The sequence below is a fragment of the Lutjanus erythropterus genome, chromosome 1, assembly GCF_056507025.1.
Source record: "Lutjanus erythropterus isolate fLutEry1 chromosome 1, fLutEry1.hap2, whole genome shotgun sequence".
Taxonomy (NCBI): Eukaryota; Metazoa; Chordata; class Actinopteri; order Lutjaniformes; family Lutjanidae; genus Lutjanus; species Lutjanus erythropterus.
The window spans coordinates 26,705,652-26,777,740 of record NC_139317.1 but is presented as its reverse complement, the minus strand read 5'-3'; the positions used below and the strand labels follow the sequence as shown (position 1 = coordinate 26,777,740).

General features: G+C 38.7%; 2 protein-coding genes across 4 annotated transcripts in view; both read left to right on the top strand.

Annotated features, from left to right (window-relative positions):
- The window catches only part of syt9a (synaptotagmin IXa), a 31,198-nt gene extending 3,698 nt beyond the window's left edge, over nucleotides 1–27,500 (top strand). Inside the window, exons 2-7 of the mRNA XM_084718301.1 lie at nucleotides 7,674–8,166; nucleotides 8,668–9,223; nucleotides 20,910–21,030; nucleotides 21,127–21,298; nucleotides 21,579–21,708; nucleotides 26,840–27,500. Coding sequence (XP_084574427.1) covers nucleotides 7,674–8,166; nucleotides 8,668–9,223; nucleotides 20,910–21,030; nucleotides 21,127–21,298; nucleotides 21,579–21,708; nucleotides 26,840–26,908 — 1,541 coding nt within the window. The 3' untranslated portion in view covers nucleotides 26,909–27,500. The remainder of the gene's footprint in view (nucleotides 1–7,673; nucleotides 8,167–8,667; nucleotides 9,224–20,909; nucleotides 21,031–21,126; nucleotides 21,299–21,578; nucleotides 21,709–26,839) is intronic.
- Nucleotides 27,501–37,794: 10,294 nt separating this feature from the next.
- ppfibp2a (PPFIA binding protein 2a) lies at nucleotides 37,795–64,020 on the top strand. Of its 3 annotated transcripts, XM_084718285.1 has the most exons (24): nucleotides 37,795–37,930; nucleotides 39,406–39,653; nucleotides 43,599–43,685; nucleotides 44,712–44,825; nucleotides 47,021–47,152; nucleotides 49,379–49,666; nucleotides 51,515–51,607; nucleotides 53,310–53,421; nucleotides 53,627–53,659; nucleotides 55,090–55,151; nucleotides 55,836–55,914; nucleotides 56,062–56,186; nucleotides 57,024–57,100; nucleotides 57,180–57,240; nucleotides 58,221–58,359; nucleotides 59,219–59,360; nucleotides 59,860–59,988; nucleotides 60,283–60,433; nucleotides 60,625–60,736; nucleotides 61,029–61,117; nucleotides 61,597–61,719; nucleotides 62,567–62,692; nucleotides 62,818–63,006; nucleotides 63,087–64,020. In XM_084718285.1, the coding sequence occupies exons 1-24, from the start codon at nucleotides 37,867–37,869 to the stop codon at nucleotides 63,306–63,308; spliced, it is 2,997 nt and encodes a 998-aa protein (XP_084574411.1). In that variant the 5' UTR covers nucleotides 37,795–37,866; the 3' UTR covers nucleotides 63,309–64,020. The 3 variants fall into 3 exon arrangements, with proteins under 3 accessions (XP_084574411.1, XP_084574417.1, XP_084574423.1); XM_084718291.1 differs by lacking the exon at nucleotides 49,379–49,666 and having other exon boundaries at nucleotides 37,797–37,930; XM_084718297.1 differs by lacking the exons at nucleotides 37,795–37,930; nucleotides 39,406–39,653; nucleotides 49,379–49,666; nucleotides 53,627–53,659 and adding an exon at nucleotides 41,184–41,699.
- The last annotated feature ends 8,069 nt before the right edge of the window (nucleotides 64,021–72,089 follow it).

The following is a 72,089-nucleotide window of genomic DNA, read 5'->3' as shown; positions in this document are numbered from 1 at the left end:
TAAGCAATTTCCGGGAATTGCATGTATACAGTTTTTGCTCACAGAAAGGTATGATTAAGGCAAATAACAACATCTCAGAAGGTGGAAGTTCCAGATATTGCTTTTTCAGCACTTGCTTCTCCTCCTACTCTATTGCACCTTTGAAGGTCCTGTGCTCTAAAATTGGTGAAGCCTCTTTGTTGTGATGCAGTCTCTGCATCCTTCCAGATGTCTATACGTTCTTCTCTGACAGGCAGCTCTCGGGCCAACTGCCAGGCTGACTGTGGGCTCTATGTCCTCAGATGGCACGTCCCTCACTTTCGCCACATTATTCTCCCAAATCACACATACTCTGGTATTCACAGAATCTCAGAGCACTGCAAGGACAGTTTGTCTGAGTTCCTGTGTGAGGTCTTATGACAGCGCCCACACACACACACACACACACACACACACACACACACACACACACACACACACACACACACACACACACAGGCAGTCCACTATTAGGCTGTTGGATTTGGAGGATAGGTAATGCAAAATGCAAAACTATTATTAGGTCTAGGTATTAAGTCTTTTGAGATTTGTTGTGACTGAAACCAAAAAGCCTTTAAATGTGGTGTGGCATATTGGGCTTCATGTACTTTTAACTAATATGCATGTTAATGGCTGAATTAGATTTAAAGAGCAATCCTCATTAAAGTCAGGAAATAGCAACTGCTCCACAACATGACACTAAGACTATCTTCATATTATTAAACCATACTTCTGCCAGCTGTGACACCAGTCCAGTCTCTTGAATCAGTGTAATTTGCTATCTGTGTGCAATTTTCTTGCAGTGCACATGCAAAAGACAAATTTGCATGCAAGTGATACTCCAGTCCTAACCCTTAACTTCTGTGGATAGCAGATGGGTCCAGATCAGGGCTGTTTATTGGCAATAATCTGGTAATATGATACATATCGAGAAACAGGGGCCACCATTCAGTATTGCAATATACAATGCTACTGTGAGCAAGGTGACATATTGCTGTTTTTTAGATAGCAAAGTTTGGAATTTGGCCTATCCAATGTGTGCAATTTAAATGTGAGAAGTCAAGTTAATTGTGTGCAGATTACAGAGACTGGGTTGGTGTCACAGAAGGGGATTAGTAAAATTCTAAATAAAAATTATCCAGGGCACTGCCAACTAAAAATCATGCATTTGGTTTTACTGAAAAGCTGTGAGTTTAGTCATTAGGGTGTTTTCAGACACTACCTGTTACTGCATCCACCATATCACTGTCATTGCATATATCACTGCATATCACCATATCACTATGACTATACACCTATGTGTTAGTGTGACAGTAATAATTAGAGTCCAAACAAATTATTGATTGCTGCTATCTTTTCAAGCCACTGGTGGGTTCGCTGAATTGTCCAAGCTCATTATAAAGTCAGCTGAAAAAATACAAGCTTCTCAACTCATACAAAAAAGACATTATTTTTAATATATATGCACATTCTCTATTCTAGTGCTCATGGGTAGAACATCTAGTTGATGTGATTCTCATTAGGTTTATTATGATTATTACCTTTGCTGAAACTATTTAATATCAGCATGCAGTTCTCTTGAAATCTGGGAGTTTGTTGGCTAACAAAGTGACACACTGTGCTAAACAATGTGAGGGTATTTATTTAGGAAACACAATCATTAGTCCTTTACCAAAACAGGATAATTTTCTCATCTCTTAAGACTATGATTAAAGTAATTACACTGACTACACAGTAATTACATCTCTTTTGAGTTATTATTTTCCATACAAATTTTCGTCATGGACTGTACATACATGGATCTCTTTGCTTTATTACTGTGGGCAGCTAATAGCACGTTGCACAGTCAGCAGATAAACTGGGCACAAGTCTATATCTCTGCCCTCGCACAGAACGAGGCTTAGCCAATAATAGCCATGGTTAGAATGATACAGCAGACTGATGCTATTAAAAAAAAACACTGTGCAGAAGCCTGGACTTTTGCTGCCTGGACCAGATTTCAGATTTACCTCAAAGACTGAAGATATTTCAATACAGTAAATGGTAAGCTTATACACACACACACACACACACACACACACACACACACACACACACACACACACACACACACACAGATATATAGATATATATGTGTAATGAAAAATACAATGCCTGTCCTCCCAGCCTCAAATCGTCTTCTCCCACAGCAGTTGTTGCTGGGCAACAGTTCACTCTTGCACATGAATATTAACATTATAATAAAACAGTGTTCAATTAGCTAAGAATAGACTTATTTTTCATTTTGGTTTGTCATCATTATTTAGCATCACATGAAAATACAGAAAAACAATGAATATGTAACACAAGTAACAACATTTGCACTAAAGGTCAGCAATTTAATTAGAGAACATTTTACATGTAACACTACAGATATGACAACATTACAAACAGTAATGTATTACTTTGCAAGGTATCCCTAACACTGGTCAGACATGATCCAGTGAACAATTACACATGTGAACATCTACCACAAGTTACAAGATTATTGGTATCTGCTATGAATTTGCTATATGAGGTTATTAATTAGCATTATAGATAAATCTGACATAAAGACAGAATAGTATTTATAGTACAGAATGCACATCGAAAGAGTTACTGCTCACTGCAATCATTGCTTCTGTCTGTACAAGTCGTGATGTGATTGGAACTCTGCTGTACTCTGTACAAAACTGCATCACATAGTTCAGACAAAGCTAATGTGATGCGTCAGCAGTCTCAGTTAGCCAAATCAAGTGGCTACTGTCCAAAGTTTCTCTTTTTTTAGAACAAAATTCCTTCATTGTGTCTGTATCCATCAGCCATAGCTCAGCTTTAAACGCTGTCAAAGGAAGCATTAGGGAATTCTGTACCCAAAGGGCCATAATGTTGAGAGATACCGATTTAATTTGCCTATCTCGGGCTGCTGAAGCCCCATTTTAGCTTTGACTGAAGTTAACAATGCATTTTTGCACAGAGTGTGGACTGTAGATTCCCTACATTTTGCTATGTAGCACAGTAGAAGGAATTCCTTCATGGTCACTTCACTTTGGAGAGAAGGAATGATTACAGTTCTCCTTCAATTGATACACAGTATCAGTATTGTGTTAAGGTAGACGTGAAAAAAATCTGGACCTATACAAAAAGATGATTAGAGGGCAAAACTAGGTGAGAAACAATTAAAAAGGACACTTATGCATGGAAATTGCAGTGCATGGCACCCTTTGCTCTTGATAACCGAACAGACTAGGCTTGTATTAAAGCCCTTTAAGGTTCAGACTAATATTTGTAATGCTAGTTATTATTTTACCACACTATCATTATCTGTTAATTGCAAAGCACCTGTCTTTATTTTCCCCTCCAGTGGATGTATGTGAAAGGTGCTGCTTAAGATTAGATTTAATTAAGATGCACTGGATAACATATTGCTCATGTGCAGACATTGTTGGAGCTAGATAACAGTTAGTCATGTTGTGAACTGCACTCAGTTCTGCTGTTATCTTGTTGAGTGATTACAGTAATCATCACTAAATCTTTTTTTGCCTCATAAAAACTCAAGCATGCGTAGGAGCGCAGAGCGTGAGGAGGCAGAGCATATAGAATGTGCATGCCTTTGATAAGTAACACATAGTGAGAGGGTCTTTAAAAAAAATAATCTCAGAAATGTAGGCTACTCCATCCTTATGGTAATGTGACCTATATGCTGACCTAAACTGTACTGATGAAGTCTTTCAGCTGATATGAGTTGTTCATGAAAACAGTCTTCTGGGCTGCTTCCCAGTCTTTACCTTCAAGTGAGTGATAACAAACTCAGCACTCACTCAAATATTCACAACAACAAACACTTAACAATATTTTTATGCAATTATTTATAGTCATTTACAGTATTTATTTTGTAACACTAACCAGGGGGGCACCTGTTTTTTTTATTTCTTGTTATAAATCCTGTTCAGGTTGAGTGTTTTTCAGTTGTGCACTACAGATACCTCATGGCTCATGGCAGGGGTTCTCATAGTGGGCCAATAGTGGTCCTCAGAAACCTTTTGTGTGGCTCTCGAATGTGACATGAAATGCATTAAATATATTTACATTTATTATACATCTATGCTTTCACTTTCAATATGCCACTTGCTGGCTGCTGCATCTAACAGCTAACGGCTAAAGTCAATGATATGATTGACAACTTGGGAGGTTAAAGTTGAATTGCGATGGAAAAGCCACCATGGACAACCACTGTTTGGTTGAGGAGACAAGCAGGTTTCAGGAAAAATGTATCGGCTCTTACTTTATCAGACATCTAGGGGCAGATTGAGAGATCTACTTTATCTGCAAGCAGGTGAATTCTGTGCTGAAGAAATTTGATGGTATGCATGATTATGAGACCAATCTGAAATCCTACGACAGTTTAATGGGGTTTGCTGTGTGGCACTCGATCATACGCTGAATCATTTGGCTGAGCTGAGTCAAACCATGCCACACCGATTTGCACTTCTATTACCACTTTTAACACACCTAGCTGTGCCATGTCGTGCACAAAATGGACCTTCTCCAGAGTGTGGTCTGACCCACCTCCAAGTGAGATGCTCCAGTTTTGTTGGCTTTCAGATGATGAAAATGCAACATTTCTTGATTTTGCTACTTCATAATAAAAGCTTAAAGATAACAAAATAATATGGGGACTTTTATTGTGAAGAATTTATGGGAAATAAAGAGTATATCTGCCGTTTTACAGCCGCTTGACATAATCTAAGGTCGTCTTTAGTTAGAGACAACCTTCAAGCGGATAGCCCTGTTGTAACACAGATGCCAGTCCCTACCTTGCCAGACTGATGTGCCAAAGTCAAGTCAAACAGACTCAAGAAAAGCCAACACATGAATTGATGTTTAAACGTATACATCACAGTAGATTCATGGTCTCACACGAACACAAACAATGACGCTTTAAATGCAAGTTATCATTTTCAATATCCTGAACATTGGCTTTTACTGACGTCAGGAGAAAAGAAAAGTGTTTCATGTAAAAAATGCTTGGCTTGGTTACACATGGAGCAGTGAAGAATGTGGGACCCTGGATAATGAGGATGTAAAGCAAATTCAGAACACAATTATTAAATGTTAATAATTGCATTCTTCCCCTATTTACCGTGATGATATAAATTCCTTTAACAGGTAAAAAAGAATATTGCATAAACTCATAGATTGGACCACCTTCTTGTGTTGCAGCAGTTTCTATGATTTATCTTTCAAAAAGGAATTCTCTTAGGGAAAGTCACCCACTTCTTGTGAACAAATAGAGATGATTCAGAAAGCCCTTGATGACTCTGTCGGTTCACACCTCACCTCCCTTTCCATGGTGACTCTCACACACCCTGTGCTGGTGTCAACAAATGCACTGCAGGAATATTCAGTGTCATGCTTTGAAACCAGAAACTCTTGCTTGACAGACTAAAGCCTGGCATGATACTCCAGTAAAACTTTTATACTCCCACAGCCACTGCTTCTGCTCCTGCCCACAAGTACATTAACATAAAACATAAGTGTTGTGCATGATAGTTACCTTAGCAGTTTTTTTGCTGCAACATCTCTGCTACTTCTACAGACAACTCGGTGGGTCTGGTTAGGTTTAATAACATGGCTAAATAACACAAACCCTAATTTTACCAATCTGTTACACAGACATCTTCAATTTGCTGGTGTGTGCTTCATAAAATGAAACTCTTATGAGTTTGGAAAGGCAGGCAGGTTTTTTTTCTGTGCTTTTTCCCCCAATCAATTTCTTTTCTAAATCTGACAACTTTAAAGGTTACTTCAGCTCTGTTATATGTTGATTATATGTTGATGGCTATCCAGCTTTTCCTTTCTACTTGACAAATCAAATAAGGTGGCCTCTACTTTTCAATGTTGATGCCGACCAGCTGGCCATTTTCCCTTGGTTTAATTTATTTACACAGTAACACAGTTGAAACCACAGATTCAATATAAAGAGGTTGTAACCTCAATTTAATTTAACACTTTAAATCTCCCCCTTTCCAAAACTATTTTAAACATTTAAAATTTTCATAAATAAAATACCAGCTCAACTCCTGGGCAGTATGTCAATGAGAATGTATGAGCAAACATTCACTGCTGCTTTTGTTTCAACACACTAGTCCTCTGTTATCAGCAGAGGACTGGAAACAGCATAGGGCACAATACACTTGGGAGACAGATGTGAGGCTCCAGAGGATAATTAAATAAATGTAGTTAATCCTAATTAATCTTGTCAAGGATTCTTGGTAACAATAAAAAAGCAAAGGGAGATAATCCCACAGAAAGCTAACTCCACTGTTATAATAAATCAAGTTTTTTGCTAAGGTAGTACAAAGAAGCATAATTTATTATTCTGGCACCACTTTACAGACTGTGCTTATATATAATTTAGAAATGGTTTCAAATTAGGGTTGGGTATCATTTGGTTTTTAATTATTATGTTTCCAATTCTGCTTATCGGTTTCAGATCTTAACGATTCTCCATTAAGATTCTTTGAGTGGCCTCCTGTCATTTACCATACATAAATATTATCTATGGAAACACAGAGCAAAGCTAACATTAGCTAGGTAACCATAATGACAGTGGTCTCTTTGCTGGTTTCTTGAATATGTTGTAGTTTACGTAGACTACTTCAGTGTGACAACAGAAAGTATCCCGTCCTTGAAAAGCATTTATTGCATAGCATTTGCCAGAGTGAGGTGATGGTTATAAGACTGACACAGTTTGTGCAATTCACCTGCTAGTCAAGCAACTTAGCAATGGCTGAGTGACTGAGAATAATGCTCGACATATTCTTTAATGAGACAAATGCATTCAGAGATAGAAAGACATGCATGCATTCAACTTGCATCTATAGGCGCAGACCGATAGCAGGTCGATAAACAGAATCTTTTTTTTTGCAATCTCAGTTACTTCTTACTACTAATTAATCTTGTTACCATTTATAAATGGCAACAGGGAGTCTAATCGTTAAGTGTAAAATACATCACCATTTATTAATTACTTATGTCATATCAACACCTGTGATAGGTAAACAAAATTAGTGTATGAAGCGTATGAATCTAATAATTTGATATGCCCAATGAAACTTTTAGACTGTTAACATATGCTTACAGGAGTTAAATGCTAGTTACACATTAACAAATATACAATGAAGCTGTATAAATGCAGCTAATGGAGAAGACAAAGTAAGCTAAACAAGTAATGTGATCTGAGGCTTAACAGGTAATTGTAGGTTCACTATTTGGCAAGAAACAGGTCACAGTTTTCTTTTTTCCACCTACTGTGTTGTAACAGCTTATTAATGATTTATAAGGACTTTACAACATAATGGAAAAATTAAAAACAATTTCTTATTCAATTATACAGTCTTATTGGCCTTAAGTGGTACCGACATTCTTCTACTGTGACACCACAGGTGAGTGTAAAACCAGCTTACTCCCTGGGTGTGAAAAAAAATAATGATGATAATGATGCCAATAATAATTTCACACTACCTAATTTATAAAAGTTGTTAATGATGGTTAGGGCTATACATAACTATAACAAAACAAAACTGAATTCATTATCAGATCCTTACTTCCTGTCTCTCTATTCACCCTCTCAGATATATCGGTGAGTCTGTTGTCACTGGTAGTGACTGCCTGTGGCTTGGCCCTGTTTGGGGTCTCCCTCTTTGTCTCCTGGAAGCTCTGTTGGATACCATGGAGGGAGCGTGGGCTTTCCCCCACCACGAAGGAGGCCCATGGGCACCTCAACCCCACTATGAGCCCTCTGCCCTCGCAGCCTGCACCCAGGCAGCCAGTTTACACAGCCGTGGACCCCCCGGTGCACAACCGCCGTGAGTCGTCACAGTGCTCCATGGCCAGGGAGCCCACACCTGTGGCATCGGTGGTGTCAGTGGAAGCTCCAGTGACTCCTGTGTCACCACCACCTGTGGTCTTGGCCACTCCAGAGGCAGCTATGAAGATCAGTCATACATCTCCAGACATCCCACTGGATGCTCAGAGTAAAAGCCGGGAAAATGGGGTTCACACCAACCCTCGTATGCAGAGACAGACCACTGAACCTCCACCCTCTGGACACATGTCTGAAATTGGGTCAGTATAAGATATTTGTTCATTTCTTTGTCTTAGTCAGAACTACCAGATTTTTCCTTGAGAAACTTGTTAACACTTCTACTTCTGTCCAACTCTTACACTCAGTGATGTTGGAACTGATTAGTGTTCTTCTGCATGGCTCTCAACACCACTGCCAGACAAAAACATTAATATTTGATGATTATGCAATAGTTTGTTCATTGCCAACTTTTTTATGTCCAAAGCCAACATTTTCCAAATTGTTGCTTTCTACTATCTATGTCCATTTCCTATGGTATCTTTAAAGTTAGCGAAAAGACTGTGATTATGGCAATGAAATTATGGTTAAGACAATAACAATTTTGGTTGCTATAATCGTGATAGGAAGTTTTTGGTTTCATAAGGAGACACTGCTTCCTGTATTGGCATGCAGCTCTGGCACTAGGATATATGGATGCAAATGCCTACATGCCCAGCTGATGTAGTATTATGATGTTTGTTCTTAATTTCCTCTTCCCACAGACAAGGGTCAATTCGCAGACACATGAACCTGTCTAACCCAGACTTCAATGTGGCCCAGTTCCAAAGGCAGGACTCCCTCACTGGAATGGGCCTGGGCCTCGGTCGCCTCAAACCTGAGCTCTACAAACAGCGCTCCCTTGAGGGAGATGAAGGCAGTCGCAGGGGAGGGGGCTGTGGTCGCCTCCACCTTATCCTCAAATTTGACTGCGACCTGGAACAGTTAATAGTTAAGATCCACAAGGCAGAGGACCTCCCAGCCAAGGACTTCTCTGGTACCTCCGACCCTTATGTTAAGATCTACCTGCTCCCTGATCGTATGACCAAGCACCAGACAAAGGTGCACCGCAAGACGCTGAACCCTGTGTTTGATGAGGTCTTCCTGTTTCCGGTGGCATACTCTGAGCTTCCCACTCGTAAGCTGCACTTCAGTGTCTATGACTTCGACCGTTTTTCACGCCACGACATTATTGGCCAAGTGGTTGTGGACAACTTCCTGGATCTGGCAGATTTTCCAAGGGAGACAAAACTCTGCCGGGAAATCCAGTATGTCTCCTCGGTGAGTCAGCGCTTATGTTTAAATTGTCATATTCAGACATGCCATGTTATATTTAACTATGCATTACTACCACGAGAGGTGAAAGACTTTGTATTAAGTCTGACAGATTCGCTTCAACTTTATTGAGAGTGACACATTTGGTCCACCTTTGAGTCCTTCATTTCAGCTTTGTCTGTCTCTCAATGACATTATAAAGTATAATATGAAGTTAAATGCTCTTTTAAACACACTGAGCTGTCAGCTCTGAATAAACAAGAGAAGAATTAGTTGGCAGGTTGGGTGAATAGGTCTCGCTTTGAAAGGATTCTTGTCTCTTCCAACAATATCATGTATCTGCACTGATATAATAATCTTTATTGGCTTCATTGCCTTTTCATTTTTTGTACAGCCAACTTGTACATTTTTTTGAAATTTGCGTTGTAGCTACGAAGCTTGGGGGGGGGGGGGGGGGGGGTGGCAGCAATTTAAAACAATGAAACCCTGTAGATATTCCTTGTATTTAAATAACTGTTTAACAAGATTTCTTCCTTTTATAATGACCATTATTAATACATACATTACAGTCAGCTGGTACAGGTGAAAGACAGAGAGACATTTTCATTGGGAAACACATTTACTGCATCCCCCACTATCTGAATTCAGTGCCCTCTGCCAGGACCACCCACTTTTTTAAACATATGTAAATTAAATTCAGGGTGAGACTGCCTAAGGTCAACAGGATTTAAAACCCCTTTCCATGTTACCTCATAAAATGTGTGCATATGTGTGGGTGTGTTCTTGTACATCTATCGTTGGGAGGACCCATTTCAGTTTAGGCCTACGTAATGAGGACAGTTTTGCCAAGTGATGACATTTTGGGGTATGTTCATGTATTATGTCACTGATGGTCCTCACAAGTCTGGAACAAGTACAAACATGTGTGTGTCTTGCTTTACCAGTTGTCTTACTTGCTGTCTCTGCCCACATAAGTCAGAGCTCTTTATAATGTTTTTCACTGTTCCCTGTCAGTGACGCCTTGTGCAGCTGATATTTGACAAATCTACTATGTAACAGATAATACACGTACATATATATCAGTATGCTTGCTTCATTGTCAGGCATCTCAGTGTGAACCAGTTGTTAAGCGCAATTGATCCCGTTTGTCATGACATGCTTAAGCGGCATTAATAAGACTCCTTGCCATTGATTGCTGGAGAGAATTCATTTCATCCGAGGGAGTTCAAGGAAGTGAGATCAATGATGCACAGCTGTGAAAAGAAAACTGTTTTTTGTTTTTTTTTTGTTTTTGTGTTTGTGTGTGTGTGTGTGTGTGTGTGTGTGTGGGGGGGGGGGGGGGGGGGGGGTTACTAACATGTAGGGTTTGTTTACAACCTGTCTGATGCTCAGGTTGGCCCTGTTGGCTCTATTTCAAATCAAGTTTTGTTGACACATATATTTTTAGCAATGTTGACACGTTCAGAAATATCTCTTGTGAGGACAGTGTTATTAATAGAGCTAATGTCCAGAGCCCTGAAAAGAAAACAAAAGTTGTAATATACTGTAGTTTTTTGTTTGAGAGAAAACTGACTATTGCTGAAGTGAAATGATAATGCCTTGCACAATGCAGCAGAAAGGTAGGGTTCTGATGAATGAGTTCAGGGAATTAAGAACTCATGACCGTATGATTTAGGGCTGGGCGACTGGATGAATACATTGCCTATCGATGATGGACATCCATTGCTGGCTTTTTGTTTGTTTGTTTTGTTTTTGTTTTTTTCTTTTTCTTTTATGGGCTGATTTTTGGGGAGATATTTGTCATCTTTTTTTTTCCAATGTAATGATGTGCAGACTCATCCAACATGTTCTTATCCAGTGGCACAGTACACATCCACTCAGCCAGACCAAGAGCATGCTGAACTGGGTCAGGAGTGATGGGTAAACAGCCCGCAGAGCTTGAGTCTTTGCAGTCTTTTCAGCCAGTGAATTAAGGATTTGATTGATTACATTTGACCAAACTTGAGTTGTTTATTGTGGGAAGAGTGGACAGAATAGAATATATCGCCAATTGCCAATGAATGGGCTGATGGTAGCCAGTTGGAACATTTTAGCATATTGCCATCCCAGTATGATTTTCAGTATCATCATAAATACAGATGCTCCTCTTTCTATTAAACTGATATGCAGATGCTGTATTGAGATGATGCAGCACCATCAGAGGTCAGTTTTTCTACAGGTGGACAAAGCAGTGCAGCTGAGCTGAGAAACATGGTGTCTGGGGGATAAAGGTAAAGGATTAACTAGTAAAAAAGAAGAGAAATGCTTCTACCCCGTTTGAGAGCATTTAGGGTTATTTTTGGTTTAGTCTTGATGATAAAGCTATGCTAGCAAACACTGCAGACTACTGATTGGTCAGAGGAGCATAGCAGAATGCGTAGATTTATGAGCATGAGAGAGAGCAGGTAGCAGACTGATGCAGTGACGGTGAATGCACACTGAGCGGAGGAAAAAGTGAGCAGTGAAGCTGTTGGTCTAACTGGTCAAAGTTGCTTTCACATAGGCAAAACTCACAGTCCAGAAATTGTAAACAAAAGTCATGCAGTGGGAAAGTTTGATTATTGGTCAAATAGTCCCAGTTTCTACCTGGATATCATCATGAATCACCATGAGGCTCTTTTTTCTGTTGGTGTTGATCTGGAACTCATATCAGCAGACCTTAGTGTAGAGGACTGTGCATATGAATGTCTTGTAATTAAACAGGTATCAAAAACATTTGTAATGCAGGGATTTCCCACTTTATCATGTGTCCAGGTGTGTCCCCTGCCAGTGCACATTTTGGTACCAAAGCCACTAGTGCACCAGTCAACAAAAAATTAAGAGAACATGTTTTTTGACTGCTAAAATTACGCATACAATGGTACACTTTTGTGATTGGTTCAAATGAAAATCAACTGCTCCAGAGTTACCTTGACAGTGGACCGAGGGCACACCTTTGAGCCGGACCAGGGAATAGCTGTTTGGTCCAGACCAGAGTCTGAGTCCAGCATTCACACCAACCCCAATAAACTGCACCAAGGAAGTAAATGCTCCAGGGCTCCGTTTGACTGGACTAAACAAGACTGGAGTGAACCCACCCTCAGTTAGGTCTATAGCACATAAAGCAGCATGTGACAATGTCTCTTGTGTGTCTAATAAGCAAAGCACTCTACCTCTGCTGGTTTGTCACCTGCAGCTCTGTTCCACACCACATATGCAAATGACTCGTCTGCACTGCAGCCATTTCAGTTTAATGAGCTTGTCCCTCAGTAACCTGAATGTGTATGCCTGACTGATCCACCTGTCAGTCCAGGTTAAATATAGCCACCATAGTAATGAGATGTGTGTAATTTAGCCAGGAAAAGAAACTTGTTAAAACCTTGTTTTTTAACATGTTTTTCAGCCTTGAGAGAGAGAAAAGAGAGCTGCATCATTTAATTTTAATAGTCATTCATGGTTTCATTCAGAGTAACTGCTCCATTGTGTATCATTTCTGTGTATGAATTGTATTATGGCAGCCAGATGGTAGTCTTGCTGTACAACAGCAGAAATACATCAGAAAGGCATCTGCTGAACATGGTTTGATAGTGGTAATTTGTGTAACAGCCACACAATCATCTAGAGTTGTCAATCTGAGCATATGTTACATATCTTGCTCCTATATATATTATTTATACGTAAAATAAAATCAATGACATGCTGAAACTTTCCCCAAAGGAGCAGATTAGTTATATATTAGAGTTATAAACTGCAAAACATCAGCCTCAACCAGAATGTGAATGTTGTACTGAATATTTTAAATGGATATTATGGGGTTGGTTTGTGCACTACTTGACAATTCGATATATGTTTTCATTATTAATGTGATCATGTAATTTGAAACTGGAGTTTGAGTTTCACAATTATTGTTACATGTAGAAAAACTTGATTACCTCTAGCAGGCCTTGGTGCAATCTGAAATCAGATTTAGCACATGAAAACCAGAAGGGTCGTGGAAATAGCCCAAGGGAATTTAGTTCCCTTATTTAATTCTGTCAGGCCTGCAAACCACCGACATCCCCTCCTCAGAAATGAGCCAACAGCGAATTATTTGGGAAATGCATTGCACTGGTTAGTTTAAATGCTGTTAATACCTAGCTATATTCCCTTACTGATGGAATGTATGATGCTTGTCCTGTTATGGATCACACATTCATAGAGTTATAGTTGACTACACACCTAACAAATATTGACATTATGACAAATAAACCTGCTGGAGGCAATATTTGTCAAAACAAACACACAAACAAAACTGTAAACTGCATTCTTTTCTTTCAAATTCACACAGAGAAGTGCTATATAGTCTGTAATAAACTTTACAATATAATAAAGGTAGATACTCTGCCTTAGGGCAAACTCATATGTCTCTGCGCAGACGTAACGGAAACACTCCTAATGGACCAAAATAAAATGAACATCTAAGGAAACCATAAGCTGCAAGGCAGCCACAGACAATAACTGACAAAAAGCGAAGCAATACAGTAGATGTAGCAGCCAAGTCGGAATAGTAGACATTTTTGTTTTTGTTTCATTAACAGTTTATGAATTTCATTTAGAATTTCCATAATCATACACATGTATTGTTACCATTGTGGTTTCTCTGGTTGCAAAAGAAATCAAGGAGGAAAGTTTCAGTAGAGAGTGAATGACTCTTTTTGTTAAAAAAAAAAAAAGTATAGTGGGTTACATCAGTTGAAATAAAGGCAGTTTAGTCATGATAATTTATACACAGTGATCACTGATGTTGTGTAATGTTCCTTCTGCTGTAAGGTTGCATGCAGTAGTATTTCTCTGTATTTTACTTTTAAGGGTTGCTATATTTGTAGGATTATATTATTATTTTATATTTTGTTGTGTTTTATTGAAACTTTGACATTTATTTTTTTTTATTTGTATTTCAAATATGTGACTTCAGTAATGAGTTTAAATGTGAGGCACTTGTACTTGCTACTGATTGCAGCAAAAATCAGCTTGCCAGCCAATGCTGAAGACCATTAACAGCTTCCTACTTATGGCCTCTATTTATATTTTATTTATGCCTCAATCTCTGTCTGTCTAAATCAAATCAAATCAAATGACTTTATTGGCATGAACAAAAATATGTTGCCAAAGCAGTTTACACAAAATCCCATATTACATACATATATACATATTAATTACATATCTCTCTTACACGCAGACACACACACACACACACACACACACACACACACACACACACACACACACACACACACACACAGTGTATATTTAAGCAAAGGAATGTTACATGGACCCTTCAACAGCCTGTGTTTGCACTGGAATATACTGTACATGTAGTTGCTCAGTCCTGCCATATACAGTGTACAGCCATCATAGTTTGGCATCCACAAAGACAGCAGCTGTGTCCCACTTTCATGATCCATACAAATTCAAACTGGGTTTTGAGTATGAAAAAGTGACAAATATATCTAAATAAATAGCAGATGTCAATATATAGAGTATATTCACTTGAATTTTGAGTGGTAACTGTGGCCTCACAATATAGTGCATTAGGTTCTTGTAAGCTAACTGCAAAATAGTGAACTACATGTACACCACTGTACAGTGTTGTGTGTAGTACTGTATGTTACGAGGGCATCATCAACTTGAGGAGCAGCAGGGTGACACGTTTAGTGTGCACTCCCTATGCTTGTAATTCTAGGGTCACAAGATGTAAACACTCACAGGCCTCAGCCTCTAATGAACTCAATAAGTTAAAGCACACCAACCTGACAGTTTAGTAGACACATAAAGGGTCATGCAGACGTGGGTGACTGCTTGGACATTCCAGCACCCTCAGCACTATGGTTGAAAAGTTTTTTTTTTTTCTAATTTAACCTTTATTTAACCAGGAACTTTATTGAGAATGAAATCTCTTTTTTAAGTGAGACCTAGTCAATATATAGCACGCTATTACAAAGTTACAAACTATGATATAGAGCATGTAAAAACAAGGTACAATAAAAAAAAATAAAGGGATTCATGCTCAAATCCAATCTATTTGACAAGCAAATTCAAGCAATAAACTCCCACCACGTAGTCAGGAGGATACTCAAACTCTTTTATGGTCATGTAAGTCATGATGATCTTGCACTGTGTGCAGTCAGTACCATGGGGAATGGCTGGACTTGCAAAGATTAGCTGAGCAAGTGCCTACATATTTCAGTGTGCTTCTCTACAGTTATTGTGGCCATGCCAGTAGAGTTTGGTAGAGGGCAAAGCCTGTTTGAAATAGATCACAGGGATGCACACTGGCATTTTCACTTTTCTTGAAAGCTTATGGTAATAACAATTAATTAAGGTAGCATTGTGTTCAGAATTGATAACCATTTGCAAATGTACCATAAGCATCAAGCAGTATTGAAATTTGATAATAATACAGGATTTTTCAAAGTCTGAGACTGCGGACCTCCTCTCAGAAAGAGCTTAGAAAAAGGTGGCCGACTCCTCAGTTTACTTGCCTGCTTCACTTGCTTAGTTGAGCCAAGATAGCCTAATTTTTCTGTGTGACATTCCTTCAAAACTTCCAAATACAGAAAAAAAAAAAATTAGTGTATGACTCTGGGAAAGTGAGGAAAAGTTTAAAATTCCCCATATTGCATCTCATCCGCTTGATAGTAATTTTTCAGGCACAAAATACGCACATATGCACAAATAATGTATCGGGGAAATGTCAGAGTGAGGGGGCAACACACATGCATATACATACATGTAATCACGTGCCCTGAGGACTTAGGGGTTCGGTGCCTGGCTCAAGGGCACCTAGGCAGTGTCCAGGAGGTGAACTGGCACCTCTCTAACTACCAGTCCACACTTTGATCCATGCTGGACTGGAGAAACAACCAACAACCCAAGGCTTGGGTTGGCTTCCCAGACTGGGCTACTGCCACCCCTATTCTATGTGATCTCCTTTTATAACTAATGTAATATCAAATGTGATATTTTTTCACTCCCCCTGGGGGAGGCCTGCCACCCACTTTAAAAAACTCTGACCTAATATATGCCTGATTAGAAATTAAAAGTTTAGCTATCTAGTTCATAACCAGAATCAGCATCAGCTTTATGAGCCATGTATGTGTACTCATACAAGTGACTTGACTTTATGTATATACGCGGGAACAGCTAATAAACAAGGACGACAAAGCTGGACAGATAAAGATAAAGAGTAGACAGGAAGAAAGACAGGATAATTATGGACTATCAGTAGGTCATGAGGTAGCTGATTTGCGGTCAACATTTGCAGACATAGATAAGATAGATGGCCAGCTACTGAGCGATGAGGAGACTCTGAGAAAGTGACATGAAGATATTTGTTCTGTCAGTGTGTTAGATAGAGACTTGAGGGGAATATTGATATTGACAAAAGTATTGATATTTTTGTGTAAACTCTCAACTTCTTGTTGTTTTATGGGCAGGGCTGCCACTTCAGCCCTTTATTATTGACCGTCAATCAATGTCACCCAGCTGGAGCAGAATGGTATGTGACAGGTGGTGACATGGACCAGAGATTCACAGTATCTTGAGTGCTCCATTCTCACACTGTTCAGTTGTTTCAATTTCACACTACTCAGCTCATGCACATACAGTACACACAGATGCTTGCACAAATGCTTGTTCTCAAACATTTGCACACGTGCTCCACACACATACGCTCATAAACAAGCTAATCATCTTTGGACATCAGTACAGAGGTACTGTAGGCCATTTTGTATGCATGCAGTAGAGCCCATTTGTCATAATCACTGCACAGATTTATTGACTTAATTGATAGGAATGATAGGATTATCATTAAATCATGATTGCCTTTGGGATTGACCATATGGTTTGTTTCATTGCCAGATTTGGCTTGTTTAGCTCTGCAGCATAAACAGATTGAAGAATGTGTTTTTTATGATTATGGAAATGACAGTAACAATACAAAAAATATACAAATATTACCATAAAATGGCTTTTTTCGTTTTATTTATCATTTTTAATGATTTTAGCTTTTGACATGCTAAAATATAAATAAATATAGTGTGTGCACATTGCAAAATTTGGACACACTGGGCTTATCAGACACATGCAGTGTGACATTTGACCTGCAGGCATTAAATGCCATTTGTTGCCTAAGAGGGACTCAGCAGCACACGAAACACAGCACTAATCTCTCTCTTTCCACCTGTATCTTGATTGTGCACAAAGACTGTGGACCATGAAGCATATAAAGCCACTGTATCCATTTGGGGGGGGGGGGGGTTGTCAGTTAATCCATCATGCAAATTAAAATGCCTCATAGCATAGCCTTGTTGAATGCTTGATCCTGATTGTAACAAAAGAGCCACGTCAAGATACAAGGCGATTAAGGTCTCAGGAGGGGAAGTCTTGAACACTTTTTCTTTCTCTTACTCCCTTTCTCCCTCGCTCTCTCTTTCTCACACACAGATTACAGATAAAAACAAGTGCCATGTCACAGAAGAGGACATTCATGGTTAACAGAGCTGACAAATGGTAGAAAAGACTGATTTCCTTTTAAAAGACAGAAAGAAAAAAGTGTGTGAACAACAGAGATGGAAGAACACAGAGAATAATCATGTTTTAACCAGACCCATTCTCAAAATGAAATTACAATTTAATTAAACTTTTTCAGACTCTGACAAGCTAAAATACTGATATTATATAGAGAGACCTATAGTGCAGGCATTATATGACATAGCCTCACACCAATTAAAACAGAAACTCTCTCTCAACTGTTCTACTCTTTCAGTTGTTCTACTATAAATATGTAATTTAAACATATCAAAATAATTAAAAGAAGTTGGGAAAAATATTGTGCATGCCATCCATCTGCCATCCATACAAATGATTTAGTGCTGTCCACAATCAACCAGAAACTGTGTTTTAGCAGAGACATGGAGATGGACACAGTGAATGTGTGTTTGCTTTCTTGCAAAACTTTGTAATGACATGTTTATAATTTCCTATTTCAGGCATTTCTCAAAACCCTGAGGTGCCAATTTGGCAGTCCACAATATTTTGAATCTAAATTATTATTTTTATGAAGCCAAGGGTTATGGTTATGAAACAATTTTGAATCACCACTCAGACCACTAAGGACATTTTATATGTTATCTGGGAGACTTTTATGAGTAATAAATAAATTTATCAGATTTTCTGTCCCAATCTGGGTGACATTCACCTCCCTTTTTTTCTCACAAAATGCCTGTACTAAAAGAGGTGTTTTTTGTGGATCATATTTAGGTGATTTTGCCTTCATAGGATCCCTTAAGACTTTTTTTTCTCTTATTCAGAAAATATTGAGGACACAAAATCTGTTGAGTTTGTTTATATTACAGTTTGTGTTAAGTGTGAGGCCACTTGGGTAAAATGATGTAATGGTAATGATGCAACTATTTCCCCTTTTGTTAAAAAAATATTTCTGTTTAAGTGCCTTAGGTAAGTGTGTGAGACACTTGTTGTAAAAATGAAATTACATGTCACTGATCTCTGCTGCTAGCAGATAGGTAATAGACCTGTCTCTCTTAATAAGTGAAAAGCAATTACATTTCTGTCCCCTCCCCTTTTACCGGCTGCTGTAACTAAGTGATCAGCCATAGTTGGCACATAGGACACATTGTGCTTTGGTTACAAATACCTTGCAAATTGCAAAGTGTGTTATGAAGGCACCTTATACAAAATTGCTTGCTTGAAATGAGCTGTAAAGAAGGCTTCAAATTGTTTCTCATAGTTCAGAATTTTCATAACAATGTGAGCTTCATTGCAATCTACTTTAATCTCCCAATATATTTTAGAAATTAGATGTAATCATCTCATTATCTCAATCACAGTTAATGGAGCAGCTCTAAACAAATCAATGTGACACCAGAGACCAGGTTTTATGTTCACACACTGATTAAACTCGCTGAACTTCCCTTTACAAATGATTACACTGAAAGTTGATAGCAGATAACACCTGATTCAAAATACCAATGAAATCTTCCTGACACGCTGCTTTATAAGCGAGAGATTCTGCTGTAGGAGTTGTTGTCTTCACCAAACACGTTTGTGTGCTTTCCTGGTTCTCACTTCTTTGCTGGAGTTATTTTAAGAGCAAGTGATAAGTGAGCTTCTGCCTTTCTGCGGCTGAACAGAAGTCTCCATGTTGGACCAAATGTGGGAGGCTTTTATTAGAGCAATGTGACAGAGGAGAGTATTCCTTAACAGAAACATGTTTCAACTATCCCTCTATCTCCATGCATAGTGTACCTGTCCGGAAAGGGGCAAAAGGTGGAAATGAAACTGAACTACTGACCAATGTATGCCTTGAAAATTTCAATCCCACTTTATTTTACAGTATACTAAATAAGACATAATAAGCAATAATTCTTATCAAATAGATAATTGTTGTGATTGAAAGAATGACTGTCAAGTTGCTTTGGTTGATGTACAGTTGAGGACAAAATTATTCACCCCCCCCCCCCATGAAATTTTACGTTTTTTTTCAAAATTTTCCCAAGTGCTTTTTTAACAGAGCGAGGAATTTTCAACACAGCTTTTCTAAACATACTAGTTTTCTTAAGAAAGCATAAATAATTTTTGTTCGCACACAATAACAGATGAATTTCAGAAAAAAAAAAATACCAGGGTCAATATTATTAGCCCTCTTAAGAACTGACCTTTTTATTGAGCCATACCACAAATTACTGTTGTGCAATGATGTGCTTTAACTTTGTAATGCTCAAAGCTTATTAAATCAAGTTAAAACTGATTTAAAAACTTATCTTCAAATTTACACACAGTATAAAAACTTCAGTAAGGGTTTGAGCTGTCACTTGAGAAAGCATTATGCAAAAAACACAAGAAATCAGTTTAGACTTGAGAAAAAGAATGGTTGATGCTCACAAAGCAGGAGAAGAATATAAAAAGTTATCACAGCGTTTCCAAGTGTCAAGAACTGGAGTGAGAAGTATCATCAAGAAATTCAAACAGAGTCACACAGGACAAAACAAACCTGGCAGAGGTAGGAAGTGAAAGATTTTAAGCACTCTAGTGAGAGATGTGTTCAGAAAACCCAGAACAACTGCTAAGACACTAGTGAATGACTTAGCCAAGTCGGGAATTATATTCTCAAAGAAGACGATTACTAGAGCCCTGCACAGGAATGGACTGTGAGGTCATAGACCAAGAAAAACTCAATTTCTGCAGAAGAGACTCCTTTAAGTCAGACTGAACTATGCTAAGGACAACCTGGAGAAAGATTATGCATACTGGAAGTGTGTCCTTTGGTCAGATGAGATGAAACTAGAGCTCTTTGGCCATAGAGACATTGCTTATGTTTGGAGAAAGAAGGGAGAGGCGTATAACCCAAAGAACACCGTCCACACAGTGAAACACGGTGGTGGGAGTATTATACTGTGGGGATGCTTCAGTGCATCTGGAACTGGTAGTTTTTGGTTTTTGTGAAATAATTTTGTGTCTGTAAAATAATGTAAGCATCCAAAATAAAACTAGGATGTTTGGAAAAGCTGTGTTAAAAATTCCCTGCTCTGTGATATTATGTAGATCCCAAAAATAGTAAATATATCATCAGGACAAAGCTGATTGTCGAGTAAATGTATTTTGTATTGTCTTTCAGGATAACGTGGACCTCGGTGATCTGATGTTTTCGCTCTGTTACTTGCCGACTGCAGGCAGATTGACCATTACCATGATAAAGGCCCGCAATCTCAAGGCCATGGATATCACGGGTGCATCTGGTAATTAAATACTGATACTGTCTGTAACTACACAGTCTTACTGGTGTCCTGAAAGAAAATCAATGTCTTTCTCTTCTGTTTCTCTCACATTCATAGATCCATACGTGAAGGTTTCACTAATGTGTGAAGGTCGCAGACTGAAGAAGAGGAAGACATCAACAAAGAGGAACACTTTGAATCCTGTCTATAATGAGGCTATCGTCTTTGATGTCCCTCCAGAAAATATAGAGCAGATCAGCCTTTTGATTGCAGTGATGGACTATGACCGGTGATGAGTTTTTACAAAGCTTTATATAAGTCCTACAGTATTTTAAACCTTTTTATTGCATGAGTCATTGTTAATTTATACTTGCTGTGGGAAAAAAGCATGAAATATTCTCACAGTGCATTGTAATGATTCTATAAACTTTCACTTAAACCCTCCTAAACTTCTGTCACATAAATCATTTAAAAGTTTCAGTTTTTCTTTCAGCATTCACATGTTATTTTTGGAACACAGGTCTAGGTCGTGATCACATCATTTCTCTCTATCCCTTCTGCACCTACAGTGTAGGCCATAATGAGGTCATTGGCGTGTGTCGAGTTGGCAACGATGCAGACAGCCTCGGTCGAGACCACTGGAGTGAAATGCTCACATATCCTCGAAAACCTGTCGCCCACTGGCATCCTCTTGTTGAGGTGAGGTGACTTTACTTTGACGGGTGTAATTCAGGTTTCCATGCATGCATGACCAGATTTGAAGCATGGACACATTTTGTTCCTGCGAAACACAATAACACTGTCAAAACTGTTCTATAGCTCCTACACATACAGGTTTTGGTCCTCATGCAGGAATATTACAGCAAATTCTAACCAGCCCTGTCTCCTAGAAATGATGTTTGTATACAATTAATTTACAACAGCAAATACATATTGAGGGAAATATATTGGCAAGTAAAAGAGGTTCTCTACTAACACAATCTTTTACTGAATGTAAAATGTTCACTGGCATTTTTTTCTGCCAAACTAGACAGTCTTGCAAATCATTATCCACTCATAATGACTGCAGCATCATTCAAAAATCAGGAGTGACTTCAGACACATTTTTTTCAAAATAACATTTAAGCTAAATGTTTTGTTACCTAAACTTACCCAAAATCACAAAAGTGCTTTTGTTGCCTAAATCTATCCCAAATCAAGATATTTCCTGATCTTAACCAAAGTGCTTTCCTTACTTAAATCTACCCAAAATCATGATATTTATGGACCTGAATCAAAATGCTTTTGTTGCCTAAAACTATGCAAATATCACAACACTTCCTTACCTTAATTAGAGTGCTTTTGTTGCAGGATTCTGGATGCAAACCGTTGACTCTGGAGTCACAGTGTATTTGTGTACTGTACTTTACATGTCCACCATCCACCCAGATCACCTCCATACCATGTTGTCTGTGAACATTATCCAGGCAGGAATTATGTTGTCACCACAGCTTCATTTTAATTTAGTAATGTACAATTATAATTTGTAGGAGATGGTGTTGTCGTATTAAAGAATGAATGAAATGAAATTTGGTAATGGTTATGATCTGCTGTTAACAGACCCTCAGACACAGATCCAATTCACTTTGTTATTGCAGTCACGAGAGAGTTCACGTAAAACTTTAGACTTTATGGTCAGAAGCAGATTTTGTTACAAAAAGCCAAGTGTGTGCAAAATGATTTCCAGAAAAGATTATTAGACACGATAAAGCTCTGTTCAGCTCTCTGATGAAACTAAGTAATTGTCACAGCAATAGTAAGGGGGTTCAGTCATGAAGACAAAAGAGAGTATGTGACAACAATTTTAGAACATTGCATGGTAGAAATTTTCAGCAAAGGAAAAAGAAGATCACAAAAGGCAAATAGGGATTACAGAAATTTATGTACAAACTATTGCAAAAAATGAGCAGCAAGAAAGATTTTATTGCAAAAAAAAAAAAATGACACTGTTTTGCCAAGGCTGAAGAGGATTGCAGGATGAAAAAGAAGTGTAAATGAATTAGTGATTAAGCTTATCACTGCCCAGTCATTAAGGCACAGTGGGCTCATTAGTATTCAGTGATACATTAGTGTGTTGTTACAATGAGGCTGTGAAAAGATTTTTGGTCAGCTGTAACTGGAATATGGCTGTAAGCTACTAATCATCGAAATAAAATCTGCCTTTTGATAGACGCAAGTAGTCTGGCCATCCCAGAAACATTACAATATCTGATTTAATAAACTTTGGTGAAAAGAAAGTGGTTCATTATAAAAAGTCCACAGAAGGCAATGCTGTTTTTCTGATGTTTGAAGTGTAAGATCCTCTCAAACAGATCACATCCTCTGCCAAAGTCACCATGTCAATGTGAGCATGAAACTGTGCTTTTTGAGGCAAAAACGTTTTAAAGGGATAGTTATCCCAAAAACAGAAAAAATAATCTTCTCTCTGTAGTGCTATTTATTCATCTAGAGGGTTAGGGTTAGAGTTTTGGAGATACTGGCTGTAGTGATGTCTGCCTTCTCTCAAATATAATAGAACTAGATGGCACTTGGCTTGTGGGGCTCAAAGTCCTAATAAAAAGAAAAAATCATTTGAAGAAGGGGACTGCTATATGTTGTGATAGCTATGCATTTCTAGACTATAGCAACAACATAGACAAATGCTGTGGAAGTGATGATACAAGAGTACTCTTTATAACTTTATATGAAAGCTGACTGGTGAGGTAGTGTCATGTCTAATATGGAAACACCCTCTAGACAATCCACAGATCTTGCTGTGAGCAGTTTCATGTATGAACTAGACTCTTTCTAATGTAGAATCTACCTGAAGTACTTCCTTTCTGCTAGAAAGAGATCAGTTTTTACATGAAACTGTTCACAACAAGGTCCGTGGATTATCTTGAGTAACCAAGTCATGATTTCTGGACAGAGACACTAGTGTTGAATATTTAAGATTTATTTTTTGGCACCACAAGCTGAGTGCCATTTAGTCCCACTGGTCCTTTCTCTCCCACTAGAGAAGTAGCCGACATCTCTACAGCCAATATCTCCAAAAACTCAGCAACTCATACTAAAACAATGCAGAGGTATAAATAGTACTGCACACCAGAGGAAATAAAGAGGAATCTGTTATTTTGATTTTGGGGTGATATGTCCCTTTAAGTCCATAGTTATCTTGGTAATTTAACAGTCTGGCAGGTCCTTATACAGGACAGACCCATTGTCTTTGAGAGCTTGCCAGTCCACTCATTCTTAGTCTTTATCTTCTTTCTTTTTTAGATTAGAGCACAGTGGGAAAGTAGCGAGGGAGACAGAGAAGTAGACAAAGCTCTAATGTGACTCAGCCTCAGGCTTGTGGGGGGTACGTGTGGCTCTAGACGAAAGCCACCCAGCTCTCTGTGGGCAGTTCGTGTTTTTAATAAGTGTTAAATAAAATGAATGCATCTACCATCGGAGAGACTCATGATTTACTGGAAGATTTTCTACTGAATTGCAGCAGAGTGGATGAGGTGGAGAGACTATAGAACCGGCAGTCTGACAGCAGAAAAGAGGACGTCACACTGAGAATTTGAAGGATGCATCTCTGACCTGTGCACTCAGCCAGAAAAAATGGCTTTATTGTGTGTATTTGTGTGAACATCAAAGATCCACATCTGTGAAATACAAAGAGACAGTGAGAGTGAGATAAAACTGGAAATTGAGCTTGTTATGTTTCTTCTTGGGCTATTAGAGTTTGTAGTACTTTGAAATCTTCATTGGAGCCTCAAGAAACCACATTTATTATTTACGTCCACCCAAATCATTTCAGTCAAAGTTGCTATATCTTCACAAACCCTTCATCCTCACACTGCTCCAAAAACTGCAGAGCAATGTAGTCCTAACATGCCGATAGGTTTCAAACGCAGGTCTATTTACGTGTTTGTTTGCCAAGTCAGCCACTTTGTCTATGAAAGCTTTTATGGTTTTGCTTGCAGTTGGCAAATAACAGTCACAGTAGCACAGTCCATTCCAGTACAAATGAATGAATACATAAATAAACCAAGCTCCCAAAAATGAAAAATGAAATGGGAAACATTCATTGTTTTACTGCCCAATTCATCACTCTGTAGGTGGTTAGTTTGGAGGTTCCAAGATAAAAAGCTGGGATTTTGATAAATTTGGCTAAGGTTTCATTTAATATGACTGTACATCTGTTTCAACCCATTCTCTGTAATCTACATACTAATAACACTACTTTAGACTTAAGAATTGCAACTGAAAGCCCAATTTTGTATGCAGGTGATCCTTCCCAAAAATGTCAGGTGATGTAGTGAAAGAGCAAGAAATCTGCATTTGAAGTAGTTGGCGTGGTTGGATGGGTCAAACGAACAAAGGACTGTCACCTAGGAGGCCATATCTGTGTACCGTGTCAAACCAAAAGTCCACGTTATTTATAGTTTTAGGTTACTTACATCATGTGAGTTACTTAATCTACATCATGAGACACACATATTTTAACCCAATCCCTGATCTTTTCCTAAATGTAACCAAGTAGATTTGTCACCTTAACCAACCTGAACTGCTGTTTCACAACCTTGAAGTTCATATGAAATGGCTAACGGAGTACTTATTATATATATGTTTCCTGTAAAACAGGTAAATTACTTTAGCAACAAGGAAAGTTATCTTTCCCCCAGAAAACTCTGTATATGACCTCGGTTCTGTATTCCCTGTTGGTTATGGAGGTTTTGTTGAGGCTGTGTTCTCAGAGACCGACTGTATTCAGTGGGAGGCTGCTGAGCCCAGATCTGTTGCCCCCAATGGCAGCTGTCATGATTTGTCCATCAGGAAACTCTGTAATTAAATCACTGAGGGTTGAAGAAAATATTATCCAGTTTCACCCAAATCAACAAATAGTCCATGTTCAGGCAGCATCATAAGTGAGAAAGAATTTAATTGGATGCCAAATTAGAGTATGGTCCTGAGTGCAGGATGACTCATTAACAGTTTTTTAATCATTTAATCCACAGAAAGACAATCTGTGAAATGGGTGTAAATATAGACTGTGCTGGCAGTGCAGTTGCCCTGGTGCCCAGGGGGGTGGGGGGGCCCATCAGCAATATGTTGGGTGGTGGACCCTTGCAACTGATTTAGATACACTACTGTTCAATTAATAGTTCAAAATTAAAATTTCAATTGAAAAATCAAAATTAATAGCATAACCTCTCATTTTCTTTAGTATTCTTGTCATATACAGAATATATACAGTGATGATATCTGGGTAATGTGCATGTTGATGCAATGTCAGGTCACAAGCTTGAACTAGGGCCTGTCAAAATAGCCTGCACTGGGGCTTGTCTTAACAACCTTATGCCACTGCTCTGAAATACGCTAAAGAATACCTGAGAATAGCTTTTTTGTTATCATCGGGCCAGATACTAGTGAGTATGTGACATATTGACAGATTTTAATGATCAATATAGGTCATCAATTTTGACCACACAACTCATGTGTGAAGTTTTTGTTCCCGTGACGACGTCACCTGCTTATGGATCTGCACTCTACATAAGTTTAAAGTGTTAAATTTTGTTGTTTGTATGCAGATTGAGGAGACTGGGTTTACATGACTGTGTGAGAGAATATTTTCTTGCACATGCATCACAAAATTCTAACTGTTGTTACGTTGGGTCTCTATAAATAATGTAACAAACACAGTCTAGACCTGCTCTTCAATGAAGAGTGCCCTGAGATACATCTGTTACAATTTGGCGCCGTATAAATAAAATTGACATGACTTGACTTGACATTGTTTCTGCTTGACTCTCCTTTGCAGTACCAGGGGACCACAGGTAGTAGCCAGGGAGGATCCTGTAATTCTCTGAAGACGCCTCCTTCTCCGTAGCCTTGAGCAACAATTCACATAAGGGCACCAATCAACCTGAAGCCTCGGCCAAACCTTTGGACAGTCATGCTGCTGAGTGCTGCACACATATGGTCCTACAGGAAGAACGCAGACGTCGATAACCTACTATAGAAAAGAAAGACACAAACTGTCTTGAGCTCTGCTCAGCTGGATCAGTTGCATGTTGAATGACCGCAAAGATGGATGTTTTCTTTTCTATAATGTCCCATAAGAAAAACAGCAGGCATATGCAGACATTTTAAGTCTGTGCTATTCCTGGGTTTATACAGTAGTTACTGTTTTTTACATAGTCTTGTTACTTGTTTTAATGAGGTGAGTCTGTATTTGCACAATGTACTTAAACAACCAGTTGAACTGCCATACTGTTTTTTTAATTTGGTGGTGAATTGGTGCATGAGGTCATGGTTTGGTGGGATATCTTCTCCTTGTTTGTTTGTTTCCGTTTCTATTTTTGGGAATACGATGTGTTGTTCTGTCAGTTGATGTGCAGTGACGGTTAATTTCTAAACAAAATATCTGTAAGCAAAATATGTTAAATGTTATCAATAAATATTATTCCATTAAAAAACAACCATTGCTGATGTTCGCCAGGTGAATTTTTGTGTATATTAAAATTTGAAGGACCAGTATGTTGGATTTAGTGGCATCAAAAGGTGAGCTTGCAGACTATACAAACAGTTCATATCACTCTCTTTAGGTAGTTGGACAACCTATGGTGGTCGTGAAACATGAGGGTCTCCATGGAAGAGGACTCATGCCCTCTGAAGATACAAAAAAAGTCTCATTCTAAGGTAACAAAAACACAATGATAATACAGCAATGAAAACATACACATAAATATTATTTTCCGTTTCTGCCATATTCTGCCAACAAGCCCCTATAAATCTTACACACTGGACCTTTACTTGTGTTTTTGTTTTTTTGATAGTCTATGTATTTGTTTTATGTCATTTCAGGAAATATAAGAAAAAACTCTGCCTGACTTTCTTAGTACTACAAGTTGACAACTAGAAAATCTGGGAAACAATAAATGAAATGAAAATTAAAATCTAAAGAGTTTGTAAAACAATTATATAATGAGAAATGTGTAATTTATTTTTTTAGCATGTCAATTCTATTACTGTTTAGATTAAGATTAGCGTATTAGAAGTAGAATCCATAAAAAGGCAGCCAAGTTTCCTGAAAAAGGCAAGAAAGACTGCTTGTATAAGCTGATTATGAATGCCTGTAGGCACAGCTCTGAAATGAAATTTTGCCAAATTTGCTGCTACTTTAAAGCAGTTTAGGAAAAAAAAAAACTTGGAAATACATTATCAGAGCACACATTTGCAACGGTTCCCTTTGCATTGAGCAATCAATTTAATTTTAGACTATGCACTGGATTGGAAGCACTCACATGTCTTGCTCATAAGTTGGCAAGTTGCTGGTGAGCAGGAAACTGTGGGATTCAAAATGACCCTTCAGACGCTGATGGACAGGCACAGCCTGCGCTATGGTGGTGTTTGCACGTAAACAGGAAGTGATTGTAAGTTTGATATAAGCTTTTTGTGTCCACCAGTTTGTCTGACTCACTAGGTGAGCAGGAAATTAGTAACAGCCACCAGAAACTTAATGATCCTGTTTTAAAACACTCCGTCCCTTTTTATTCCAATAAAGAACAGTCATTTCCCCTCATATTCATTTCTCACCTTGTTTGCATAAACGGCTTACACCCAGCACTTCTCTCAACTGTGCCTGTATTTGTGTCATACTTAGGCTTACTGCTGTTCTATTTGCCTTGTGTGTTGGTGAGAGGCAGGCCTGGAGGTGATTGGAAGTTTCTATCAAATGTTGTAACTGCAGTAAAATGTCTTTCATTTATTACTGTATGCACGGACTACATCCTTCAGGCCACATACAGTACTGTAGAGTGTATGCTGTTTTAATGGAGCATTCAAGGGTGCAGTAAACACAGTCCTCAAGCCAACTGTATTTTCAAAACAACCAGAAGGAAGCAACTTTCAAATACTGAAAGCCATTTTCCATTTACATTGCCTTTCCATCAAAAATATTCCAAATAAACAAATATCTTCTATGTTATGGCCTTCTTGTTGTTGCTTTAACACAGAAAAGTAAAGACCCAGTAAAATGAGCTGTCAACTGTCTGCTGAGACGAACCAAGTGAAGGCATGTCACAAAGAGAAAAACAAATACGTATATATAAAAAAAGACATATAACAACAACATATGGGCAGCGATCCCATATATGATATCTTGCTAAGTTAAAGTGACAGAAACAGGAGGATGAAAAGGACCAATATCTTTCTTTCTGTTAACTGTGGAAAGTTCTGCAACACCCACCACTTCATGTGCAGTAATATTGATATACATTCATACATACATACAAACATACAAATATACATACATATATACATACATATATATTTCCCTTGGCAGGATAAAAAGAGCTGAAGCTGATAAACAGCTGAATCTGATAACGTGTTGTACTTCATGGATATTAAATTCATATTCTAGCCAATTTCATCACATGCGTCATCATTTTAATCTACTGTATCAACGCATGAACAGAATATCATGCAGCTTCCACGGAGGACTGCTCCATGGAGGAGGACTGCTCTGAGTCACTTGAAAGAAACTGTAATCAGTGAACACAGTTTTGCCTATTAAGACGAAGTACAAGAAGTTTTGTTGTATAATACTGTATCAAATGTTCCTATCTTTCTATCTATTCATATCTAAATATTCCTATATGACTGTACTGGGATGAAACACATCAGTTCTGGTGTTACTGACATTACGTTGATTGAAAATGGCTCAACATACCACCTACTGTTTGCAACTATCTGAACCTGGCAAGGCTGACATATATAGTCAAATGTATGGGACTTATTTACACCATGAAATTTGTATAAAAAAGGATTGTTAAGGAGAAGTGCTAATCAAATTCTGCTCAGGGCCCCATTAAGGCCTGGGCTGGCCCTGCTGCCCCCTGCTTGGCAAAATTATGGAGGGGGTTAGGCTCAGACCTGGGGGTGATGTTACATTAATACATTAAAACAAAAATGACTTATATATCCTGTAATAATATAGTAATAATATTCCTACAGTATTTACATTATACTTTTCCTTCATCCTTCCTTCCATCACTTTAGATTCCTGGGAAATTAAGCATTTAACCGCTAAACATTTACAAAAGAAACTGCATTCAGTGCTGCTAACCTCCCAACCTCACAATTTGTAAACACAGTGTGCTACGTGGCAAACACCCTCGACATCCACTGAAAAACTGTTTTTACTGAGACCTCATGGTTCTTCAAGAACCGTGGCATATAACAGAAGCAAGATAAACAAAGTGCCATTTCCTCGTGAGTTCAAATATCTGCCTGATCACTGTACTGCTCCATCTGTCACTCATAGATACGTTTATCTCACATGAGGGCTGCTATCTATAGAAGGTTTGATGTTGTGGGGCTCCAAATGAATAATGCAGGTCTCCTTAGTACAAGTGTCAAGGGTCTGCCATAGTGCCTTCATGACAGCTTGCCTTCAGCTTCTGCCATCTGGTTAATAACCATGACCTTGTCCACTTAGTGTCCCAGATTACATCTCGCCCTGCATGTGTATCATGATGGTATATCATCTAAAAGAGAGAGAAAGAGAGGGTGGGAATGGGCTGTCATTGCAGAGACAGAGGTGTGTGGGCTGCTTGTTAAGGTCTTGTTAGTGGGTGCTGTGTATGACACATTTCTGGGAGGCTGTACAACTGTGATCCAGCCAGGCTGATGGTAACAAGGAAGGGTAGAATCACTCTTTTCGCAAATCATCTCACCTGGTGATATAATTATCTGCCTGACAATTACTCTACATAGGCAATGATGGTCAAGAAATCGGTATGGCTCCTTACTTAAGTGCAAAAACTATTACCACTTGTCTATTCTGAATTAAAATTCACAGAAGGGATTCACACACATGATATTGTCTAATAACTCTAGTTCTATGTTAGCCACATTTCTGTGTGGTTGAGCATTAAATATCCACAAGTATATGATCAGCAAATTAGGATAAGCCTATTCAACCCTATGTGAAGCAACAGTGACACTCCTCATCCACTAAATGTCAGGCAGGAATGATACCTTCCACAGCACATGAACAGTCACTTGAGTACTCTTTTACTGATAACAATATACACACACACTGTCTAACTATGTAGCTGTTTTGAAGCTACAGATCAGTTGTGCACTGGAGTATGGTTGTGTCACAAATTCCATAATAACATGGTATTTTAGATTGACCCGATGGGTCAGGCTGGGTTCGGATAACAAATCAGACATCATGCTTGGTTTCGACTTGGGTTCGGCCTACTTGACATGCTGCTGTGTTGTGTTATGGCCTATTCAGTGCTGGAGTTTCTTATTTACGTGACACCGCCTAAATGCAACACAGGTCAATAGTTACATTTCAGGCAGGCAGTGGTAAATATTCAGCCTAAACTGTATTCAACACAGAACCATGTCATGCACAGCAACATGCATCTTGTGTGCTGGTGGTGAGAACATCATCTCACTTATCTGAAGCTGGCTGTACTTGCCAGGGGCATTTTTACCATTCCTGCCAGCAGCAGGAATTTGAGATAGCAGCAGCTATTTGAAATAGAACAAAAGCAAGAAATTGATTGATTGATTGATTGATTGATTGATTGATTGATTGATTGATTGATTGATTGATTGATTGATTGCAAAAAACAGGATGGCACAGGTTTGGGAGCAGTGAGTACTTGCAAGATGAGCACTGTATGGATGATTACCATGCTCACTGATGGCAATGAGCTACAGTGGGATAGAACATTAATACCTGTATGATTTTAAAGAACTTTTTTTTTTACTTAATCTCCACATGGTAAATGGTTATTATGATTGTTGATTATCTACTGGGACACGAGAAACAAATCTCTCCTCAGTGGAACTAGGAAAGCAAAAAGTTTTTCTTGAGGCCAATAAAGATTTTTCTTGAAATATACAGAAGATCGAGCATGTAATTTGCCAAATCTTTAAAGAATTAAAAAATAAAATAAAATACAGCAAGCAGATAAATGCTGTATTGATAAATGAGCACTAATATTCACAGACAGTTGTTAATTTCCTTATGCATATAATTAGTTGCATTACAACTGAAAATTAGTCTTTTGTTTTGACACATGTACATGTTTTATATAGAACAGCATCTACAGCAAGAATATATAATAAATAACAAGGAGGTTACTGTAAAACATGGCTGGTGTTATAGTGTTACAGTATTAATATATTTTGTTTTAAGGTCAGGTTCAGGACCCAGAGTAGACTAGCTGGCAGACTAGTACTGGTGAGGATGCCCCTATCTGCTGGTTAGTCAGAGCTACTGTAGGGGGAGAGCAGAAGACCAGGGAAAACTGCCTAAACAGGGAACCACTTCTAAAATAAAACATCGTTCTTTTCTAAATAAAGGTAGACTTCTAAATTGTGGAGAACATGCTACAATGGGAATTTGACTTTGTGATGCAGATTTTCATCTAAACTATGTCACTCCTCTGAAATCTGCTCCGGGGCTCGATGCATCATAAACATTTCTCAGTTACAACTGCCCCGTGTCTCCAGTAATGCTGTTACTGCTATTGTAGAGATCGGACCCACATTTTTAATGCGACTGTAACTACTTCTGTTAATCCTTTATACTGTAGACTTCAAGCAACAAAAAGAGGACACATGAATAAAACAGAGACATAAGAAGAAAAACAAAGATATTACAGAATGTAATTGCCCTCCTAATTAAATTATGCAAAATTCCAGGGAGAAAAGCTAATGTTTCAACTTTCAGCCTTTTTAAAAACATGTGCGATAGATACATTGTTTTGCATATCAGAAATTAAAATGAGATTGTGCGAGCAAAGGTTCAATTGCATCTTTCTTCTTTTATGTGATTAGCTATTAACTGCAAATTACATCTGTAATAGAGGTGATAATATATTGCAATTTGGGATGCATGCTCATGTGACCTCTTCTACTTACTCACTTAAATTTTGATGAGGTTTTGAGTGTCTTGTTCGCCACACTTACGGTGTTTAACATTTCAAGGCTGTGTCGTGGTATGCAGGTCTAATTATGCTGGTGTCTAATTGCTTTTGTGAAATGGAGACTGTGGACACATACGGTATAATATTTAAAATGACTGACTTTGCATACATCATACAAACCATATCTTATATAACATTATTTCTTTATGCAGCTGGCTTAGGACTTACTGAGAAGAAATGAATGAAAAATGAATAAATCACAGAAGCATATCTTCTCCTGGATGTAAATGTTCTGCAGAAGACGGGTGGCTGTCTCTAGATGTGTGGCCCCCGAGGCTATGTATTCCACTGTCGATACATGCACATATAATAAAATGAGGTGGTAGAACATCTTAGGCTCCTTTGATTTTTTTTTTTTACTGTAATTTTAACATTATGTAAGTGCCACTTCACTTCCCAGTGGAGAATTTCATTGCAGCACTGACAGGACAGAGCAACATAAGGCACTATACAGGACTGCTGACTCTGTACAGTGGTTTGCTTTCCCTTCCACACATGTGGTCTTGTGAGGCCATTTATAAGTACTCAAACTTCCGTTGGATCACAGACTCAGTTCACAACTATTCAAATCTTAAATTCTTCTCGACATCCCGGAAACTATAGATAATCAACAAGTCAAAGAGGAATAATCAATTATTGGATCCACTTACAAGTCCAGTGTGTAAAATTTATGAAGATTTATTGCTAAAATATGTCAGAAATGGAATATATTATTCATAAGTGTGTTTTCATTAGTGTATCACATGAAAACAAGAATTACTGGACAGAGATATAATGACATTATCGACTGGTTTGTCAACTACTCTGAAGCCTCAAGATTGGGATTATGGGGGTTGCCATCTTGTCAACTTTTTTGCAACCAAAGCACGCACCCTACTGACAAGAGCGTGAAGTCGAAAACATATTAAGTGAGAAATATTTGATCAATACTGTCTACTCTATCTCTAAACTCTGATCTGAGTTTCATGAGCCCTGTGTATTGTGCTAGACAAACTCACTGAGAATGACCTGTCATTCACATGATAGCCAAGCCATAAAGCACACCCTGCATTATCATCTATTTTAGGGACCAGAATTTACAAAATGAACATCATGCTGTATTGAATAGTACTTGAAAGTTGCCATTGAGACCATAATGTCATTAGGAAACTGTTTACTGAGCGAACAAATTAAGTAAGAAGAAGTAGGTTAATTTTTCCCTAAGACTCCATACAGTCAGACTTCTTTTTGCAGCCAGCAGAGCTGCCCCCTACTGGTCATTAGAAAGAATGCAGGTTTTAGGCTGTTCTGCTCTGGCTTAACTTTTCAGACCTGGAAGATCCATCTCCCTATTCTAATGTATATGGTTTCTTCAGTAGCACAGAATAGACAAACCAAACGCTAGCTTTAGATATAGTCTTTCACATTTTGTGCAAGTTTTGCAGCCACTGTAGGATCCTCTACACCCTTAGAAGTGGAGAGTGAGACACTTTGTTTGCAATATGCAAGACCAAGATGCCACTAAATCCTACATTCTGGTCCTTTAATGTAAACATGACTTGACAGTGTTGACCAGGTTATGCACCATCTGAAAATAGTAAAGATCTATGCCATAACTGGTCATCATCAAAAGATTAGGAAAAAAGCGAGCACACACTTTTTAGGTCTTGTTATAAACCATTGCCATTGACCAGCCTCACTGAATGATAGGAGATTATCAGAATAACTTTGGGGGTCTTTTATGGGTCCTCAATATCTATATTTTGTTTGTCTATGTGCATATAATGCTAAGAAAATATTCAGCAGACTGAACCTCACATTAAAATTTCAGATATATTTAAATATATTATGTACCCAGGTCATCAATATGACCTACAACTAGAAAAGCAGTACTGTTTTATCACAGTTTCTGACCCTAATCCCTTTATTTAATCACAACTGCATTGCTGCTAAGTAATTAACTTGGAGAAATAAAGAAGAAATGAGAGAACAGAAATAGGATCGAGAACAAAAAGATAGAGGAGGGAGATTGGGGAGACTTAAAGAGAAAGTCTTGATCTCATCTTCAGGAAGAGCGGTCTTCTCTATTTTCTAGTGTCTTGCAGTGATGTTGCTGTTGTCCACGACAGTGTGACAGATAGGCCTATACTGTAAACAAGGCAGTGGTGTAAGCGCTCATGCTGTGCATTTCCCCTCACCCTTGGTGCAATAATTGCTCCCATCAGCTGGGACAGGATCTGCTCAGAGCAATCCAACTGACCATGGCTTGGTAGCTCATCCTCCAGACAATCAATTCTCCGCTCTGCGGAAACTACATTAGCCTGAAGGAACTGTGAAGATCAATGTCGGTGTTTCTATGTGGCAACTCCACAATACACACACAGAACTACAGGTATGCTGTAATTCTCTCTTATTACACCTTGCTTATAATTAGAATTGATATCATATTGTTTTAAATGACATTTTGTCCACATAAATCTTGGTGCTAGTGTCAGAACAAATTACAGTTTAGCTAATGGTCTTTTTAGGTTGGGATGAAATAAGTCACAGTGACTTACCCCATGGTAATTCATGCGAAAAGCCTAAAATCAAGTCACAGTTCTGTGGAGAACTAGAACAATCCCCTATTATTCACATTTCCAAAAACTGGAAAAAGAAACACACCTGATCACATTGCCTCAGGTACCTATCTCTCTCACCGTCTCTCTCTCTCTGGTGCATACAAGCACACAAATGCAAATTTAGTTTGTTTTTTGTTTTATTGGCTTGATATAAATACCTGAGTTACCAAAACACATACAAGAATGAAATGAAAACATTTCTATTAGAAACTGCATCAATTGTATATCATGTGATATCAACACAGGCAATTTACCAAATATAAATATATGCTCAAGTAGCTTTTACAGATGTAGAATGTTGGAAATAAAAAAGTAAAAAATAACATATTTTGTCTTGGATTCTGGCTGGATTACTTCAAAGCTCACAAGGAGATACTTTTATCCTCAATCAAAGTAAAAAGCAACAATTTTCATCATTTGGTAAGGTCCTAAAGCTTTTTTCAGAACTTTGAAACAATTTATTTTAAATCTGTGTCTGAACAGGTTCTTCTAGTCCCAGTGGCAGGGTACAAATATGCTTCCTGATGTATGTGATTTCAAATAATGACCGCTCTCTGTCTTCTCTCTGGATTTGGATGGTAGTGCTCACTTTTGACCATCAGATTCACCATAGTTTGTTCTGATTCACAAATTACACACCAGGACTCTGACCTCCTGGCCTGTACATCTGTCTGTGCTCTGGTAATTGTGGACTAAGTAGTGCTGCAGGGTGAATAATAACAAAACAACAGCTTAGTTTAAGTATACTTTCACATGGTGCTTAGCCAAAACATGACTGGATGGGTTGATATTATAGGTGGGAAAAATTAATAGATGTATGATTGAAAAAACATACTACTGCTGCTTTAGATACATGTGCATTCCTAATAAAGATCTGACACTGAGATGAACTTACGTTCTATATAAAATGACAAGTTGACTTTCTAGCAGTTGCAAGTAATTTTGTTCTTCATTTTCCCCCATTTAAAATATGTCTCCCAACAGCATCAACAGATGTCAACTATCTATAATTTAGATTCATGCTGGAAACTTAAACTATATTTATTTAACATTTCTCCATAAATTTAGTCTATATATTATTAATAATTTCAGCTGCATAGTTATGTTTATGTCTGTATAAAGATATGTTATTTTTTTCTTGACTAATGATGCACCCTGTTGGCCATACAGTACATAACATGGCACAGTTCATGAACTAAAAAACAAAATATGAATGATAAGGTAATAAATAGAAGGTGCTTAACCAGTTAAACCAGTCAAAATAAGAAACTACAGTAGATCAGGTATAATCTTTGTGGCAGTTGCCTCCAAATGAGAGTGGATAAACACATGCTAAGTAATAACTGACCAATTCATGTTTTAAGTGTGTATGTATGCATATGTAATGTGTGTGTGTGTGTGTTGTGGTCATTTGAACCAACATGGACAAATACTAAATAGAATGCATATGAAATGTCTTCACATGAACTAATAATTATAATAAAGATAAATTACATTTTTTGGCTTTTATCCCCACAGATTAATGTTCTCTTCAAGGAAAGTGTTTCCTTTATCATTAAGACGTATGATTAACAGAACACTGACTCTAATATCATATCAAAGAATGAAATATTACCAGACCATAAGCTCTTATGGGTGCGACTGTTCAGTCAGCTGTTGTTTTTCCCAGCTTCACTGTGCATTGGTTATCATTATGAAGCATGTTCTCTGTCATCACCATCAATCAAAATGTGGTTACAATGGTTCAAAGTGATAATGTGACTAAAAACAGTGAGTTTTGAGCTAAATATACAGCTACAACAGATTATTTCTTTCTTTTTTTTTGCGCTGTTCAAAATTCATTCATGAATGTATACTGTTCAGTATATGTAGTGAAGATATATACAAACAAACAATGCAAAAGAAACAGAGAAACAAACTATTCTAAATATGCGCTTTGGCCTCATGTGGATAACAGCGCTGACAATGGGTAAGGCCCCGGCCACAAAATGAGAGGCGAGTTTAAACCCAAAAGCCACATTCAGGAGGTTATTTACTCTGAAGTCACTCAGATGTCAGGACAGCTGTTGTAGCTTCGCTGTAAAGGGATCTAAGTGTGACAAGAAAGGGGAGTAGTCTTTCTGTTGAAGATCTCTTACCCTCTTTCATTGCACCAGCTAACACCCTTCTTCTTCATACCAGTGCATGAGGATCTACTAGTGCTACTTTATAAGACAAAAAGGTTTGTTGCCATGGCGTCAAATGCCAGCCACATGTTGGAGGCTGCCTTGGAGCAAATGGATGACATTATTGCTGGTAAGAGTTTTTGTTTTCACTATCAGACCTTCAATTGTATGCTCAGTTTGTAATTGCAGGCCTCCATAAAACCGGCACTATCCACATGACTTTTACGAACATATAGGCTGCACAGAAAGAAAAAAAAAACATTGTGAGAATTTTAAAATTGTGATGGAAAAAAAAAAAAGTAAAGCATTTGTTGCAGATGAGAAACCACTTTGTTTTAGTTGCTGGACTGAAATAGAGGCAGATTTTTGATTAGATGAGCACTTTGAACTTTTTTCTGTAATCTCCTCTCCCTTTATTCTCCTCCACTCAATCAGGCTCTCACTCTATTATACGCTTTTGTACTTTTATTGCTTCACCAAGAGCTTATATCTCTCACGGTACACTAATTGTATAAACTTCAAGTGACTTTCCAGTGTCTTTACTTCTGTATTTTCTAGCAGAGGTGATACATTTTAGTCAGTGCTGTTTGTCACAGCCTCAGCAGTCACAGGGTCAGAAGACAGCTTCTATTAATAGAGGTGACAGCCCAACCATTAGCACACTTAAGTGACAAACCACGCTACAGATAACAACTAATAATCGCACGCTGTTGCTGAAAATACACATGATTTACAATACAAAACAAAGAATTTATCCATGTTGTGTCCTGACTCTGTATCTTTGATTCAACTTCAGATAGCATGTATGAAAAGTACTTTCTGGAACTTAGACATGATGATACAGTAACCTACAAGTTGAACCTTTAATTTGTGGATTTCATAACCCACAGTGAACAGTCCTCAGCCATTTGATGCTATTTACATCCAGTAAGCCACATGGGAGAACAGTGCCCTCCAGAGGTCATTTTTGGAACCATTCTTATGGTACTGCAGCCTACCAGTCACCTCTGTAAAAAAAAAATCATACTGGAATTTTGTAAAATCAACTCATCTTAGCTTGTTAACTTAATGGAAACTAGTTTTATTTGTTCATCATAATTACACTTAAAAATTTTAGTATTTATTTTCAGAACACTTCAGAAGCTACAAACACGAGTTCTTCTAACTTGAAGTTTTTTTTTTTTACTTGAACTGATGAGGTGAATGAATGCACTGTACAAAGTTCAATCAACTCATTAAATTAAGTTTCTAAAGAAACATGATCCGCATATTGATCTTAAGCTTACTTAACATGTTCTTTTCTAGTACAACTGAATTAATATCAAGTTCATTTGTCTAGAAAAGTTACAGTCATTATAAAATTACATCAACTTGTCTTTGCAAATCCAGTTAACTCCAGTCAAATTTTAAGGACAGTCTGGACATTAACTTTTGTAAGTTAAAACAAAAAGTTAATTTATTTATTTTATTTTATGTTATTTAATTATTTAATTATTTATTTATTTATTTATTTATTTATTTATTATAAATTATCAAGTAAGAATGTGAAATTCTCAGTTTGTCAGTTAGTCCTCTGTTGATTTCCTGTTGTTCTTTTCTCTATAGGCAAAATGGGTGAAGGGTTGTTCAGTGCTCTCATGCTCTTAGGTGGCCAGGATTACCAGTCGTCAGAGTGTACCTCTCAGATGACCATTACCCCACCTGTGGACCCTTCCCTCAAGGCCCTTCAGCTGACTGAAGCCCTGAGGGCAGTGCTAGAGGGCCAAGGGAGTGAGGAAAAACGGGACTCTCTCAGGAAACAAGTCTCCACTGATACAGCACATGTTATACTGAAATGGCTTGAGAAAGATGAGGTGAGAGCTACACTGTTCACATCTGAAGGCCCTAAACACTCTGGGGACATGGATGGATTACAAACTAAAACAGCATTATGTCACATCCAATATGCAAATCCAACACCCAATCTGAAATATCCAATAGATGTTACAATAATAAAAACTAAAACTAATATTCTAATTAATGAAAATGTTTTTAGCTAAAATTAAACATTTTTAAAACAATAGAGACTAACTGAAATGAAACTAACATGAAAACAAAATTAAAAGCAAAATAAAAACAAATGTATAAAAACTAGCTGTGTCTGTATTTGGATAGAAGAACAGAAGTGGGTGAGGTTTATACAAGAAATCACATTAAATCTGGCAAATGTTTTGTTTTATAACTTAATATTCATCGCCAGTGCAACTATTGTGCCTACAAAGCATCAATGTGATTTAACATGGTATATAACTGCATATTTCCACATCATACTATATCTCTTTTTATTTTTACCAAAACTAAGTTTTATGAACTGTCGGGAGCTCACCACCACTTCCCCTTTATTTGAGGGATATTGAAAAATCAGACACTATTCATCAAAATAATCTGTTTTGCATTGAAAATAAAAACTCTACAGTAAAACAGCCCTGCGATGAACTGGCGACTTGTCCAGGGTGTTCCCTGCCTCTCGCCCAGTGTCAGCTGGGATAGGCTCCAGCCCCCCAGCGACCCTTCAAGGATAAGCGGTTACGGACAATTAATGAATGAATGAGTGAAAACAGTAAAGATATACAAGTATAAACATATCCTTCAGTTGAAGGGAATAATCTTGGTGCATTAAGTCAATAATTGATTAAGGTAGATACAGCCTTTTCTAAATCTGATGAGGTAATTCAGGTTTCCAACTAATAATAAGCAACTTTGGATAAAAGAAATATCTGTATCCATATACAACATATTTGGATTCGGTGCATCTCTCTACATGTCAAAGGGTTCTGTTAGAGAAATATGCCAAGGCACAAAACACTACTACAGAGTCCATGGGTTTTATTAGTTGCGTGATATGGGGGCCTTTGATCTTGGTCATCAACATCTGGAGGGCTTTTTCCTTTCTGCTAAGAAGCAGTGAGCTGGAAGCTGGAACTATTGCAAACTACACCGGTAATGAGATCCAGAGCTCCTGTTCAAGTACAAGCAGTGGTACCTCCGGTTTCACTGTTTGGTCCTCCCTTATTTCCTTCATTCTTATACTCCTGCTTTACTCCTGTCCTCCATTCTCTGAAATAATTGTTTGTTTGTCTGGTCCAGGTTAGCCACCACCAGCATTCTCCCTCTTCCACTCTACTTATGTTTACCATTGTCAACTTTACAGTCCCCTACAGCCTCCTCCTCCTCCTCCTCCTCCTCCTCCCCTTCTGCGTGGTCTTAACTGACTTCTTGCACTGCACCACATCTGACAAGCATGTGCTGCAGAAAGTTTCCTCTCCCCAGTGCCCCTTTAGGAAGCCCCGCAAAAATTAGCTCGACCGAGAGGTGCTTCAGACAGACGGAGCGAGAGACACACAGAAAGAGGTAGCACAGGAGACGGATAGGGAGGACAGAAAAAGATGAGAGACCATGAGGTGCAGCAAAACACAGAGAGGTGGTAAATACTGAAGCAGTTTGAGAGAGAAAGCAGAAGAAAGAGAAAAGGGGGAGTGAAAAAAGAGGTAGAAAAAAGTGAAGAGAAGAAAGAAAGGGAGTACAGCCAGCTGGCATAGTTTGAGTTATTCGGCTCAACTCTAAAAGTCTCAGGCTGCCCAGACTCCAAACCACACGGACTGAAGTCCTCTCTGCTCTCTACAACTGTAATATGGAGCGTCTGTAAAAGGAGGGGAGCTGGATTCAGGGAGATTCAGAGTGCAACCCAGTTCAGAACAATTGTTTTGTCTTGCTGTGGATCCGTTCATCTTCCTTGATGCTATGTAGTGCTGGCTAAATTCTGTTAGTGTCTAACATTAAGAGCCAGACCTACAGTACAATGGGCCTGCACAATGGAGTATGATATTGATTTCTACAAACATTTTGCCTGGCTTAGGAAGGTAAGACATTCTCTACTTGCATGTCTTCTCTTCATTCTTACTGCACCAAAATTGTATCTCAGTTGTTTGTTTTGCTCTTGCAGTGTTGTTGCTTTTACAGCATAATTATGGTTGTCATGGTAGATAATTTGTGAGGAAGACGTGCTTTGTTTGTGAGTTGTGCTGTGACGTGTTCAGCAGATTATGCAACACATGCACTCTGCTATGCATGCACCTTCTGACTGGAAAAGCTAAAGTTAGGGGTTTTTTTTACTGAAGCTGAAGTACAGTATTTTGACTAAATAGCTAAAATATGTTTAAATGGATCAGAGCTGTGGTGACACGTGGGTGAAGTGTTGAATGCACAAACTGGTCATAAGGTGAAAGTGTTTGAGGGGAAAGATAAATGGATACGCATGTCAGCTGAGATCATTTCCTGCCACTTGAACCTATAGGGAGTCTTTGGACAACACATACCATCTTGCTGCCATTAAGAAGTCATTAGTCCTCACTGCCTCCATTATGTTATAATTCTCACTGAATGTTAAATCCATAGAGGAAGCCTCATGGATATACTTGTCAATCATTATGATGAACAATTTTGAGCCTCAGCTTTATAATATATCCAGGATATGTTAGCTATTATTTGATAATCTACACAAGCAAAATAAGTCACTTTTTCCCTGTCTGATCTTTATGACATTGTTTGAAGGTGCAGTATATCTTTGGTAAGTGTATAGCAAGTAGAAATGTATTTATAAAACACTTTTAAACTCAAAAGGTGCTTTACAAGAATCACAGACATAAACATGAAAAAAACATACTGAATGATAAGAGAAATAGTACCACTTGCACTATTAAATGCAATGCAGAAGACCCTGTTGCTTCTTCTTCATTTCAATTCAACCACACTGAAAACTACGGCCTCAAAAAATTCAAATCAGCACCTCACTAACAATTACTACTGTGAAGTCTCTGGAATATTATTTTGTATTGAATTACAGTGTATATATATATATATATATATCATTATGGTCATTCAGTTTACCTCTTAAAGATCAGTTTCACTGTTGCTCATTAGATGTAAACCTCACTGGAGATTATTCACACTAATATAGTCCACGTTGTGAAGCACTTGTGCATTTGTTGTTGTTGTTGTTTTTCTTTTAACTGGCTGAATATAATTAAGCACACAGCAAGAACTCATGTAGATGTTAACAATTTAAAGTAAGTCAGTGTCTAATATTGTCAAGGAAAGTATGAAGGAGACTACAGGGGGAACTGTGTGGAAGACAAATGCTATAAATCTCAAAAAGTTAAGTAAAATAATAGCTGTAATATCACTTTAAGTAAGAATGCTGCACGTTCAAATATTATACAGCTAAAACATGTGATCTCAGAGTGTATTAAAAGCTTAATGGTATTTTAAAATTACTGCAAACCGCTTGAGCTGGCTGGCTCAGGATGATGGATGCTGGGCTACATAATGTTTCCATGATTGTGGTTGAAAGGCTGGATTTTTGAGAAATTTGAGTTTATTTGGTTGCACTTTACTTCCTTGGCTCTGAAATATCTCTGACTACACAAGCAGCCCTGAGCTCAGCCGTCACCCAACATGTTTTTTTCCATTAATCAGCTGGTATAAAATGTTGTACACAACTTTTAATGCTGGATTAGGGCTTGTAAACCTCTTATAGACGCCTCCACACATGTCCCACTGACACAATAGAAAGTCTGACAGTTTGTGTTTGTGTGTGTGTGTGTGTGTGTGTGTGTGTGTGTGTGTGTGTGTGTGTGTGTGTGTATCTGCATCTGTCTGAGGCTGCAGCCTCATTAAAGAAAATAAATTTGACCCAGTGGGCAACTGTTCTGTATTAACAGTGTACTTATCGAACATAATAGCTGACCTTTATTCTGAAGGTAAACCTCCATTCATCTGGCAACAGTGAGTCCTACCAGGAGCGCTTATCACGTCTGGAGGGAGACAAAGAGTCACTAATTCTACAGGTGAGATTAGCCACTCCTATACAAAACAATGGTATATCTGACTGTCTCTTTTTGTATAGAATTTATACAACCTTGGAAAAAGGTTGTTGCAGTGGCAACACATTTAACCTAAAGCATAAAAGTGAATACATTCTATTGCATATGAACCTGCTCAAATAAAAGAGGCCATTTGACACCACACTGTTAGTAGGAACTGATTCTGCAGTGCCCATATCACATAACAGTGTTAGTGGAGAGGGACGAGGAAAGGAAGGAGAAAGGGCAAAGGTAGATCAGTGTATTGTGTTATAAATGTTGCGTAATTGCTGTGTTTCTTTTTCACTGATTGGCAAAGCAACAGTTACGAAGCTGGGTTTGGTGCTCTTACAACACTAGAATGTCCTGTTTTGTATGATGCGTTTGTCTGCATCTACATGTGTGTAGATGTGTGTATTCATCCAAATTACATCAGATGTGCTTATCTCAGACAGGTTGAGGCTAGCAGCACCATGTGCTGTAGTGTGTAGGTGTGTGTGAGTGTGTGTGAGAGAGCAGGTGCCCTGTTTGTTTCTTCGGGCCTCACATAAAACATTGCTTTGTTTAAATCTGCTCCAGTTGGCTGGTTGGACCTGCCTTTTAGTATGTGATTAGTTATTATGTGGCCTTAATAGTATTATATTGCAGATCTACATTTAACTTGCATTTTGCTGACATTGCTGGAGCCACTGAAGTGTTGCAAGCACCTACTGAGGCACAAAGGATCATTCATTTCTTCTCAAAGGAAATATTTGCACTGTTTAATCTGGCGCAGATGTCGAAATTTAAACAGAAAGGACCATAGCAATTGAATGAAAATAGCTGAAATTAAGGAGTACTGCAAAAAAAAAAAAAAATCTGAGACCTGAATCATTTTTCCTAGGTGTAGGCTGCAATTATGTGACAATATGTTTAACTAAATGAGGGCAAAACAGTTTTATTGTCATGTTTTGGTGTAGAAAAGATTTTCATCTCTGTTATGTTCCTGTCCATGCACATAAACACACACAGGTGAGTGTGCTGACAGACCAGGTGGAGGCTCAGGGGGCCAAGATCAGTGATCTGCAGAGTTCTCTGGTGGAGCATCAGCACAAACTCAACTCCACAGAGGAGATGCTACAGCAGGTACACAGCTTTCAAGACCTCAAATCATGCTTCATAGACCTCATCATGCTTTACAGACCTCAAATCATGCTTTATAGACCTCAAATCACCTCTTACAGACCTCAAATCATGCTTTACAGACCTCCAATTATGATTTACAGAACTATAGTCAAGCTGTAGACCGCAAATCACACTTTACAGACCTGATATAATGCTTTACAGACCTCAAATTATACTTTACAGACCTGAAATCACAATTTACTGACCTCAAATCCTGCTCTAAAGACCTCAAATATCTCTTTGCAGACCTCAAATCATGCTTCACAAACCTCAGATAACGCTTGACAAACCTTAAATCACAGTCTCCAGTCTCACTTTATAGACCTCAAGTCATACTTTACAGATTCCAAATCACGCTTTCCAGACCTTACATTGGACTTTCTCAATACCAAATGCTTGATGTATTACTGGAACAAAATCCGGAAACTCTGACATTCACCAGGAGACATCCAGGGCTTTTATATCAATATTATTCTTCCATTTAATGAGATGTGACAGAGCCCCCGACTGTCCGTCTATCGTTTAAATATGACTCTTCTGTGGATCCAGTGTTTTCTCATAAGGTTTAGAATGTAACTTGGGATGAGTTCTGCTTCCTGGGAAGAAATTCCACTGTTTCTGTCTGCGGATTACCTTGACAACCAAAATATTTAGGACGCTCAAACTCATTCCAGTACAGCGTCTGAAAATGTATTTCTGGTCTATGCAGGGGCCAGACTGGTATGTCTGGGCAGGTGATTACAACATAATTAGCCACGCCTCCCAACCTGTAAACACCCGGACTGAGTCACTGCCCAACTGCACACACACACACACACACACACACACACTTACACTCACAAGCACACACACACACAGGGAGGGGGTGCGAGAGGGACAAATGAGTAAGGGAGGAACGGCTGAAAAGGTGGAGAGATGGGAGGGAGACAGAATAGGGGTGGTGCTCCTTTAAGAGTCCGAAGTGTGCGTCTGCAACTTTTGTTTTGTTTGCCTTTGAGCTCAAATCGACAACAGAAACTCCGCTAATGCCACGAAGAACACTGGACTGGATGTATGAAACTTTAATCTACTGAAACTACAAGATGCTTGAAACCACTGCACCCGCGAGGGAAATACACCCACTCCTCCTTTGCTGCAGGCAGACACTGGAGTAAGATGAACCAGGTATTACGCAGAATATCTCGTTCTTATAATGCTGCTGTTGTGAAATTTCCATTCAGAGTGGACTGCTTCAACTTATTCGATCTGATTTCATGACTGCCAGGAGCGTGTCTTTCAGCTATATGATGAGTCGTCTACTTGTGCGCGCAGTGCTGTGTGTGTGCGCGCAGCGTATCAAAGGGCAGCCAGGGCTGCTTTCTTGGAGACATGGTCATTATGAGGCTTTGGACCTGAGCCGTAAATCTCTTCCTGGTGACAAAGCTCTAATATTTTCCATGCGCACTCGAGAAGAAGCCCAGATATTTTCCGAAGCCAGAGTTTTAAATGGATGTATCCATATGTACTGTTTGTCAGCCTCTGATGCTCATTTCTGGACTTTAAGTGATTTAGCACCTGCTTGACATCAACCAAATTAGTTATGCATCTGCCCGCAGAGCCTGGCTTCACTCACACTGCTGTCACACAGCCATTGAGGACGCAGAGACAGTGGCAGAACTGTATAGCAGATCTATAGTCTCGTTCAGCAGCACGTGGCTGACAGGAAAAATGCACCTGTCAAAGTTATTTTAATGTTCTTTCTATGAATGTTTTGAACTTCTGGTACCACCCTCTCTCTCTCTCTCTCACATACACACACACACACACACACACACACACACACACACACACACACACACACACACACACACTTCCTCTCTCTCCCCCTCTGCTGTGTACTTTGAGTGAGCTGTGAAATAGGCATTATAAATAGTGGTCATGGGTCGTGTATATTTAGCCACTCAAACAGCGCCTGAAACCAGTGGGTTTTTCTGAGGGGACTGTCATTACAGACCGAGAAGCTCACTGTGCCTCATTCTTGATGTTGCCTTTGTTGAGGAAGTATTGAGCACCGTGTGTCTTTAAAGGTAGTATGTATTAATGTATGTTTGTTTTCATGTGTGTTTGTTTGTTTTTTTGTCTCTTCATGTTCTCTCCCTGTCTGTTGTTGATGACAGGAGCTCCTGCATAGGACGTCACTGGAGAACCAGAAGCTGGGTCTTATGGGGGAGGTGTCCTACCTGAAAATAAAGCTTGCAGACATGGAGGGAAAGCAGGGCCATGGGGCTGAAAGGCAGCACAAAGCAGAGGTAGGACTTCTCGCACAGCAGGATATTGCTTGTGGTTAGAAAGGTTTTGCTTTTAATATCAGTACAGTGTGTGGTTGTGTTTTTCAGAACTTGTTTAAAGGACAAATATGTCAAATACGACCATGGAATCATCCAGAACGCTTGTTATTGTTTGTCCATTTCACATTTATTAGTGCTCAAAGTGCACCAAATGAATAAATGTCTGGTTATGACTCATAAGAATCATTAATACTCTTAACAGGTGTTGATGTTTGTAATGGATAAATTGATTTCTGACTTTAGCAGCAGAAAGGCAGGCAGTCACTGAACTCCAACTCCAGAATTTGTATTTTCTGAGCTGTCTGCTTTTGTTTTCAGGATATTGAGCTTAGCTTTACATTGACGGACAGCTGACAGTTATAAACAACTGATCAACTTGGTGTATGACTCAAGCTCACTTGTCATTTTATAATTTTAAGCTTGTTGTTCAATCTATTTAATATGCCATCTATTGCTCCAACCCACAATTTGGACTGCAGTACTAATTATTCTGTTAAAGCTCATATGTATCCATCCAAACAAGGATGTCTTCTTGAGTAGTACCAGTTGGACTTTACAGTGTCCGCTTAAGTTTTAGCAATCAAACATTTCACTGTGACTATAATTTTGCAATCAAAGTTCATACTCTTGAGGTTTTGTCAAATTTGCGACCAAACAGTTTGTTTCACTGAGGACTGTTTGCAATAAGGAATTGGTTCAACTTAAAATCCTCAGGAACCTCTGTTTTACTTCAGTCCTTGGAAATTTGAACCGAACTCTGCCAGGAATGACGAGGGTACACACAAAAATCTGCCTTGTGTTCTGATGGATCTATCCTTGAAGTCAGCTGCTGATTTTATGGAAGACCATAAACACTTTCTGGACGGATGGAGGGGAACATTCTCCCGAACCCTGGCTCTGTTGTTCCTGGGCAAAGTCGACAGGAAAAAAGCCTCCATGGGGTTTAAATTTTTTGTCAGCTTAAAATGAATCATGTATTTGCTTAAGACCGATGTGTTGGGTTACCAGCAGACGTTCAGGGCATCCAGTGACCAAATGAGTTGGAGAAAGGGGAAGCAGGGAAAGCAGCACTTCTACCAGACAGGATACTGTAATGTATGTAGTTACTGTCAAAACACTGCTGGTCAAAGAGCCTTTGTGTCCTCAGGTTAAAAGAGTTCAGGCATAGCGGAGCGGGCATGATGGATGGTGAGCCAAATATGAGTGTGTGTAGGCTTCAGCCCAGAGAATTTAGTTCTTGGTGGTGGGTAAAGGTTGACTCGGCCATCCTGGAAAAAGGACCCTTTTCCTAACTGGAAGCGTGTTCCATAAAACATTTGACATCTATAAAGCGAATGAAAGATTCATTGGAATATGCTTCACTGTTTATAAGTGTTTGATGTGTATTTCTAGAATGAAATGGCATACTATAGGTGTGTTTCAGCACTTCTTAATCCTGCTTTCATCATGTGAACAAGGCCAACTTTTCCTACAACAGCTGCTTGGACTTAAGTAGAATAGGAAAAAAATCTGCTTTGAACACTTTACTGGCCTCCCATGTGCTGCCTCTACGACACAAACACACATGCACACACACACACGCACACACACATACACAACGTGTAGAAGCCTCCTTGCTGTGGAGCCAGTTAACCCATAGTTAAATTTAGCCATGGAGGCACTCAATATCATCTGTCATATCCGCTGTACCGGACCCCAAGTGAGACTTCCTCTGTCCACAGTCCGAGCATAACTCGGCTGCTGTTTACACTCTTTCTGAGAGAACATGGGCACGGATCACCTCTAAAATATGGCAAACCTACTCACCCCTCAAGTTATCAGTGCAAATTGCCTATTTGAATTCAGGAACTTGGCACAGCATAATGTGGATATAGTTATGGCAAAAGCAAGAGGGGAGTTGAGGTTCATGAAGAAATACAAATCAATATGTGTTCATCAGATGAGACTAATTGGGAGAGTCTGTCTGTACATGGGGACCAGCCAAGGATCTGTCTTTCTAATGCACGTTCACTATCATATTTGTATTTTCCAGCACAAGACTACAGAATTTAAAATCTAACATTACATAGCTATGAGGTAGAGGAAGAATCTTATTTGAAACAAAGACATATACACCTACTCCACAGTATTTCCTCTTTCCTTTCTAAATGTTCCTTTTAATTCTTTCTCCCCCACTGCATCTGTCAGACTGTAGTGAATTTCATTAGTGAGCTGCAGGAGCAGATGTGTAGGTTTCAGAAGGAGATCAATAGCAAGATCCAGGAGAAAAAGGCCTTGGAGATCCCAGCTGACAGCAGCTCTCCAGTGGCGTGCCCCACGGAATCCAGTGAAGGCCAGGTCTCGAACCCCGGGCCCTCTTGTGACAGAACCTCAGGGGTGACACACAAACTAGAAGAGGCTCCTGATGGGAACACACACAGCCTGGAAGAGGGTAGCTCAGATGCAGAGCAGCAGTATCACAGTGGAGGCGAAAGCGTAGGCACAGCCTGCCAGCATGACTTCTAATGTTGTGTACAGCATGGGTTGTCTCACTTCAGTGCGTGTAATCTTTAAACTTGACATGAAAACTGAGGCAATAGAGAATTCACATTCTCCGTGAACTACATTCTTTTTCTGTCGGTCCAATCGACCTTTGTCATTTTCAGAAATCTTTTATTGAGTCTCTTGAGCTTTTCTTTCATCTTCTGCTTTCAGAGCATCACAGTAAAAGACAGAAAAGTATTGTTGGAATGAAACAAAGAGATCTAAATTCTTTTTGTAGCCAACAAATTCTCATTCTCAAAACACGTTTTTGCTAACAGATTTTCTCTATTGCCATTAGGCTGTTGTTATGTTTTACCTGTAATGTGCCTGTAAAACTAACCGATATTCCCTCTGCGATCTGTCAACTAAATGTCTGTTGATTTTTTTTTTTTTTAACCATTGTCATCATTGCCATATGGACTTTTTTATTGTTATTTATTTGTTAGTATTAATTATACATTCTATTTCACATTACTTCCTGGGGATCATGTTTTTTTTTATGTAGAACAAGCTACACTAACAAACTCCGACTAGTGTGATTAATAAAGTTCCATTAAATTGAACCAAAGTTCAGATGCTAATTAAACAAGCACTCACCAAATATTCTTGGCAGCACTCAGTGTCTCTGTTAAGAGAAACAGAAAAGCTAATCATGGTCATCTGTTATGCATCAGAGTGTGACACAACTAATAGGTGCATCTCATGTAATTCAAAGGACCGGTGTGTAGGATTTAGTGGAATCCAGCCTCTGAATACTGAATAACTTCCAGCCATGTAGGGAAAAAACTATGGTGGCAAGGAAACTTGTGAAGAGTGCAAAAGGCTCTCTCTAGATACATTATTTGGTTTGTTCATTCTGGGTTCTACTGTAGAAACATGGCGGTTCAACATGGTGGCCTCCAGTGAAGGGACCTATAAACAACTCAGTCTAAGGTAACAGAAACTATGGCTAACCACAACTAGAGACAGTACAAGGGTGCATGAAGTGAGCAGCCTGTTAAATGATTACCGTAAAAGCAGTCAGGGATAATTCTGAATGTGTTGAAGCAACCAGCGAAGACTGAACTTTTTGTTAATTTATCTCGACTCAGTATAACCTCATTGTTCAAAACATGAAGAGACAAATACTTGACTTATCAAGTATGGATGGATAATGTGTATTTACAAATTACCTCGCCAAGTTACAAGCTCCTCAACAGCTTCATGCCTCCTGTCACTGATTGAACCCATCAAGTCCTGGTGGGAGCCACTGTACCGTTAAATCACTTTGGTACTGTATTCTCAGTCATCCAACTAGCCTCTGTCAGCTGCGTCTCAGTCTAATAGGACCACTAACTGAGCTAACTGGCTAACAGCAGCTACAGCACAATTAGCAGCAGTGTGCTGGCAACTTCAAAGTTAGACAAAAAGTCAATGTTGCAGCAACCCTCTGGGCCTCATGGCAAGGTGCAGCTCCCAGTATTTTTTGTTTGTTTGCTTGTTTTTTGTTTGTTCGTGACTAATAAATAAATGAAAAGATGATCAACTGAGAATCTTCTCACCAATTAACAGTTTTAGTCGACTATTGGTGGCAGCTCTAATGAAAACAGAACATTTTTTTTTATTTTCAGGCAATTATACTCTAATAAAAACATACTTTTGAATATTATATTCGATTCCTGCCATATTCTGCCAATAGATCCTCCAAAATCTTACACACTGGACCTTTAATATTGTGTGTTATGAAAGGGCAATGTGCAGACTAACTAACATCATCTGAATATTTAAACCAGCTAAATGTTGTCATTTCTTTCGTTTTAGGGTCTTATTAAGGAGCTCAGAATCCTTAAGGACAAAGTGGAGTATTTGGAGGATCAGAAGTTACAGTATGAGAAGAAACTTAAGGCAACAAAGGTAAAAGAAAGTTCCGAATTTCATGGTGTCTGGACTTTGCAAAATACACCATCTGTGCCCAAATTCCACTGCTAACTGTCCGTTCAACTTTCCTAAATGCTGTCCAATCTGATGTTCCAGCCAGTTAAGTGAGTCATTCTGTTTTGCACATGCTCTCTCATTCACGGACACCTACAGGATGTTTTCTTAAGAAGTATGAGAGCAGTTCCACCTTCTATTTTGAAGTAGAGTAGAAATAGATTTAATGATGGCTTAGTCCTCCTTTTTTTAATGTTCTATTTGTATACTTTGGCTTGTTCCCTCAACATTAACTTCATAGAGATTAGATTATCTCTCCCAGTATTTCATCATCTCTCTCGCTCAGTCTTTTCCTTTCAGTACAAAAGCTGTCTGAGTCGGTGTATTAGACATATTTCATTGTGCTGTGGTTTGATTTTAGAACACATATCCGCTACTTCACTGTTAAATACATTACAAAGTAAGTGCCGTAAATGCTGCTACAGTAACAACATGACTGACATTAGGGTCACATTAAAATGTTGGAATCGGCTGCATTACTCAATCATTTTGGCAATTCACAAAGAAGGTCCACATGGTTCGCTGTGCGCCGTATGTGAATAGTTTGTAATTCAAAGTCATAGCCATCTGCAGTTCTTTATTTTTAGCTTTCAGAAGTTCATCAAATACCAAATCAAATATTGGTGTGTATCCATCAACTGGATGTTTACCCAGAATTGCAAAAGGACCAAATGCTACATTTCACATAATATCTTCCTCAGTTTAGAGTTGTAAACTTGCACTAGATTGTTAGACAAATATATTTAATCAAGCTAGGAAATCTTAATGCAAGGTAGAATAATTGTCTGCAGATGTTGATTTGGCAGATACAGAGTTATATAAAATGTTTTTCTGTGTGACTTTATGTATTTTACTCTACATTTTACAACAAACTAGTGGTGAGTAATGTTTTGATGAAGTACGATGTATTTTCCACCTTGCACTTTGTTCTCCATGACACACGGGCAGAACACGCTGTCAAAAAGATCAGCCTGAACTTAACTTTATTGCCAGCTGTTTTTCCCTTATACTCTATAACTCACTTCAAAACAAACCATAAACTCCAGGCTAATATTTGGTTCCCGAAGATTTAAAGAAACATTTATGTGCTTTGTTGTGGGTGTTTTAAACTGTATATATAGATAGTAGTGGAAAAAACATCTTAAATATCTTACTTAATGTCTCAGCTGAGGACTGGAACTTTAGATAAAAGCTACTGCAAGGACCTTTCATATTTAGCTCATGGTTGAGGCCCCTGTGGGCAAAAGCGTCAGCGTTTCCACTGTTATAATCACAAAATATAACGTCAAAAATAAAATTATCTAAAGAAACTGGTTCACATACAGGTCACTGTAACTTTGCCCGAAAAAATCTAAATCTAAACACAGGCTCACTTCTTCTGATTTTGAGGAGACTCTGACCCGGTGGCTTCCATTAATAATAGCTAAATAGCTGATAGGTCATGTAAAGGCATCAATAATAAACTGAGACTGTTTCATAACCAGTTGAAAACATGTACATGTCTTGCTTTGTGGATTTGAAAGTGCTTGTAGCTGTGCATGTTTAAACAGACATGTTTTGGCACGATACGGGACATTTGTGCAGAACTGCTCTGCTAAAATTCCTCTCTGTGCGGCACCCACAGGCGGAGATCAGCAGCCTTCAGCAGCTCCTGCTCAGTAAGAATGCTGAGATCGAGAGCTTGCACACTCAGCTGCTGGCCAGGCCCTCTTTATCCGCTGAGAGCTCAGAGAGAGGTAAGCAAAGCACCCAGCCTCAAGCCCTGACTAACCTGCCAACAACTGCCTCTCAGTCTGACAGAGTCACCCAGCCTGATAGGTGACACAGTTAATGACTCCTTTTTGCATTCATTAACTTGTAGCTAGTAACAGCTGTGGGGAAAGTCTGTCTTGGCCCTTAATTCACTGTCTCATTGTGGGTCTCTGTCTCTCTCTCTCTCAGAGGAGATGTACAGGAAGAGGCTAAACACCAAATGTAAGCCTGAACAGTACTTAATGAAAATCATTTTAAACCCACGGGCCATGTCTTCTTTTGATCTTTCATTTAATTCCTCTCTCCAGACATGTCTCTTTATTTTATTATCTTTAGTTTCCTTCTGCTCTGAGGGGCATCTTTGACAATCGCCAGCTGGTTTCCAAAATTACTCGATGCTTTATCTTTCTTCCCCCTGGTTTCTTCTTTGTCATCTTTATGAATTCCTGAAAGCATAATGTCTTGTTTGTTCTTAATTTTGTCTGTCAAAGATAAACACTTCTCTGGGGTACATGCTTGGTGCAATCACTGTCGCCAGCAATGTGTGTATGCCTGCAGCGGTTACAAAGAAAGAGTGGTAACAATGCATAATAACCATCATTAATACATGGTCAATTGATAGTTAATTATACTTTAGTTAACTGTTATTTTACTGTTAAATCAAATATTGTTCAAATATGCTTTCAAAATACAGGCACAAAAACTACTTGGGAATGTTTAGGAAACAAAACTAGTTGTGCAAGTTTAAAAGATCAGTTCAAATAAGTACATTACTTACATAAATTCACGTATGTGAGATAATAAATGTAAGTTTTGTATGTAAGTGCTTAAATTATTATAATCATCAATTTCACGTTTTAGCATTCATATATTACTTAAAGATGGTTTGCTAATTAATTATTAATCATTAACAGCATGTTAAAAATATATCGTCCATCTCTCTATTTAATGATTTCTTAAAGGTTTACAAGTTATTTGGTAATCAGAACAAATACTTCATAAAATGGTGTACTGTGCGCAACAATAAACTGTTTCAGTGATCGTCTCTTCTCAGCTAATTCTTTTTATATTACACAAAGTAATGATAGAGTAATATAAATTATAGCTTAGAATTAGTAAACATAATTAATTACCATTTCATTGTTTGTTACCATCACCAGCTGTAGGCCTGAAGCTCATCCACAGCTAATTTTTCCGAGTGCTGGACTGATCACCCAAACTTATTGTGCATATTTCTGACCATAGGCTATAGGACTTAAGTCGAGGCTGTGGGACAGATGTCAGTAGAGATCTGCACTCTACTGACTGCACTCTTTTAGTTAAAAGTAAATTAACTATTTACTAAAAGTCGAATTAACTGTTAATTTACCTTTCAGATGTTACTGAAAGGGTCTGAAAGGTAAAAGCTGACAAGGGTGAAGCTGCAAAAGGCAGATAAAAAAAAAAAGTCTTGGGTGGGTCAGTCTAAAAATACATGGTTTGGATGGCTCTTTGGTGAGGAACAAATCCACAACATGCTAGCATGTATTTTTGTCTTTCCTTTCTTTCTAAATAACCATATGACACTATGTGTCTGCACAAATCACTAAGTCATATGACATGAGCATGAGCAGCTGCCTCTACATATTAATAATCAGTGTCACTCTTTATAGATCAGGAACTGCAGAAGCTTAGGAGTGGAATGAAATCACTGGTGGCTGCCAATGATGAAAAGGTAAGTAAGCAGAGATATGGAAACCTATCCTCTCCCTTTCTGGTCAACACAGCTGTATGCAATTATGCAGCATAGAGGAGCGTGTGTGTTGCCATCAGTTTACAACAATGTAAAGTGTCTCACTAGCCTGTATATAGAAATGCTAGAAGGTTAGAAGGTAACTGTTTTTAGATGTTGTCATTTCTCGGAGGCGCCGCCTTTCCAACCATTTATAGTACAGAGGGGCTTTTGTATTCTGCCTCCCAGTGAATCTTGGACTTTAAAGACTTGCAGACACGGGCCTACATGTGGCACAAGAGTGAGGACACACACGTACACACACACCCCAAGGCGAGCCATTTCAGGCAAAGCCACACTTAAGTAGGCCTCGACCTGCCAAGCCTAATTTTGGAGTGAGCTGCATTAAGAGAACCATGGCAAAACCAAGTACGGGCACCACTTCAAAAAACACACACTCCACACAGCTGCTTACCACAACTGAGATTTCCAGCCAGGCCTATGTCAATCCCCTCCCTATCCACTGCTTTGATGTAAAGGCCATATGGTGAAAGGCAGACGTTTGTGTGGCATATCGGTCAGTACAGCAGAGTGAGGTATGGTCCATATGTGTGTTTCCTAACCTTAGATAAACATCTTTAATGGGGGTTTGTTGGCCACAAACCTCCCCTTCTCTGTTCTTGTCAGGACCGACGTATTGAAGAGCTCACTCTGCTCCTGAATCAGTGCCGGCAATTCAGAGAGGTCACTCACGCCACACGGCAAGGTAATCAGCTGATTTACTCCTTTATCCTGCCCTGATGGTGGCAACCATGTTTGAACACAATGAAAGCCACCACACTTCCTCTTTTAACAGAAACATATGCCACTGCTTGAGCTGAGAAAAAAATATTTCTTCTCTTTGTTGCTATAGCTCCATCTGCTGTCCATTTATTGTCAAATGGCAGGACTCCGTCAAGCAGCAGTGAGGAAGAAGAGCATGGTCTGATGAAGAACGCTGACTCTGCCAGTGCAAAATCTGAGGATGTAAAATCTGAAGTGGGTACAAACAAATGCAGTTGTTCTTTTACTAGTTTACTACCCACTAGAGGTGTTGCCTCAAGTCAGATGACTTGGACTTGAGTCAGACTTGTGTCATAAATTTGATGACTTTAGACTCAACTTTACAAATCACAAAGAATTTGCAACTCGACTTGGACATCAATACCAATGACCTGTGACTGTACTTGGACTTTAGCCTTTTGACTTGAAAATACTTGATAACTTCCCCCAAGACAAACGATTAATCTGTTATTTGAAAAGTGTGAATCCCTGAATCAATTCATTTCCCTTCATTTTCTGAATCAAATCCCTTTCATTCCCAGCTAGTTGACACTTAATTCCTCACAATCCTAAGATCAACTTTGTCTTGAACCAATCAAGTTGTAGGAGAGAACTATAAAGAGCTAACATTATGTTACTGAGCGCCAGCTGGAAAAAAATGATTCCAAAGATAATTGCATTTGTGTACAAACCTATGACGTGCTCCACAAAAAAAAATGCTGTATGCAAAACGTGTGGGTTGAAAATTCTAGAGAAGCGAATTTGAAAGAAAATTTGAAGTTGCAAAAAATGAACACAATGCGTAGCTAACTTTAGCTTAATAGCTAAGTAACTTGGTAAATCAATAAGGCTGGAAACTCACTATTACATTATGACTTGGAGGTAAAGTTTAGGACTTGGGACTTGTTTTGGGACTGGAGTGCAAAGACTTGAAACAAACTTTTGACTGGCAAACAATGACTTGGTCCTACTTCTGCTTTATACTGTTTCTTGTTTGCATGAACATCGTGACTATTATTTTAGTTTCTTTAAATTTATTTTTACCCATCACAGGTATCACATGTTTCCACAACCAGTTCTTCCTCCCAGCAAACATCTTTTTCCTCAGTTCAGAAGGACAGTGATTCCAGGTAGTGAAGCAGCTTTTAGTTAATGTAAGATATCTCTCAGTTGGATATTACTGACATGATTGTGCTTTTATCTTCTCAGAACAGAACCACAGACATTATCAAGTAGCCTGAATGACCTAACAAATGGCACTTCACAAAAGGTAATTTCTAATCATCATAAAAATTTAATGTGTATATATATGATTGAGCCCTGAATGCTTTCAATCCTTAAAGGGATACTTCTGATTATTTGTGGGGTTGTAAGAGGTACTTGCAATGTAGTGCTGTGGACAGGGTCAGCAGCAAAACACATTTTAGCCACCAAAAAAAAGGATCACTTAAAATATAATTTTGAGTGTGTGTTATACTTCCTATATACTACTTATATTTTCATTGCTTTACTCTTACATGAGCCACGTATCTCTCTCTCTCCAAACCAACCAGATTTCATTAGCAAAATCAGTTATTTTACCTTGCCAAACACAGGAGCTGCTGGTATACCACTGCCTCGAACAGTTTGTTTGTTTGTGTTATTGTGTCACTTTGGTGTTTTATAAAAGTTAGTTCAAAATCACAAGTCTCACAATAACACGAACAAACTAACGGATTGATGCAACGGCAAATCTGACACTGTTCTGCAAAGAATTTCTGCTTTTTTCAAAGGAATCTAGTTGAGCGAGGGAGAGCGATGTCTGGCTTATAAAACAGTGGTATCTGTTGGAAAAGGCTGTCTGAGAGCAAAGTAAAGTGGTGAAAATATTCTAAATATAGCGCACACTTAAACTGATATAGGTCTGCCTTTTTTAAGTGGCTAAAATACCTTTTGTTGCTGACCCTCTCCACATAAGTACATTGCTTGCCTCCCGTATTGGTACTCCTTTATGCTTCTCCAAACTGGGGCACGTCAACTACCATCTGGTAATACACTGACTGTGCCTCATACGATCCCACTTCAAATGATCTGAACTATCCCTTTAATTTGTCTACAATATATACAAGCTACTGAAGGCCTGCTGTTTTTTACATGATTGATGCGTAAGAAAACTCAAAATTCAATACAGTGTTTTATACACATATTTACAGTTCTTGATTTAGTGAATGTCCTCTACTCTCTATTTGCATTTGTGTGTGGTTTATGCAGAGTGGTCTGGGTGACACCAGAAGTCAGACGCTGCCTGTGAATTCCTCTCTGTCGGAGCAGAATGGGCTCGGAGACAGCAGCAGTGAAAACCAGAGTCAAAGGTCTCCAGATGGGAGTGAAGATGGAGACTCCAGCCAAAGTAAATCCAGACATATTAACCCAAGCTGCACAGACTGTTATTTATGATCGTGCACAGTAATAAGCCCTGATTTAGGATCAGACCTCCTTTTCCTGTTGAGTAGTCATGCAGCTGCTAATTCCCAGGGCAGTATTCATATTCAGAGCAAACCGCTCTCTTTTGACCGGGCGACCACTGTACCTTTGATCAGCTGTAATTGCAGAGGCTCCTGACAGAGCAGATGGATCATGGGATAGACCAAACACACCCTCTCTGCTCTTGATTGACCACATTCATCCCAGCTCCACCCTTCCTCTGCTTCACTGACCAGTTTTAACTTGAGCCCCACCCTGATTTCTCTCTGCTGCGTTCAGCTGTAGAGTGGTGACTGACTGCAGCCAATATAAAGATCACACCTTGTAAAATTTAACTTGAACTCATTCTTTTTCATGGTGCATTAACCAGCGAATTATTTGCTGAACTCAATGGTCTGTAACCTGCATGCCCTCTCCTGAATGGAGTGTTGTGAAAATGCAGACCACCACATGTGCACAACTTAGCTCTTAATGTTCTGTTTGGTATGAAAAGTCAGGAAAAAAAAGATTTACTGCTATCTACTCAGTCATCACCATTATCTTCAAGATAATGTCTTTAACGTCAACTCAACTACAGGAAATGATCAATTTAGACAATCTAATAATGCATATAAATAAAATACCATTATTGAATTTCTGTTGCTCTAATTACCACAAGTACATTTTTATAACAAGTCAAATGCATCTATAAAATCTAAGTAGCCATCTACAGTTCATTCTTACAATTTGAACCATATTTGTATAGACTGTATTACACGGACTGTGGTTTTTGTAACCTCTTACAGGAAAGTTGGAAAAAGTCGATGACAGCACTTCAAGTGATAATTCCCCACTTCATTCTGGAGCAAATACACAGCCTGGCCAGCGAGCTGTGGGTTCACCAGAGTACATGAAGAATAACAGGAGCTTCAAGAGACTCTGGGGAAAGTGAGTGTGTGAAAATGCATTGATGTGTCAACAATACATCAACACAAATGTCGATGGAGGCCAAAGAACTAACTTTGAATAAAGTATGTGTACAAATACACACTGTAATTTCAAAAAACATATAGTTTGTATCAAATATTGCTAGAGTTTAGGAACTCGTAACATATGAAACTAGAAGAGCAGAAGCATCCAGTGGCTGTATGTATATATGTATGTATGCTACACTTATATACTACACCTTTCACTCCATTTAGCAAGTTAACACATAAAATAAAACTACTGAAATTATACAATTACACAAACTGTTTAGAGTAATAAATGATGAACAGACATTCATACAGTAAATTAAAATGTTTTTCATTATCACTTTTATCTTACGTTTATATTTATTAACAATGAAGTTCATATCCAGAATTATTATCATGTAGTATTGTTTTACTTTGAGAACGAAAATAGTTTTCAGCCTGTTAATCCAGAGAGTTTATCCCCATTCTCACAGACTTCGAAGAACCCAGTCTGGAGGGCTCCAGGCAGCAGATCCAGATGGCGGTCAGTTTAGAAGAGGGGGGCTGCGTGCAACAGCAGGACCCAGACTGACCCGGACCCCCGAATCTTATGACTCTACACGGTAAAGCACTGTGTGCTTCTACCTGACCTTGTAGTACAGTACTCCTGTTTTAAGTGTTTAAGTGTTTTGCATCAGCCAGGTCACCATTCTACATGGCTGCTTTACAGTCATCTGGTTTGGATTTTCTGCCTCGTCTCTACCTCCAACATTTACTAAACACTCAAACTGTAAAAAGGCTTTTCTTGGCATAACAAATTCTTTTTCAAATGTATGGTGTGATTTATGTATTAAGATGACCAAATACTTGCAATAATTTAATGAGCTAATTATCTGATTTGTGCTTTTTACTTGTAGTGATATGAATATTCCGTTCAGCCAGTGGACCAAGGCGCAAGTGTGTGGCTGGCTGGAGGACTATGGACTGGGCCAGTATGTCAATCTTACCAGACAGTGGGTTGAAAATGGACAGACACTGCTGTCAGCCACACCTCAGGACTTTGAGAAGGTCAGAGAATAAAACAGGACCATTAATGCCACTTTAAACTAAACAATGGGAAAACATCAACTCAGTGCTATTTTTAAAAATTGTGATTTAATATCAGATCAGAGTAAATAATATTCATGGATAAATTGGAAACTTGAATACCACCAAATACACCCCAGTCTTTAGTTTTATTGTGACCTTTCTGACCCCAGGAGATGGGTATGAAGAATCCACTACACAGGAAGAAGCTGCAGCTCGCTCTGAATGCATTCACCACCAAAGTTGTAGAGAAATCATCGGAGCTGGACTACATCTGGGTCACCCGTAAGGCTCTTCTTACTTGGAAAATTTTTAACTGCTCATGCTGCATGTTCTCATTTGAATCACATCTACAAATATATATATGCCACAAATCAAACAAAGAAATGTAGTGTGTGAGATGTAAATTCATCTGAAAAACAAATGCAAATATTGCCAGCATTCAAAACCAGGAACTGCATCTTAACTGAGCAGGCACAGTGAATATGTTTTGACATCAGGCAGCTGATGATACTTGTATCTGCATTGCGAGGCTTAGCAATTTAATTTAATTAATGTCTGATTTTCACCCATTTAGGCTGGTTGGATGATATTGGTTTGCCTCAGTATAAAGACCAGTTCCATGAAGCTCGAGTAGATGGTCGAATGATACAATACCTCACAGTGGTAAGACTGAATCCTGCATGTGATGTGTAACTTTTTCTAATAAAGAGGAGGCCTGCAAATACATTTAAATTTCAGACATGATTTAAAGGTCCAGTATGTACGATTTATGGGAGCTTATTGACAGAATACTGCAGAAATTGAATATAGTTTTGTAATTTTCATTACCTTAGAATGAGCCATTTACATCTACAGAGGACGTGCATCCTCCTGAGTCCACCATGTTTCTACAGTAGCCTATAATGGACAAACCCAACACTGGCACCAGATCGGGTCTTTCACTTCATGTGCGAGTTTTTCTGTAGTCATGCTTAAAAGGGGAGGGTGAGGGGAGTTTTTTTTTTTTTCAATATGCAAGCTCTCCACTAGATGCCACTAAATCCTACACACTAAATCTACACACTGCAAACACACTAGAAACAATGTTATGATTGTGTATGCTTTCTGTAAAGTTCACTGATGTACTTTTTCTGTCCACTCAGAATGACCTGTTGACACTAAAGGTCACCAGCCAGCTTCATCATCTCAGTATTAAATGTGCCATCCATGTCCTCCATGCCAACAAGTTCAACCCCAACTGTCTTCGCCGTAGGCCAGGGGAAGAGGTAATGTTGAATTCTGTGAGGGTGTTTTGTCGGGCTGGATATCAGTACTCAGTACCTAAGTAAGTCAGTAAGGTATCAACTAATCATGAAATAATCCAGTACCAAGCAGTACTGACAATGCTCCAGTCAAACTATAGCTGCATTTGATCCTTTTTGTTCCCACATTTCAAAAAATTACTATTTGTATGGTTTTACTCACTACTGATCACTGCAAGCATTTTCAATTTAATGTGATCTATGTTTGGCCGACAATTGCAGCAGCTACAACCCATACAGTCTGTAATGTGGTGAAGTCAAGCATGGTGTATTTGTTGGCAGTTCAGCATGACAAAATGCCAACAAAATGTATAGCCATACTATAGCTATACTAAGTAGTATAAACGTGGAAGGACGATTTCAGGGATGCCTCCATGCACATGGTGGGTATCAAAACAAGTAGTCACATCAGTGTGCTGCGGGCCCACAATTTGGGAATCACTGTTTTGAACCCAGCTCTAGTGTTTTGTATGTAGCAGTTGTCTTGTGTTTTACCTTGTGCTACATTTTTTGTGTGAATTCGAAATGTTTGCACTCAAAGTTGAGAGAGTAACACATCAGAGCCATTCAAGCAAAAGGACATTTTGCAATCGAGGACATTTGAAGTGTTTTACTGAAATACTGCTTTAAAATGGTAAAAAGATGCTGTTACATGAGTTGACCACAAGATGGAGACAGACAAGCATTAAATGCAGTTGTCCTTTTGTACAACTGCGTCCTAGTACAAATCTACAGTGGTGTGTTTAAAAGAAGGCTCAAACAGTTATGAGTGAGATAGACGGGGTCTAATGCTTTATTTTAACTTCTGTAGAAACAGCCCTCTCCCTCAGAGGTGGTGCAGTGGTCTAACCATCGCGTGATGGAGTGGTTAAGAGCGGTGGATCTAGCTGAGTACGCTCCTAATCTACGAGGCAGTGGTGTTCACGGTGGTCTGATCGTAAGTGCTTTACATTTGAGTTTCTCTGCAAGTATTTCCAGTCATACTGGCAGTACATAGTTGTATCTCATGCCTTGAGACCTTAATTTGTTTCTGCCATCTGCCGTCACTGTGCTCTTTTGCAGATCCTGGAGCCGCGCTTCAGCTCAGAGACTTTGGCCCTGCTGTTGAATATTCCTCCACAGAAAACTTTGCTCCGCCGTCATCTTGCCACTGCCTTCTCTGCCCTGGTGGGGTCTCAGGCCACGCAAGAGAAACGAGAGTATGGCAACGCCACAGGCCATGTGCCCCTCACTACCACTGCTAAAGTAAAGGTAAGAGCACAAGAATCAAATTTGGTTGTTACAGCTTAAAATCAAAATAATTTATTAATGGGTTGGACTTGTTGTTTCAGCCAAAGAAGCTGGGCTTCACCCAATTCAGTCACCTGAGAAAGAGGAAACCAGATGAATCTGCGGACTATATCTGCCCGATAGACAGTGGAGTGCTGACAGTGAATGGAGTTTCTCGCTTGCCCTCTGCAGCACTACGGGGCCTCAGCCCCAGCTTGGATCGGCAGGCTGAGAGGCGGGAGCCGGTGGGGATTAAAACTCAGGCTAACGGCCCCAAACAATAATTTAAAAAATACACAAGGAAACTACACCCTCCGCACCCCCCTCCCCTCTGACCCAATAAGTGACTTTGTGAAATCTTGGAAATTTTGATGCAGAAATTTACCTAAGATTAATCCATGGGGTGATTTGCTGGACAGACAGCAAAGACGCTATGTTTAGCAGGTGATGCAAATTGTTAATTAATTAATTAATTAGTTAATTATTTTTTATCCAGATGTTGTTTAAACAAAGTTAATCTAAAATGGTGATAAATGGTGACATTGTGTGAATTGTTTTTATGAAAGCTGCTCTCTGCATTCCTTATACAGTATACTTTTGCTTTAAAACATGCATTATATTATTATTATTATTATTGTTATTATTATTATTATTATTATTATTATTATTATTATTATTATTATTATTATTATTATTATACTGACCATTTTGTATCTAAACTTTAGAGTACTGATGACCTTTCTTGTTATATTATCTGGATATACTGTACAGTAATATAATTGATACCAGTTACTTTAAGGATGTTTCTCACTCATTTTCTGTATGACTGCCAAACAAATTTAAAATGAAATCATTTGGATTCTTGACTGTGCATTTACTATTCTGCACCTTCAAATGAGGCTTGTTGGGATACCAGAGAGTTCTCCTACTCAAATGCTGCCTTGTTTAATAAAATTATGAATATGTAATGATTTAATAAACAACAGGTGAAAGGTTTGTCTTGTTAGATTTTTTTTTTGGAAAGAAAACTGTCTGTTTTATTCTCTATTTATTCTGTATCAAAGCAAATGCTTTTGCTGCCATCTGGTGACTAAACATTTCTGAACAGCTTGATCATGTCAAAATTTTAGCTAAATAACAGCTTACATTACTTTTGAGTGTATGAAACAGTAGTTTTCAAGTTAAAAATTACAGACTTTTTAATTATTAGCGTACTTTTGTATATTTGATTATAGCCAGAGAGACAGTTTTGTGTGGTGCAAGGTCCTGTGGATGAGTCTTGAATTGATCCAGACTGTCCACTACTGTTCAAACGATTAAAAATGTAACAATGTTTTGCACCCCATACGGGACGTTTGGTCTGTTTCAGTCCAATTTATTTAAAGAGCCTGAACAGCTGTTTTAATGTGGCTGTTTGGTTAGTTAATCAAAATAGGTGTTAGGAGCTTTGCCTGCTCATACAGAGGCAGTTGTAGACAGTCATTGTCTAATGAATGTTGTTGACCCCAAAAAGATTTTCTGTGGTTAGATTATAAATCTTGATAGACCACAAATACATCGTCTATGCCTCTTCACATTTTTGATTTTTCATGTTCGACAGGAAAAAGACACATCTGGATCCAGGGAAATAATTTGGACAATTTCATTTGTTAGCTGTAAGTGTTGTGTTATGCTGTATTGCATTTTTTATTTTCAAAAGAAATAGTTTTCCTCAAGAGTAGGTCAAATTAAATAAAGGATCTCTAAATTATTGCATCCTTGGAAGCTGCATTAAAGTTATGTTATACATTAGTAATGTTATATATTTTCTTGAGTTGTACTTACATTATCTGAAATGTTTCCAACAATTTTCACACGCAGAGAAATCCATAATTTATTCAAGTTAATGCTGCATTTCCTGTTAGCCATGACTAACTAGTTGTTAGTTGTTATAACTTCCATGAAAACACAGGATACTTCTGGATATGTCTGAGAGTGTCGTCGACAAACTTGGCAAACTACAACATGAAAAAAACATGATTTTTGTCTGAATCATGTCAGATACATTTTCATCTGCAGTGGTGGTTGTTTAGAAGTGAGGATAACGACAACCATGATCCCATGCCATTTCTTGACGTCATCAAACTTCATCTTTTGTTTGTGCTTTAATGTGAGAGAGACCAGTATCTCTAAAATACATATACATATACATATACATATACACAACATATTGTGTGTTTAACCTCTGGCTTATTCTTCTGACTGGAGCAAATAGAGAACGGAAAGTTGTCTTGACTAGGTTTGCTATTTGCTTGCTTTTAACTAATGTCCACTTTGTCTTATGTGACTGAATGATAGTTGTTACTGTATTTGTCAAATGAGATAGATTTGGTATTAGGAGGATTACTCCATTTTGCACACACTTGAGGCTGTAATGAAACAAAGTCTCAATAAATGACACTGTGTGGGTGTGTTTTTCACCGACTTCAGTTCTAGTGAGTCTACTAGGATTCTTCTGGCAGGTCTGGTAATGTGGCAGATGGGGCAGCAGTCAGCTCCCCTCTGAACCCTCCTGCAGAGGCACACAGCCTCAATTAGACCAAACACAATAATTAGGGAATCTTTTACCTCTGCATATCATTAGTTCGCTAACGGAGAACATCCTGATCAATGATTACAAATGACAGGCTCATAAATAAATTAGTCCTCCTGATAAGTGTGTTACACTTCTCAATTGATCCATGTTAAATGGAAATTAGAGGGCCGCAGGAGTGAGGATTGAAATAGCAAATTTTGCAAATTTAAGAGAATTATAAAGGAGGTGATTGTTATATATGAATGTTTTTCTTATTGACTATAATATAATATTTAACATATATATGGAAAAAATGAAGAACCCATGTATATCCATAAAATATTGTCACAAAGTGTTGGTTATTAAATATAAATTCTTATTTTAAACCAGCAGATGTCAGTGTTGCCTGTGGATATCTCATGTGCCATAAACACAGACTGCGCTGAACCTTAACAGTTGACTCAGTGAAGTTCACCACTGAATATTTAGATAGAAAAAAGTTTGTTTGTCTCTTAACCATTTTGCATTGTTGTTTGTTTCTTTTCCTTTTTGTACCATGGGTATTTGTTAGTGAGAGGTAAGATTGCTATTTCGATTCAGTGAAACTGCCTTAGCCCTTAGTTTACTATGACTGCCTGTGACTTTGACAGATTGGAACATGGGTTTCATGCCAGCATATAGGACATTAGAGGGTGTCACAACATTAAAGAAATACTGGACTAGACCTTGTTTTATTCAGTTGAACTAAATCCTGGAGTGTTTACTCCCTTGGTGCAGTTTTTTTGGGGTTGGTGTGAACGCCACACTCTGGAATGGACCAAACAGCCACACTGATCCACCTCAAAGAGGTGGTCTTAGACCACGGCCAAGTGAACGCTGGAGTGATTCATTTATAGTTAAAACACCATTCAAGCCAATCACAGAAGTTTACCATGGCATGCGTCATTTCATGGGTTAAAAGATATTTTCTCTTCCTGTTTTGGTGTCTGGCGAACTAGTTGTGTGTTTGCTTTCTTATGAAAAAGTTTAAACTCTGCTGATGTGAGCTCCAGATCAAAACCAACATGATGTATGACATCCAGGTAGAAATTGGGCCGTATGTTATCTTTTTACCCACCTACTATATAATGTAACAACTGTATAATGTATAATCAAACAACATTTCCACCACATGACATGATAATTTGAGTTTTGGACAAACTGGACCAGCAGGTAAACTGACAGGTTTGATTCAGGAATCCGACCTTTAGGCCAGAGATATACTTGCTTTTTAACTACTGTTAGGCAGCCATGATGCATATGGATGTGTATGCGAATGTTTCTGGTCTTAGGTGTGAACCTTTTGTAGTTAGTATACAAAATATAAAAATAAAACATTTTTACAACAGTAAAAACAGCTTTAATAAGGCTGTGAATGTATCTAACTCTCTGTATTTCATACTGTTTTCTCCATTCTGTTGTGTGTGTGTGTGTGTGTGTGTGTGTATTCATGTGGGTATATCTGTGTATGTATGACTGCATTAAGAGAAGATGGCATTGTTTATAATAGTGCATCTTAGCTAATTTCAGTAATGTGATCCAGCCTCCACTCGCTGACAGTTTAATAGCTATTATTTGTGTCAGCCTCTCTCATAACACTTTAGCAGTAAATTGCTATGTGCAGGAGACTGTGGAATGACTGACATCTTACCTTGTAATATGATATCTATTGTTTTAATTAAGTGAAAGCGATTGTGACATTTATTGGTTCCCAATTTACTTGTTAATGGCAGTATAAGAAAAAAAAGTGGAAGTGAATTATCATAGTTTACATTGCATAAATAATTTGCAAACCCTTTGCTAATGATTACACATTATTCTCCCACTGTGACAATTCATTTGAATACATCACAAATAAAAACACTGCATTGGTGATGCAACGCAAACCCCCTCTTGGCAATGCCTGAGCTTTCTCTCTTCTCTCTGTCTCATCTTCTTTCTGTGTGTGTTTGTGTGTGTGTAAGTAGTGTTTATTTATTCTATATCACTTTTGTGGTGAATTTTTTTCCATTGAAATTATAGAGGCCGACTTTCATTTTGTTACCAAGGCTCCTGTTTAAAGTAATGCCAGTAACCAGTGTGTTAGTGCTTTAAGTCATCACCCTGTCTGTTTGATCTATGGACTCACTCAGATGTCTTTAGCGGAGCGTAATCATGTTTTTATATGATGTCACTGGTCGTTCCTGTCATTAACTTGCCACCAGCTTGCCAGTTTGGGGAACATATTCGATGTTAGGGTGGTGCATGTGTTGCATACTCTCCATCCAGCCACTAAAGCTGTATCTGTCTCCAGCACACCAGTTTGTTCTGACAGGCCTGCCACAATGATGACTGCATCACCCAGATGCGGCGGAGCAGCTTGCGAGCCAACCCTGACACGCCGTCAAAAGGAGCAGCCAGCCGTCTGCATGAGCCTTCTTCTGCCCCATCAAACCTCAGAGCCCATCTCATCCTGTACAGCCAGCCACCATCAACCAGGCTGCTTCTCTCTGTTTGCTTTCCACGCTGAATGCATCCCTTGTAGCAGCCCTTTCTGGCTTAGATGTTGTTTTATAATATTTACTTCCAAATTCAGTGGCTACAGATCTCCTCGAATTATCTGCATATGATCTGAAGTCACCACACTGAAAGTGTGACAGTGGAAGTCCAAAACAAGCATGATGGGATGTGATGTGGGGAACTCAAGTAGAAGAGCTCAGTTATGATCAGCCCCCTTAATGCCAAGGGACCTTTTTATTGGTAGCCAAGGCAGCTCGCTGCCTGTCATGCTTAGTTTCTGGACTGGCTTTTTCACTGCCTGACAAATGTGGGCAGTTCAGTGAGAGACAGAAGAGATATCAGTCACTGTGAGATAAGACAATTACAGAGACATTTAAGGAGTCCTCCAACCCAGTAAAGATTGAGCATTGTGTCACCACTCCGGTCATTTAATGTAAAAATCTACATCAGACAGCTGTTACAGCTAAAATTTATATTGCATTATCAAGCTTTGAGTTACTCCAAATGAATACAAAGGACGATGAATTGCTTCTGTTGCTGGGCTTTTCATATCTTATGGAATATTACTGTTATATTACTCCATTATGTCACTGTGGTGCAAAATATTTTACTACCTTGCAGTTGAGCACATAGAGGAATGTCTTACTGAATAAACTTGCCGTGAAGTGCAATGAAGTCGTTTGACGCACATTAATTTCATTCCAGTTATCAACATTATGGTCCCTGTCTTACACCTGGCGCAAAGCCTTTGCGCCACTGGTGCAACTGGTATTGCTATCTTACACCAGCGCAAGTGCCATTTTTGCCATGTCTGCAAGATAGCAAATGCATTTGCGCCGGGTCTGTGCGGCTAACGGGAGGTCTAAACATGAAGGCAAAACAAGACGTGGCCTGGCACGTTTGCTATGGTTGGATATATCCGTGCAGAATTTTGTGCTCTTCAAACTACAGAAACTCTCTCTGATTATTTCGTAGCAGGGCAGACAACCGAGGATGGGAGGAGGAGATGAGGATTAGGTGGGAGAGGAGAAGAAGGAGGAGCAGGGACAGCCACGTAACTCCTCCTTCACCTGGCTCAGGTGGGCCAGTGGAGCCGGGCAGCTTCACGGCTTGACCAGAACGGTTCGCCTCCCCTCTCTACTGTACCATCTCTCTCCCCGACTCCTCAGCTAGAGCTGCATAATAATGATGATGATGAAAATAATAATTAATTATAAAATACAACACAATTTCAAAGTGCTTCAGGTTAAAACATAACCAGTTACATATCTGCATGACATTTGCGGTTCATTTATTGTATTGTTTTTGCAGGCGTTAATGTAAAATAAACTATTTACACATGAAGCTGCTTTGGAGACGTCCTGTTGTCTCCATATATTGCATATATTGTAATGTGCTGATAGCCTGTAAACCCAGTCCCACACAGCAACCACAGTTAATGTCAGCACACTTGCAGCGCCCTCCATGCACAACAAAACTTTAAGTGAGCCATCGCAACTTCATTGACATATTCAGGTCATTAATTAGCTAATTGGATATGTTGTTGCTGGAGATAACTGGATTTTTTTCACTGTCTTGGTTGATGTTGGCTTAGTATTTTAACCAACCACCAGCCCGAAATTCCTTTCCGACATGCTATTTTTGTTTTCCAAAGAGTAAATATGCTTAAGATAAATTGAGATTTATGTGTGTGTGACACTGTGGTATGGCACCAATATTCACAAATTGCATACATTTAACAGGGAAATATTGCAGTAAGCACTGCAACTGTAATGACAACATGACAGGAAGGATATCACATGTGCTTCTGCTGAGACACAAACGTTAATTGCCCTGCAAAGACATGATGAAGGCTAAAGAGAGGGATTTTATGTTTTTGTGTTTAAAATGTTCTAAATAAATAACATTTTTTTTACTGCTGTAACTGAAGTACATAAAAGAGAGAGTAAAGTACTGAAAAAATGTAGTGCTGAGTATGAGTACCAAATTCTAAGTACCAGTATCGGTTCAAATGTGAATAGCACCCAACCCTAGATGGCACATTGTTGGCCTAAGAAGAGAAGGGGAAATTTTGCAAGTAGTCTGAGACACACAGGTACGCAGACAGCAAAATGTCAAATTCTATCATGGTCAAAGAAAAGCATTTAGAAAATTGAAGCATAAACGACTGATAAAAAGGGAGTTGCGACTGTCCGCCTCAATGTCTGAATGGTTGTTCTGGCTGCCAAAACTATCATAAAAGTGCTGAAAGTCAAAAGAGTTCCCATGTCAGAGGAATGGACACAGTTTCCTTACCTCAGGCCATCATCATGGGTGATCAAGACTGACATGCATCACCAGAGGCTTTCATGTCCAATGAGAACACCTGTCTGCCTCTCTGGGTGAAACTGGACAGAGGAATGCCATTGCAAATAACGTTTCATATGTGCCACACTGCCATAGAAGGCATGGTGGCATCAAGCACCAGAGGAGGGGGAGAAATAAGGAGAATTATTCTGCAGAATGCTGGGCTGTAATAATATTTGTCTCACCTAGACATTGTTCAAAACTCTTGTCCAGAGTAAAAGAGTTGTGCATCAACAGGGATCATGCCGATAGATATTTTGTTTTAGAGAGCTTTTAAAAGACACACACTGAGACTGCAGTTCTTGGTGTATACTTATTCTCTCCGGGGCCCATTACAGGGACACAAAGAGAAAGTCAATCAGTAGAGGTTAATGTAGACAATCTTTAAAGAGGACAGACAATGAATGCAAAACACTCCTGAAGAAGTGCTGCTGAGTTAAAGTGTTATGCCAGTGACATGGTGAATATGTGTGTATTTATAAATGCTGAACTGTATGTGCTGTATTTTCAGCTGTCAGTTGAGCTGTATCGCTGCAGGGTCGCCACATTGGGTTTACCCATTGTTTTCAAAAATCAATTAAAAGCAGCTTGCAGTATACTGCTGCCTTAGTTATTCAAAACAACATATGCACTTTTTCCATAACATTATAATATCACAATTAAAACGGTATTAGTGAGGTGTTGATGCAAACAGGTCATTTCATGAACAGCCACAAACATAAACAAGGGAGACCCATTTGAAAGCAATGACTTCTGGGTCTTATTCAAGATTAGTAATGATGGAATACATCAAGTGCAAATGGGCCTCATATGTTCGTTTGTTTAATTTTTGTTGTTTTTTTTACTGCAAAATTTTGACATGTAGTAGAAGTGCAAACACAGGTGTTACCAGCGATACTAATCGAATGTCAGGGCTCATCACAGCCATTCTAGGCAGTTCTTGTGATTCCACCAGAAGAGTCGCAGCACATCCCAGAAGTGGCTCTCCGTCCATCTATTTTTTATAGAAGCTGCATCAAGCGGCACAGAGCAGATTGAGCCTGACAGGAAGTGAGCTACAGGATAGACAACCTAGTCAGTTTTCAAAAGAAAACACCCGATCATACAAACAGAAACATAGTCTACCTTGGTAGATGCACAAAAATGATGAAAAAAATCACTAGATTAATGAAATCTGAGCAAGCCAACAATGGCATTAGAATAGGCAAGCACCAACATTTGGAGCTATGAAGCTGCATGGTTGAATTTTAAAAACTGTTTTGGGAGAGAGCTGGTGATTCATTGAGCTCCTTAATTGGCTCTGTACTCTCTTTCCTCTAGCTGCTGAAAGGCTACACTTTAATTTAGCTATCAGGCCCCTTGGACATGCTGGATATGCTTTGGACGTGCTGCTCCTTTTCTCCACCTCCCACTTCACTGACAAGATGCTCTGTGTAGGAGGGACCTCACAACTTATTTACGTTGGAAGCGGTGGCTAGGGTCAAAATTAACAAACTGGTCTGTGTGTTTTCTCTTTACACAGTTCTGTACACTTTAGTCTCCTAACAGTCTTTATATGAATGCAGGTGTCTAGGACCTCACTACCCTCTTCCTGTTCACTTGTGAATATGGGTTTATGTTATTGCTG

Coding starts and splice junctions, on each gene's coding strand:
- ppfibp2a (XM_084718285.1), top strand. CDS start 37,867: ATGGCGTCAAATGCCAGCCACATGTTGGAGGCTGCCTTGGAGCAAATG. Junction 47,153..49,378: donor AAAGGCAGCACAAAGCAGAG/GTAGGACTTCTC, acceptor TGCATCTGTCAG/ACTGTAGTGAATTTCATTAG. Junction 58,360..59,218: donor AGATGGAGACTCCAGCCAAA/GTAAATCCAGAC, acceptor AACCTCTTACAG/GAAAGTTGGAAAAAGTCGAT.